The following is a 72,089-nucleotide window of genomic DNA, read 5'->3' as shown; positions in this document are numbered from 1 at the left end:
AATGGGAGCAGATATGGAAGCACCTTACACTCTCTGCTGCTTGGGCCCTCAATGGCCAATTGCCATGCCTCTCCGTGGGGTTCTGCTCCAATCTTCACTGCCAGGCGCTTCACTGGCCGCACCTCTCCCCTAGCCATTCTGCAAGCTGTGCCTCTCTGCCAGCCATCCAGCTGGCCATGCCTCTCCACTAGCCATTCTACTAGTCACACCTCTCCAATAGTCATTCACCAATATGTTTTCAGGCCCCACCTACTTAACACAGCTCTCAGTGATTTCAGCTGTTAGTAGGGGAGCTTCACTGCTAGTGCATCTGGATAGTCTTCTTGCATCAGAACCACTGACCCAAAGTAGATCTAATGCTTAGACCTAAGTATCAGTGATTTCAGCACTACAGCCATGGGCGGCAGGCTTGTATAATTTTTGGTGGTGCCCAAGTGGATCCGTCCCATCCATAGGATGCCTACTCCTACCTTATGCTTCAGGGGGACGTGGGTTCCAGGGTGGCCTGGGGGGTTAGCGGGGTGCCTGGTGCTGACAGCAGCAAGCAACCCTGCTCCTCCCAGCCTCTTCCCTCACCGCCCCCACTCCACCTCTTCCCCGAAGGCCCTGCCCCTGAGCAATGCCGGGAGCTGGCGAGGTTGAGCAGAGTGGGCTGGGGCCAGGTCACTCGCTGCTGCCAGTGCCAGGCCCCCCGCTAACGCCCCAGGCTGCCCTGGACCCCATCACCCCCTGAAGCACAAGGTAGGGGTAGGCACCACCATGTTGTGCAACAAACACTTGACAAAATTACTGGACTTAGTGATGGCCAGTGCCAGCAGGTGGGTATTATGTCATTCAATCATTCAACCCATAAAATTGCACACATTTTGCCACACTGAAAAAAACCCAAAAAACAGTAACCTAGCTAATAAATAAAATAATAATAATAAATTCAACTCATATAATTAATGAAAAATTTGTATATACTGTATATGAGATTATATGAGAAATGAAAATGAGCTTGTTTTGGGATTTTACAAGGCACTTATATCATTTAAACACATTTGGTACCTTGAATAATGATACCACTTCTTGCAAATCACATAAATAGGGAACCCATGGTCCCTTTCCCTCAACCCATTGCAAAAGCACAGGGGCTATTGCTGGCTGCCCTAGGGCTGCAGAAAACCCTATGGGCAAAACATATGGAAAGAAGAGGATCAATTTATACAGAGGGCTGAAGGAGACTCCCATAATGCATTAATTAACTCTTAATAAATACATCAAAATTAAATACATTACAGAGATAAGAACCTGTCATGACAGACTTTACTTCATGAGAAGCTCCAGAGAAAGAAGACCCAGAGGGAGTAACGGGAGGAGCAATCCTAGGGAGACCAAAGGGGCTGGTAGAGGGAGCAGACAGAGAACAAGGGTAGAGGCAGAGTCACTGCAGGGTTGATCCAGTCTTCTGCCTCTCCCCAGTGGGTGGAAACACCGATCACTATAGGAGGAAACAATAGAGTGGAATGCCCAGAAGAATGAACGACTTGAGGACAATTTCCAGAAGGGACCCTTACCCTTGCAGAGCTTTTCTGGCTCCAACACTTACATTTCTATACAGGGTGGTTTGGCCCACAGAAATAAAAATCTGCACAGCTTCCATGTGGTTTTGGACCAATGGAAAAAAACAGATACAAGTCATGTGACTTTTAAAATTGCCTATGAAACTGAGTTAAAATAAATGAGCTTATGAACAGTCAGAAATATACTGTACTTCTCAAGTGAAAAAAATATAAATGGACTTCCTGGTAAAGAAATTGTAAGTTTTTTCTTACCGGAAAAGTCACAAACTGTCTGGAAAGGAAGAGTAGATTGAATTACTCGCCTCAGTGAAATTAAATATCCAGAGAATGACTGGGCCTGTGATGATGACGACCAGGGCTTGCTCACCTGTGGCTCCCCCTCCCTGTGCTGTGGAGGCACAGCCAGGCAGGTCTGCATCTTCAAGCAGGCACCCTGCCTCATGTGCAGCTCCCGTGGGCCCTGCTAGCCAATAGACTGGGAGCCTCCCGGCCAATGGAATGGGCTGGGCTGGGGGGGCGGAAGGCAAAGGGGGAGATTGTAGGGATCTTTGGAGGAGGGGAGGCAGTGGGGGAGGGGAGTGGTCTGGCACAAAGGGGAGGGCTCTCTGGAGAGGAGTGACAGGGGCACAGGGGTCATTGGGAGTCTCTCGAGGGGGCAGAGGGTTGTGTGGGTCTCTGTGGGGCAGGGGGCTGTGATGGATGGAGCCAGCCGCAACCTGGGTCTGCTCTGCAGGGGGTGTTGCTATAGTCCCCTCAGGAAGGCCCCCCGTCCTGTGTATTTTATGCCAGCCCCGGGGTGCCCATTGCTGCTCCTTTCCCCCGCCCACGGCTCCATCTGTCTGTCCCCACAACCCCCCGGCTGTGTCCTTGTGTCTGTCTGTCCCCACCACCCCTGGCTGTGTCTGTCTGTCCCACAACCCCCCTGGCTGTGTCCATCTGTCTGTCTGTCCCCACAACCCCCCGGCTGTGTCCGTCTGTCTGTCTGTCCCCACCACCCCCGGCTGTGTGTGTCTGTTCCCCCAACCCCCCTGGCTGTGTCCGTCTGTCTGTCTGTCCCCACCAGCCCCGGCTGTGTCCGTGTGTCTGTCTGCTCCCACAGCCCGCCGGCTGTGTCCGTGTGTCTGTCTGTCCCCACAACCCCCAGGCTGTGGCCTTGTCTCTCTGTCCCCACCACCTCCAGCCGTGTCTGTCTGTCCCACAACCCCCTGCTGTGTCTCTATGTCTATCTGTCCCCACCACCCCCGGCTGTGTCAGTCCAACAGGCACAGACCCTGCTGCTCGCTCTGCCCAGGGCTGAGAGCCGCTGCCTGTGTCGCCCTCTCTCTCCCCCTCCCTGCTGTGGAGGCGTGGCCAGGCAGCTCTGGCACCGCCCCCTGCAGCTCCCATTGGCTGGGGTTCCCGGCCAATGGGCTGTGAGCCGAGTCAGCGCTGGGGCCTCTCCGGGGCTGGGGGGAGCTGCCCCTGAGGTGAGCGCGCCCACATTGCCGACCCCTGGCACGGGGACCCCCAAAGCACAGGGCCTTGGGCCCAAACATTGGTGGAGCTGGGCCCATCTTCGGGAATATTGCTGGAGCCTGGGCCCCACGGGCCTATATAACTCGCTGCCTATCACTACAGCTATAGCAAGACTTTTACTTGAGTCTAAATTAACTCTGTTTTTACACATTGGAGGGCTCAAAGTGGCATTTCAGAAAGGGCCCATACTGCCAGATGCAAATACCTACCCATACTTTCTCTCAATTCATGGGCTTTGGAACCATGTCCCTTGTCTAGTGAGCGCTGCTTAGTTGAGGGTGAATCCCTCTTAATGCCAAGCACAGTTCTACTGTCCTTGATTAACATAACCAGGATAACAACCCTTGTTATTGGGACAAGAGTAATAAAGGAGACTGGGAGTCCCACAGTAGCCAAAGTGACCATTTGGGCATACAGTCCCTCATGCTAGGCAGGGTGGGTGTGCCCATGCAAACAAGCTCAGCCCCTGAAGTCCTTTTCCATAGCTCACCACCAGCTGTCAGGGGAGAGCTCATTCACACTCTGCTTACACAAGTAAACCAGACATTTATTAGCATTTATATTTAAATGAAGGTTGTTCCAGTACATAAACAGTGAGGTCACATGTTAGATGGCAGGTACCTATCCGAGTGCTATAGTACAGATTGAACCTCTCTAGTCCGGCACTCTCTGGTCCGGCAACATCCGTGGTCTGGCATGATTTTAGTTAGCCAGATGTCTGCTTATCATGGGTGGGGCCAAGTTTCCTGCAATCCGGAAAGTTTGTTTACAGCTGCCAGTCCTGGCTCTTAGAGTTCTGTGCTGCTATTTAGCTCTAATTTACCCCTAAATATGCCCTCTAAGAGACCATCAAAAGGTGGAAGTGTTGGTAATGCTGCTAAGTGTAAGCATGTGTCAATATCAATTATATATGAAATATATCGTCATATATGATTATTAAGCAGCGTTGCAAGTGTTGCTCCATTTATTTGCCTTGGTGAAATAAAAATAAAAAGAGACCCACTCGCTACAATATTAACCTCCTGTGGTTCAGCAAATTCTCTGGTCTGGCAACGGTCAGATCCTGAAGGTGCTGGACTAGAGAGGTTCAACCTGTAGTGAAAGGAGCTTTGAGGCCAGCTGACTTGGCTGGGTTTCAGCCCCTCATGACGTGTCACCTTGGCCCAGGGGATTAACTTCACCAGCAGAGTTGAGCATGGGGAAGAGGGGGGGGGGAATGCAGTGAATGGCATTTCCTTGCAGACCATGTAAAACCATTGTGGGCAGGGAACAGGTTACATCCAGCTCCCCTGTAGCGCTCAATCCATCCTTCTGTGAGAGCCAACAGGGCATGTGCTTCAGGGGAGAAATGTCCTAGTCCAGTGGTTCTCAGCCAAGGGTACAAGTACCCCTGGGGGTACGCAGAGGTTTTCCAGGGTGCACATCAACTCACCTAGATATTTGCCTAGTTTTACTACAGGCTACATAAAAAGCACTAGCGAAGTCAGCACAAACTAAAATTTCATACAATGACTTGTTTATACTGCTCTATATTAATATACACTAGAGGTTCTCAAACTGTGGTCTGTGGACCACCAGTGGTCTGCGAGCTCCATTCAGGTGGTCCGTGGATAGTTCTCTCTCAGGTGCATGCCTGGGTGGCCACACACGAGAGAATGAAGGGCCACCCACCGAATTAGTGGAGCTGTGCAGGTGTGGCTCCACTAATTAGGTTCCTGGACCCTAGAGAAGATGCACATGTAAGGTGAGGTGGTGGCCTTGGGGAGAATAGTGGGTAGGTGGGAAGGGATTGTGGGGTGAGAAGAGGGGCTGGGGGGAATTTGGGACATGCAGGGCTGCAGTGACCAGAGAAAGAGGCGACTTTCCCCAGCTCCAGAGCTGCGGCTGCCACAGAGAGATGGCGCCTCCTTCCCAGCCTCAGCTCGGGCTGCCGTGGCAGGAGAGAGAGGGCACATCCATTGCATTAGAAAGGTCAGACAACTGATATTAAAATATGATCTGGGTGCTTTTATTTGTAGAACAAGAAAAGTTAATTATTATTAAGGTTTTTTTTATATAGCGCTTTTATTCAAAGCTAACGGTACAAACAACATTTGGAAAGATCATTAAGTGGTCCGCCGACACCCTCAGCAATTTTCAAGTGGTCTGCAAAAAAAAAAAAAAAAAAAAGAACCACTGCTATACACTGAAATGTTAGTGCAATATTTACATTTCCATTGATTTATTTTATAATTCTATGGTAAAAAGGAGAAAGGCAGTTTTCGAGTACTAGTGGCTGTGACACTTTTAAGAACATAAGAACATAAGAAGGGCCGTACCAGGTCAGACCAAAGGTCCATCTAGCCCAGTATCTGTCTACCGACAGTGGCCAATGCCAGGTGCCCCAGAGGGAGTGAATCTAACAGGCAATGGTCAAGTGATCTCTCTCCTGCCATCCATCTCCATCCTCTGACCAACAGAGGCTAGGGACACCATTCTTATCCATCCTGGCTAATAGCCATTTATGGACTTAGCCACCATGAATTTATCCAGTCCCCTTTTAAACATTGTTATAGTCCTAGCCTTCACAACCTCCTCAGGTAAGGAGTTCCACAAGTTGACTGTGCGCTGCGTGAAGAAGAACTTCCTTTTATTTGTTTTAAACCTGCTGCCTATTAATTTCATTTGGTGACCCCTAGTTCTTGTATTATGGGAATAAGTAAATAACTTTTCCTTATCCACTTTCTCAACATCACTCATGATTTTATATACCTCTATCATATCCCCCCTTAGTCTTCTCTTTTCCAAGCTGAAGAGTCCTAGCCTCTTTAATCTTTCCTCATATGGGACCCTCTCTAAACCCCTAATCATTTTAGTTGCCCTTTTCTGAACCTTTTCTAGTGCTAGAAAAGACAGTTACTCACCGTAGTAACTGTTGTTCTTCGAGATGTGTTGCTCCTATCCATTCCAGTCAGGTGTGCGCGCCACGCATCCACGGCTCTTCGGAACATTTTTACCCTAGCAACTCCGGCGGGCCGGCTGGCGCCCCCTGAAGTGGCGCCGCTATGGCGCCGGTTATATACCCCAGCCGGCCCGTCCGCTCCTCAGTTCCTTCTTGCCGGCTACTCCGACAGTGGGGAAGGAGGGCGGGTCTGGAATGGATAGGAGCAACACATCTCGAAGAACAACAGTTACTACGGTGAGTAACCGTCTTTTCTTCTTCGAGTGATTGCTCCTATGCATTCCAGTCAGGTGATTCCCAAGCCTTACCTAGGCGGTGGGGTCGGAGTGAGACGTGGCAGAGTGTAAGACTGCTGAGCCGAAGGCTGCATCGTCTCCGGATTGCTGCACCAACGCGTAGTGGGAAGCGAAGGTGTGGACAGAAGACCAGGTGGCCGCTCTACAGATGTCCTGGATAGGAATATGTGCCAGGAAAGCGGCCGACGAGGCTTGCGCTCTCGTGGAGTGGGCGGTGAGGCGGCATGCAGGCACGCGATCAAGCTCGTAGCATGTCCGGATACATGCCGTCACCCAGGAGGAAATCCGTTGGGAGGAGACCGGCTCGCCTTTCATGCGATCGGCAACCGCTACGAACAGCTGGGTTGAACGCCGGAAGGGCTTCGTCCTCTCAATATAAAAAGCGAGGGCCCTGCGGACGTCCAGGGTGTGAAGCTGTTGCTCCCGAGGTGAGGCATGCGGCTTCAGGAAGAAGACCAGGAGGAAGATCTCCTGATTGACATGGAAGGCCGAGACGACTTTCGGGAGGAAGGCCGGGTGTGGGCGAAGCTGCACCTTGTCTGCATGGAAGACGGTATAAGGTGGACCAACCGTTAGGGCACGAAGCTCGGACACTCATCTCACTGAAGTTATAGCGACGAGGAAGGCCGTCTTCCATGACAGGTAGAGGAGGGAGCATGTGGCCAAAGGCTCGAAGGGGGCTCCCATAAGCTTGGCCAGAACCAGGTTTAAATCCCAGGCCGGGGTAGGACGCCTTATGGGCGGGTACAACCGGTCCAGGCCCTTCAGGAAGCGGGAAACCATCTGGCTCGAGAAGATGGATCGGCCATCTATGGATGGGCGAAAGGCGGACACGGCTGCCAGGTGTACCTTCAAGGAGGAGATCGCGAGACCTTGCTCCTTAAGGTACCAGAGGTAGTCCAGGATTGTAGAGAGAGGGACTAGGAAGGGATTAAGGCCGCGCTGGTCACACCAGAGGGCAAAACGCTTCCATTTCGCGAGATAAGTTGAGCGGGTGGAAGGCTTTCTGCTTTCAAGCAGGACTCGCTGTACTGCCGCGGAACAGTCCCTCTCTGTGTGGGTCAGCCACGCAGGTACCAAGCTGTAAGGTGGAGGGACTGCAGGTCCGGGTGGCGGAGTCTGCCGAAGTCCTGCGTGATGAGGTCCGGCCATAATGGGAGGGGAATGGGCTCCCGAACGGAGAGCTCGAGCAGCAGGGTGTACCAATGCTGCCTCGGCCAGGCCGGAGCGACGAGTATTAGGCTGGCTCGGTCCCTCCGAAGTTTGAGCCGCACACGGTGGACGAGCGGGAACGGAGGGAAGGCGTAGTGGAGGTGATCCGTCCAGGAGTACAGGAACGCATCCGACAGGGAGCCCTGAGAGCGACCCTGGTAGGAACAGAACTGGTGGCACTTCCTGTTCTCCTTGGAGGCAAACAGGTCTACCTGGGGAAAGCCCCACCGTTGGAAAATCCTGTGTACCACATCTGGTCGAAGGGACCACTCGTGGGCGAGGAAAGACCTGCTGAGGTGGTCCGCCAGCGTGTTCTGCACTCCTGGAAGAAAGGACGCTTCTAGGTGAATTGAGTGGGTCACGCAGAAGTCCCACAGGAGCATCGCTTCCTTGCAGAGGAGGGAGGAGCGGGCTCCGCCCTGCTTGTTCACGTAGAACATCGCCGTCGTGTTGTCCGTGAACACTGCTATGCAGCGGCCTTGCAGGCGGGTGCGGAAGGTGTGACACGCCAAACGGATCGCTCGCAGCTCCCGGATGTTGATATGAAGAGCGAGCTCTTGGGGCGACCAAAGACCTTGGGTGTGAAGGTCGCCCAGGTGAGCCCCCCACCCCAACGCTGAGGCATCCGTGGTCAGAGTTACGGATGGGCGAGGAGGATGGAACGGGACTCCTGCACACACGACCTCTGGGTCCAGCCACCAGCTGAGCGACTCGAGGGTGGACTTCGTGACCGTGACCACCATGTCGATGGGGTCGCGATGTGGGCGGTACACCGATGCTAGCCAGGACTGGAACGGGCGAAGGTGGAGTCTCGCGTATGCGGTGACAAACGTACAGGACGCCATGTGGCCCAGGAGGCGGAGGCAGAACCGAACCGTTGTTGTGGGAAAGGTGAGAAGGTCTCGGATGATGGAGACCATTGTCTGGTGCCGAGATCGCGGGAGGCAGGCCCTGGCCAAACTGGAGTCGAGGACTGCTCCAATGAACTTCACCCGCTGCGACGGAGTTAAGGTGGACTTCTCGGCATTGATGAGAAGGCCGAGGTGTCGAAATAGAGACAGTATTTCTGTCATCTGGTCCATTACCAGCTGCCGGGACGTTCCGCGAACCAGCCAGTCGTCGAGATACGGGTAAACGTGTATATGATGACGGCGGAGGGCTGCGGCAACCACCGCCATGCACTTGGTAAAAACCCTCGGCGCGGTGGACAGGCTGAATGGTAGCACTGCAAACTGGTAGTGCGCGTTGTTGACTACGAACCACAGGTAGCGTCGATGGGGAGGGTAAATCGCGACATGGAAGTACGCATCCTTCATATCGAGGGCGGCAAACCAGTCTCCCGGATCCAGGGAGGGAATAATGGTCCCCAAGGTGACCATGCGAAACTTGAGCTTGAGCAGGTACCTGTTGAGCTCCCGGAGGTCCAGTATTGGACGTAGACCTCCTTTCGCCTTGGGGATGAGAAAGTATCGGGAATAGAATCCCCTGCCCCGCATGTCGTGAGGCACCTCCTCTATGGTATCCAAGCTCAACAGAGTCTCGACCTCTTGTAGGAGGAATTGCTCATGAGAGGGGTCCCTGAAGAGGGACGGGGAACGTGGATGGGAAGGAGGGGGCGAAAGAAATTGAAGCCGGTAACCAGACTGGATTGTTTGAAGCACCCAGTTGTCCGTTGTTATTTGGGACCACGCTGGAAAGAAGTGGGAAAGGCGGTTGCAAAATAAACGGGTAGGATCCGGTACAGAGTCTGATGGGCCGTCCTTGTGCGTCCCATCAAAACGCCTGTTTGGGGCCCTGAGGGGCCTTGGAAGGCGGATGGGTTTGATTGCGCCGGTTGCCTGATGGTCTACGGCGATTCAGGCCTGGTCGACGGCTGTTATAGTGACGCGACCTGGGCTGATTAAAAGGCCGGTAGGGTTGTTGCCTGAATGACCTTCGCTGGGTAGCCGGTGTGTGCATACCCAGCGTGCGAATGGCTATGCGACCGTCCTTGAGGGTCTGGATTCTGGAATCCGTCTTTTCAGAAAACAGACCCTGAGTGTCGAAGGGTAGGTCCTGCAGGGTGTACTGCACCTCGGGCGGCAATGTGGAGGACTGCAACCAGGAGATGCGCCTCATGGTCACTCCTGAGGCCAGGGTTCTTGCACCCGAGTTCGAAGAGTCGAGAGCGGCCTGGATGGAGGACCTTTAGCCCTCTTCCAGGAGTGCCGAGAACTCCTGGCGCGAGGCTGTTGGGATCAGCTCTGCGAATTTCGCCAGGGACACCATGATGTCAAAGGTGTACCTGGCGAGTAGGGCCATCTGGTTGGCAATCCGGAGCTGGAGACCCCCTGCTGAATAGACCTTTCGGCCTAACAGATCCATACGCCTCGCTTCCCTGGATTTTGGCGCTGGAGCGGGCTGGCCATGCCTCTGCCTGTCGTTGACCGACTGGACCACGAGCGAGTCTGGGGCAGGATGGGTGTATAAGTACTCGTACCCCGTGGGGGGGGGGAACGGAGTACTTCCTTTCGACACCGCGGGCTGTGGGAGGGATGGATGCCGGTGACTGCCAGATGGTAGTGTCGTTTTTCTGAATAGTGCGGATGAATGGCAAGGCCACCCGCACTGGAGCCTCCGCTCCAATCACATTTGTCACTGGGTCTTCGTCCTCCGTGACCTCCGCCACGGGGAGGTCGATAGCCTTCGCCACCCGGCGAAGAAGGTCCTGGTGGACCCGCAAGTCAATCGGTGGAGGGTCTACCGTAGAAGCCCCTGCCACCGCCTCGTCTGGTGAAGATGACGAGGACAGACCTTGGACCACGGCCTCCGCGGGTCGCCGGTGCCGCTTGCGGAGGTCGAGGAGCCTCAGTGCCGGAGTGGCTCGGGGCCGCCGGTGCGCTGTGCGCCGATGATGAATTCGGCGCGGGCGGGGTCGGTGCCGGGGGCTGGAGCATTGCCTCCATGAGGAGCTGTTTCAAGCGACTGTCCTGCTCCTTTCGTGTTCGAGGCTTAAAGGCCATGCAGATAGGGCACTTATCTGGATGGTGAGTCTCCCCGAGGCAGCGCAGGCAGGAGTCGTGCGGATCCCCGACCGGCATGTGCCGCTGGCAAGACACACAGGGCTTAAACCCCGGTGCCTTGGGCATGAGCCCGCACCGGTTGAGGAAAAAGAGGGGTAAACCCCCCTTATTCCCTTATCCTAGACTATAACTAACTAACTTATTCAACTAACTAACAACTAAGTACTTAAACAACTATATACATACAAAAATAGCGAAAGCTAGGGTTGTGGAGGACAGAGAGCACTCCACTGTTCCAACTGGCCGTCACGGGTGGTAAGAAGGAACTGAGGAGCGGACGGGCCGGCTAGGGTATATAACCGGCGCCATAGTGGCGCCACTCCAGGGGGCGCCAGCCGGCCCGCTGGAGTTGCTAGGGTAAAAATGTTCCGAAGAGCCGTGCACGCGCGGCGCGCACACCTGACTGGAATGCATAGGAGCAATCACTCGAAGAAGAATATCTTTTTTGAGGTGAGGAGACCACATCTGTACACAGTATTCGAGATGTGGGCGTACCATGGATTTATATAAGGGCAATAATATATTCTCAGTCTTATTTTCTATCCCCTTTTTAATGATTCCTAACATCCTGTTTGCTTTTTTGACCGCCTGTGCACACTGCGTGGACATTTTCAGAGAACTATCCACGATGACTCCAAGATCTTTTTCCTGACTTGTTGTAGCTAAATTAGCCCCCATCATGTTGTATGTATAGTTGGGGTTATTTTTTCCAATGTGCATTACTTTACATTTATCCACATTAAATTTCATTTGCCATTTTGTTGCCCAATCACTTAGTTTTGTGAGATCTTTTTGAAGTTCTTCACAATCTGCTTTGGTCTTAACTATCTTGAGCAGTTTAGTATCATCTGCAAACTTTGCCACCTCACTGTTTACCCCTTTCTCCAGATCATTTATGAATAAATTGAATAGGATTGGTCCGAGGACTGACCCTTGGGGAACACCACTAGTTACCCCTCTCCATTCTGAGAATTTACCATTAATTCCTACCCTTTGTTCCCTGTCCTTTAACCAGTTCTCAATCCATGAAAGGACCTTCCCTTTTATCCCATGACAGCTTAATTTACATAAGAGCCTTTGGTGAGGGACCTTGTAAAAGGCTTTCTGGAAATCTAAGTACACTATGTCCACCGGATCCCCCTTGTCCACATGTTTGTTGACCCCTTCAAAGAACTCTAATAGATTAGTAAGACACGATTTCCCTTTACAGAAACCATGTTGACTATTGCTCAACAGTTTATGTTTTTCTATGTGTCTGACAATTTTATTCTTTACTATTGTTTCAACTAATTTGCCCGGTACCGACGTTAGACTTACTGGTCTGTAATTGCCGGGATCACCCCTAGAGCCCTTTTAAAATATTGTATGTTTATGGCTGATTTTGTAAGTAAGTCGTTTTAAAGTGAGGTGAAACTTGGGGGAATGGAAAACAAATCAGACTCCTGAATGCGGTTCAGTAGCCTGGAAAGGTTGAGAGCCATTGCCCTGGGCCACTTAGCTGAGATCCTAGTCCCTAACCACCGCCATGGGGAAAGGGTCTGATAGAGCCCGGCCCACCCATAATCCTCAGCATCCAGCTGCTCCCAACTGCACTGAAATCTCACACCCACAGGACCCAACGCAGTGGGCACCGCACTGATACCCCCTCGCCCTCACACACAGTCACCTGGCATCGCAGGGGGATACCACACTGCCTTGTCCTCACCCTCACATAGGCAGGGTATCCACAGGGGGCACTGCATTCAATAGCACTTCCCCTCACACACACTGTTACAAAAGAGGTACTGTACTGAATCGCCTTTGCCCTCGTATGCAGGGCTTCGCAGAAGGGACTCTGCACTGAATGGCACTCACCCTCACACACGCAGCATATCATACAAGGGGCACCGCACTAAATTTCACTAACCCACACACGCAGTGTGTCATATGTGGGGCACCACACTGAATTACACTAATCCACTCACACCCAGCACATCATACAGAGGGCACTGCACTGAATTGCATTAACACACACACCCATGTGTCAAACATGGGGACCCGCAACCACTTCTACTAATCCATACACACACAGAGCACAACAGCGGGGCACCACACAGAACTGCACTAACACACACACAGAGTGAATCACACAGAGGGCAACACACTGAATTCAATTCACACACATGCAACACGTCACACAGGGGCTATTGCACCGAACTGCACTAGCACATGCAGTGCATCACACAGGGATCACCATACTCAATTGCACTTACGCACATGCCGTGTATCACACAGAGGCATAGCAATGAATTACACCAATCCACCCACACAGAGATTCACGTGAGGGGGCACCGCATTTAATTACACCTAATTAGGCCTGGTCTACACTAGGCGTTTAAACCGGTTTTAGGAGCTTAAAACCGATTTAACGCCACACCCGTCCACACTAGGAGGCACCTTATATCGATTTTAATGGCTCTTTAAATCGGTTTCTGTACTCCTCCCCGACGAGAGGAGTAGCGCTAATATTGGGATTAACATATCGGAATAGGGTTAGTGTGGCCGCAAATCGACGGTATTGGCCTCCGGGCGGTATCCCACAGTGCACCACTGTGACCGCTCTGGACAGCATTCTGAACTCTGATGCACTGGCCAGGTAGACAGGAAAAGCCCCGCGAACTTTTGAAATTCATTTCCTGCTTCCCCAGCGTGGAGAGCTCATCAGCACAGGTGACCACGCACAGCTCATCTGGACAGGTAACAATGCAGTCTCCTGAGAATCGAAAAAGAGCCCCAGCATGGACTGCATGGGAGGTACTGGATCTGATCACTATATGGGGAGAGGATTCAGTGCTAACAGAACTGTGTTCCAAAAGACGAAATGAAAAAGTATTTGAAAGAATTTCTAAGGCTATGATGGATAAAGGCCACAGCAGGGACTCAGTGCAGTGCAGAGTGAAAGTTAAGGAGCTCAGACAAGCCTACCAGAAAACCAAAGAAGCAAACGGAAGGTCCGGGGCAGGTCGAAAAACATGCCGCTTCTATGCTGAGCTGCATGCAATTTTAGGGGTCTGCGCCACAAGTACCCCACCCCTGACCGTGGATTCCGAGGTGGGGGTTGTAATCTCTGCCATGTCTGAGGATTATGCAGACAGGGAAGATGAAGATGAAGAAGAGGAGGACGACCTAGCAGAGAGCACACAGCACTCCGTGAGCCCCAGCAGCCAGGAGCTTTTTCTCACCCTGACGGAATTACCCTGCTCCCAGCCCTCACAAGCCACTATCCCAGACAATGACGCCATGGAAGGGACCTCTGGTGAGTGTACCTTTGCAAATAGCAAACATTGTTTTTTAAGCAAGCGTTTTTTAATGATTGATTTGCCCTGAGGACTTGGGATGCATTCGCAGACTGTATAGTTACTTTAGAAAAGTTTGTTAACATGTCTGGGGATTGAGAGGAAATCCTCCAGGGACATCTCGATGAAGCGCTCCTGTAGGTACTCCAGAAGCCTTTGCAGAAGGTTTCTGGGCAAGGCAGCCTTGTTCCGCCCACCATGGTAGGACACTTTACCACGCCATGCATGTAGCAAGTAATCAGATATCATTGCATGGCAAAGCATAGCAGCGTATGGTCCCGGTGATTGCTGGCATTCAAGAAGCATCCGTTCTTTATCTCGCTGTGTTATCCTCAACAAAGTGATATCGTTCAGTATAACCTGGTTAAAAATCAGGAATTTAAGTAAGGGGGGTGGCCATTTTCCTACTGGGTTCATGGACTGCAGCAGCTTAAAAAAAAATCCTTTCCTGCACGTAGCCAAGCGGGGGGAGGGGAGGAGTGAAATGCCGATGATCTTTTCTGTGTTTGGTCACCGGCGATCTTCCCCAAGCTACCAGACACGCAGTGGGTGGGGGGGTGGGAAGGGTGTTGATTAGCAGGGAGCTAGCGTGGTATTAGCCATGCATTGGGGGGAGGGGTAAATCACTACAGAAGCCGAAAGAGAGTGGCTTACTGTCAGGGACTCGAACCCCGACAGCGATGTTTGTTGTCTGACCGCAGAGAGACAGGCAACACCAGCAAGGTTCGATTAAAAGTTCTTTATTGACAAGTGCACGCATCAGTAAAGAACAGCCCGTATCCGAAAAGAACCAGCCCCCCTCTTACAACTAAGTATAGGTTATATAGACAGTTTCGTCGTGTCACAAATTATTCATTTCACACAACCCATATTCCACCCCCCTTTGGTTAGTAACAAACCCTAATAACAAAGCACATCTGTCTTTCTTTATAATGTAAGCAAGTTGTGATGCCCCAGCAACTTTTTTATCAGCATGGTTGCCAAGCACCAGAAACTGGAAGACAGGAGTTAATAATGAACCTAAGACAGAAACAGGGAGTGAATACAGGGAGGCTGGCTCCCTATCAATCCTTTAAACACTCCCCTCTCTTATCTCACTTTTCCCAGGGCTTTGTGAAACATGCTGCTTCTTAGTATTTTTCCACGCTGGGATTACCCAGAAACCTCTGTTAGCCTGACTTCAGTCAGGTTGGCATAACTGGTTTTCTGCTACATCTTTATTCAGGCCTAACAATCCCCCCTTTGTCCCTAGAGGACCATAATGGGACTCTTGGGACAACAAAGCACCGCTTGGCAGGGCACAACCGGGTTACGGTTTCTTTAGTTGCAGATGAAGCTTTAAATTGCCTTTAGGGGTAACAGTTTATTGGTCTGGGGCACTGACTATAAATTAGTTAGGTATACCAAGTGGTTTAATTTTCCAGATGTTTTAGTAAATAATGCAGTTCCACATGCCTTTTTTCCATGGACCCGGCAGGATTTGGTATGTGGGAGCCCACACCCACCCTAACCGGTTCAAATGCTTGGAAGGAGCACTATGAATATCCACACTTTCATTCAGAAAGTGTCCAAGTATGTCTTTATGACCACAGATCAGATGGTGCTCCTGATGCGTCTGTAAGGGCAGTGGGCCAAGTTCAGTGCTTAGGATTAATTTAAACATACTAGATCCCACTGCAATGCCTTTCCAGCCTTAGTGATATTTAATACCATCTCTGTCAGTAACTTTTGGGTCACAGAACTAAGGGCGGAAATGACATGTAACTTACCAACTTCAGCCTGTACTTGGGATAGCTGAGCTTTAAAAATAAGTTTAGTGGCCTTTTTTAGTTGGCCCAATTTTTCATCATGTTTTTGGCTTTTAGGTCCCTCTTTTTTTAGAGGAAATAGCCCAGGCTCTCTGTTATACTAATATAATGGCAGCCCCCTGTGAGCAATCTGGGTATGTAAAAGCAATTTGAAAACTGAATAAGGACAATGTTATTTAATGCTGCTTCTCAGTATTTTTCCACGCTGGGATTACCCAGAAACCTCTGTTAGCCTGACTTCAGTCAGGTTGGCATAACTGGTTTTGTGCTTTATTCAGGCCTAACATTACCATGGCCGCATGCAAGCTGAATTCTGATGCCCGGACCTGTGTTTGTGAGATCTGTAACTCCAGAGCTGCAGGCACTCAGTATTAAGATGAAAAATGTGACCTTGTAGGGAAATCACATGTGCTATGCAAGGTGAATAGTGCTGTTCACTGTGAAAGAGTATAACCATTGTTCTGTAAAATGTATCTTTTTAAATATTTCTCTCCCTTATGCAGCTGCAAATTTTTCAAGCGTCCCTCCTCCATCCCAAAGGCTAGCACAGATAAGGCGGAGGAAAAAGAAGACGCGAGATGAAATGTTCTCGGATATTATGGAAGTTACATGCAATGAAAGAGCTCATCTGAATGAGTGGAAGGACGTGGTATCAAATTACAGGAAAGATGCCAGTGAACGTGAGGACAGGAGGGACACCCGAGATGAGAGGTGGCGGCAGGAAGATCAGCGGTGGCGGGATGCAACTCTGGGGCTGCTGCGTGATCAAACTGACATGCTCCGGCGTCTGGTGGAGCTTCAGGAATGGCAGCAGGATCACAGAGTGCCGCTGCAGCCCCTGTATAACAACCCTCACCATGTTCCACATCCTCCTCACCCAGACGTGTAAGAACGCGTGGGGGGAGGCTCTGTGCACCCGCCCACTCCACCCCCGTGGACAGCCCAACCAGAAGGCTGTCGTTACTGTGAAATTTTTTTAATGGCCTTCTCCATCCCTCCTATCCTCCTCCCAAACCACACCCTTACTTCTCTCCCTTTTTTTATAATGAATTAATAAAGAATTCATGATTTTTAAACGAGAGTGACTTTATTTGCATAAGTAAGCTGTACTTGAAGGGGGAGGGTGAGTTGCTTACAGGGAATGAGTCAATCAAGGGGGTTGGGTGTTCATCAACAAACACAGCAGTCACACTGTACCCTGGCCATTGATGAAGCTCATTTTCAAAGCTTCTCTGATGCGCACCGCTTCCTGGTGTGCTCTTCTAATCTCCCTGGTGTCTGGCTGCGCGTAATCAGCAGCCAGGTGATTTGCCTCAGCCTCCCACCCCGCCATAAAGGTCTCCCCCTTACTCTCACAGAGATTGTGGAGAATACAGCAAGCAGCAATAACATAGGGGACATTGGTTTGGCTGAGGACTGAGCGAGTCAGTAATGTGCGCCAGCGCGCCTTTAAATGGCCAAATGCACATTCCACCACCATTCTGCACTTGCTCAGCCTGTAATTGAACAGATCCTGACCACTGTCCAGGCTGCCTGCGTATGGCTTCATGAGCCATGGCATCAAGGGGTAGGCTGGGTCCCCCAGGATAACGACAGGCATTTCAACATCCCCAACTGTTATTTTCTGCTCTGGGAAGTAATTCCCTTGCTGCAGCCGTTTAAACAGAGTAGTGCTTCTGAATACGCGAGCGTCATGAACCCTCCCTGGCCATCCCACGTGGATGTTTGTGAAACGTCCCTTGTGATCCACCAGTGCTTGCAGCACCATTGAAAAGTACCCCTTCCGGTTTACGTAGTGGGTGCCCTGGCGCTCCGGTGCCAAGATAGGGATATGGGTTCCATCTATCGCCCCCCCACAGTTAGGGAATCCCAGTGCAGCAAAGCCATCCACTATGGCCTGCACGTTTCCCAGAGTCACAACCTTTTGTAGCAGCAGCTTAGTGATTGCTTTGGCTACTTGCATCACAGCAGCCCCCACAGTAGATTTTCCAACTCCAAATTGATTCCCGACTGACCGGTAGCTGTCTGGCGTTGCAAGCTTCCACAGGGCTATCGCCACTCGCTTCTCTACTGTGAGGGCTGCTCTCATCTTGGTATTATGGCGTTTCAGGGCAGGGGCAAGCAAGTCACAAAGTTCCATGAAAGTGCCCTTACGCATGCAAAAGTTTCGCAGCCACTGGGAATCGTCCCACACCTGCAGCACAATGCGGTCCCACCAGTCAGTGCTTGTTTCCCGGGCCCAAAATCGGCGTTCAATGGATAGAATCTGCCCCATTACCATCAGGATCTCCAAAGCGCAGGGGCCCGCGGTTTGAGAGAATTCTGTGTCTATGTCCTCATCACTGTCATCGCCGCGCTGCCGTATCCGCCTCCTCCTCGCCTCGGTTTGAAGGTCCTGGTTCAGCATAGACTGCACGAGAGTGCGCGAGGTGTTTAAAACATCCACGATTGCGGTATTGAGCTGAGCAGGGTCCATGCTTGCTGTGTTATGGCGTCTGCACAGTTCACCAAGCAAAAAAGGAGCGAAACGGTTGTCTGCTGCTTTCAGGGAGGGAGGGGTGAGGCTGTACCCAGAACCACCCGCGACAATGATTTTTGCCCCATCAGGCACTGGGATCTCAACCCGGAAATTCCAACGGGCGGGGGAGGCTGCGGGAACTATGGGATAGCTACGGGATAGCTACCCACAGTGCAACGCTCCAGAAATCGACGCTAGCCTTGGACCGTGGACGCACACCACCGATTTAATGTGTTTAGTGTGGCCGCGCGCAATCGATTTTATACAATCTGTTTTGCAAAACCGGTTTATGTAAATTCGGAATAATCCCGTAGTGTAGACGTACCCTAACACACAAATGCAGTGTGTTACATAGGGGGCACCGCTCTGAATTACACTAACCCATGCACACAGTGTGTCACACGGGGGGCTCTGCAAACAACTGAACTTACATACGCATGCAGTGTGTCACACATGGGGCACCACACTCACTTGCACTAAATCACACCCGCAAAGCATCACGGAGGGGGCTTCACACTAAATTGCACTCACCCTAACATACGTAGGGTGTTACACAGGAGGAACTGCACTGAGTTGCCCTCACACTCACACACAGAATGCATTGCATGGGGTGTAATGCACTGCACCGATTTGCACTAACATGCACACACATAGGGGACACCACAATGAATTGCACTAACCCACATATATGCAGCACATCACACAGTGGGCTCCACAACTATTTGCACTAACTGCCACACATGCAGTGCATAACACAGGAGGCACAGCACTGAATTGCTCTAAGCCACACACTCGCAGTGTGTCATACAGGGGTCACTGTACTGAGTTGCATGAATGGTCACAAAACCACACCTATACATGTGCAGGGCTGGCCAGAGGGGTATCATATTCAGCTGCACAAACATGTACATGTGGCATCACAACAAAATGTACAGGCAAGCAGATGTTCAGTGCTAGTAAAAATGGTGATACAGTCACAGAAATAGAGGTATGATGAGTGGCCGTATCACTCTCAAGTGCACACACTTACACTGGGTAAAGAAGCACATTATGCCAAGACACATACAAATGCACAGGCAGGGATGGCCAAACACTGCACTACAATGGAATATGCATGGTCAAAAACATGGAGGCTCACCACACACACAAATGCATGCACATATGTGCTGGGCTGGCAAAAGGCGGCATCACACTCACACACAGAACTGCATTGGCATAAGATCTGGGCAGGCTAAACAAAGCGATACACTCCACTGCCTGCATGTGCAGGGGTGGCAAAGATGGCAACATGTTCAATCCTGTACACACAGGCAGGTCTGGCAACAGGCACAACTATGTACAAATAAGAACAGGTATGCTGGGCAGGCCACAGGTGTGTCCATGGTCATTGTCTGCAATATGGAATCATAGAAATGTAGGTTTGAGGGGACCTCGAGAAGTTGTCTAGTCCAGCCCACCTGTGCTGAGAACCATCCCTGAAATGTGGTTGTCTAAGAGTTCTGTGTGGGTAGAGTGCTACTGTGTGTGTTATTGGAGTGTTGGGGCAAGGCTCAAAAAGGACAGAATTAAGGCTGTATTGCAGAGATGGCATGTACCTAAACTTTGTATTTCCTAATTTTTGGAGGTTTACATCTGCATTACCTTAACTCTTCAGTTCTTAATTTTCAGAAGTTTAAGGTTAACCACTTCCCACATTCTGGATAGGCATGAGGGAGAGCTGGGCTATTCCAATTATGCATTATTGACGTTCTGGGGCAGTGTTTATCTAGTCTTTTTTATTTTTGTGGTATCCATTTCTGCATTCTAAGAAGATTAAATGAACCTAAGGCCTTGGCTACACTTGCGAGTTACAGTGCAATAAAGCTGCCCACAGTGCTGTACCTCACTCCCCGTCCACACTGGCAAGTCACGTACAGCGCTGTATCTCCGCAGATACAGCACTGCTGGTACTCTACCTCCCCGAGAGGAATAACATGTATTGCGCTGTCACTGTAGCGCTGCAGCGCCAGTGTGGCCGCCCAATGCGCTCTGACTGGCCTCCAGAAGTATTCAGCAGTATCCCACAATGCCTGTTCTAGCCACTCTGGTCATCAGTTCAAACTCTACTGCCCTGGCCTCAGGTAACTGACCATGTGACCCACCCTTTACATTCCCCAGAAATTTTCAAAATCCCCTTCTTGTTTGCTCAGCCAGCGGGGCTGGCTCTAGTTTTGCCGCCCCAAACAAAAAAAAAAATTTGGCTGCCCCCTACCCCTGGGCTCTCTCTTCCTCCACCTGCATCCACACCCCCTGCTGCCTCAGCCCTGGGCTCCCCCTGCCAAACATGACCTCCTCGTTCACCACAGCAATCAGGGCCGGCTTTAGGTTTTTGGCTGCCCCAAGCAAAAAAAAAATTTGGCTGCCCCCCACCACCCCAGCCCCGGGCTCCCCCTGGACACCAAATGAAACAGGAGGTGGGGGCAAGATGGAATTTCGTCTTCTACAGGCTGTACTGGCTTTCTACAACCTGATTTCAAATGTGAAGTGAGGGGCAGGACACAGAGAGTTTCATATCTGCAGGGCAAAGGCAGCAATTCAGAATGCTTTTCTGAGTTTCTATCTGCACATTCAAGCACTGGCTGGCTTCTTGAATTTCAGACTGCTCCTGTTTGCTAACCCATGTACATGCTCTGATTTAACCAAGAGCTGGTGTAAATGGCAGTGTGTTTTGGGCAAAGACAACAATGGCACACTTTTGTGGAGCAATGAGAAAATTAAGGCTGGAGACAAGTGCAAGGGGCTTGGCTAGATAGACAAGTGGTCAAACTATCAATTATATCTCTCTTTGAGCATGCGGTGTCAGCATTAATACACTCATGTAGCAGCATGACATTGCGAACCTGTGGCTTGGAAACGAAAAGCGTGCCCAAGAATATCTGTTATAGTGGTGCAGCAGCACCAGTAAAGCTAAGGGTGAGTAATGTTTTCTGTTTAAAAGTCAACCTTTCCAGGCTTTCTAAAAATCGACATGCTTAGTTAGATTTCTTTGATAGTTGTGCCTCAGGAGGGTGCAGGGTACAGATAGTGGCCCAAATTTAGGCATGTTTGAACTAGGGGTTACAGCAATCTAAGCAGCCCCAAATTGGCCATTTAAAAAAAAACTTTCTAGGTGGTGGTTAGTCCTGGGGCAGGGGGTGAATAGGGGGAGATGGAAGGAGGGGTTGCACAGAGCTAGAGATCAAACTGTTGGTGTGATACAGATCAAAATGGTCTCAACCTATTGAGTTTCAGCCAAGATAGTGTATGGCATACAATAAATCTTTGGGGAACCCTAACTGAGAATGGTATTTTAAAAATGTAGATTTTTTTACAATGTGAATGAGCCGATACTAGGGCTGCCAGGCATCTGGAATGCCTGGTTGGAAAGGGACCCTAGCAGCTCTGATCAGACCCAACCCCCTGCCCCAGTTCAGAACCCCCTCCCACACCTGAACTCCCTCCCAGAGCCTGCACCCCCCCCCATCAAATCCCTGTCGTACTCCTGAGCTGCTTCCTGCACCCCAAGCCCCTTATTCCTGGCCCCACCCCAGAGCCCACACCCCCTCCACGCTCCAACTCCCTGCCCCAGCCTGGTGAAAGTGAAGGTGGGGGAGAGCGAATGAAGGAGGGAGGGGGATGGAGTGAGTGGGAGGTGGGGTAGCATGCGAGAAAGCATGAAGGGGCTTGTCTAAAAATGTAACACGTGGGCGATGGAGACTGGGATCATGGGCTGAGCAGAGAGGGGAAACTGACTGAAGGACATTGAAAGTGAAGACAGACGACTCATTTCCAGCTCCTCTTGTCCTCCTTCTTTCCATCACCAACGAAGGGAATGTGGTGGTGGTACAGGGACTTTCTCTACACACGGTGGTGCTGGTTCCTTCCCCTGCTCTGTGGTTCAAGCTCAATGGTTCCCAGGTGCAGCACTCATTGTTCCACTCAGTGCTGAAGAGACCAAGAACTGGTAGGGACAATTCGTATACCTTGCACCTGGGAAGAAGATGGGGCTGGAGGCTGAGCCCTGAGGTGATGTATAGAGTCACTGCTTTCCCTCTCCAGGCACTGGGAACACCCTTCTCCACCTCTAGATGTCTGAGTAGGGGAGACTGGAGAACTAGTGTGGTGGAGTCATCCCTCACTGCACATCTCAGGGCCCTCTTCGCTGGCTTGCCTGCACTCACAGAGACGTAATCCCACACACGTGAGAGCAGGGATCTCTCTCCCTGACCACCCTGACTACTCGTCTGGGGTACTGCTGGATTGCAGCTATAATGCACTCTTCCTCCACAATTTTTACAGTGCCTGAGAAGAAAACAGCTCCACAAACACACTCCTGTCTCTTCTCTGATGCTCCCCCTCCCTATATCAAAATGGCCACACTTGAAATTCCTCTTCTAGAAAGAATTCAGTTAAAAAAATATTAAACAAAATCAATTTAAAAACTTTCAGAATGTTGTGAAATTCTTTCTTCAGTTTTACCATCAGCTTTATTTGTATCCACTTTGAACTGGGGGAGGTAGAGCTCAGTGGTTTGAGCACTGGCCTGCTAAACCCAGGGTTATAAGTTCAATCCTTGAGGGGGCCACTTAGGGATCTGGGGCAAAAATTGGTCCTGCTAGTGAAGGCAGGGGGCTGGACTCAAGGTCCCTTCCAGTTCTAGGAGATTGGTATTATTATTATTTTTTTTTAACTTCAATATTTAATAAGCTAATCTTGGTAAATGCTGAAGTCCAAAATTGGGCACAAAAAGAGATGGTCAGCTAAGCAACACAGACTGCTCAGCAGGGTAGAGCTTAACCATGTGACATTCCTTTTCTCTACTTTGACTTGTCATTAACATAGCTGGAAAAGATCAATTTCTCCCCAATGCTGGAAACCTTTTCAGACTTTCCACAATAACACCACCTTTCTCTTCTCTAAAAATAACCAGCTGCCACGTGCACTAGAAAATTTCCAAAGGGTTAAAAGCCTCCTTAGATTATACTCCTCTATTCCTACCCCCAAGATACCCAGTCACTGGGAACAGTTCAAGGCTGATGCACATTTGTACGAGGAGTTGAAATACAGATGCTGTCACAGTTCAGGGCAATTGCTCCTGTATTTCCCCTCTGTTGTCCAACAAGGACACCCACTGTAGGATCCCGGCTCCTCAGCAGACACCTCCCTTAGGCAGAGACCAGCGTCTCTGATGGGGGGGGGTTTCCAGGCTGTAAATCCCATTTCGCTCCTCGAGAGGTTATGTACAATCTTGGCCCATGACACAAATTCTTCATTTAATACAATGGACTCCAAAGATACTTAAACGTAATTCAGTAAGATTTTTTTCAAGGATGCTGCAGGAACTTCCCCGATGTGTCACGTATGCTAAAACTATTATCTCTATCTCAGGGACACAATCTGACCCATGCTTCTGCAGACCATAGCCAAAAGAAAGGGAAGATTTTCTCTGTGAAGGTGATACAATAAGTGAAGGGAGGAGCCATGTTATCAGATCTGTAAAATGTCACCAACCCCCTTTCATAATCCAGACAAACTCTGATCTTTATGCGTGTCTTGCTCCGGGATGTGGGGGCCAGTATCTCAGTTGGCATTACAGCGGGATCCCCCATTGTGGCTGGTATTGTGTCCTCTGGGGCTGGGTTTGCAGCCGCCAGGGTCCAATAGGATGGATGAGTCTTGTTCTCCTTCATCCACACACTCCAGATTTCATGGTGAGACTGAAAGGCCAATATCCCCTTCCTTTGCACAGACTCTGTGGCGATCCCCACAGCCCAGTCTTCCCCCAGCCCCACCTCTGTCTCCCAGCAATGCTGGCCTGAGTCGAATCCCTCCGAGCCCAGCACAGCTGAAAGAGTATCAAATCTCTTGGGACTATCGGGCACAGTCTGAATGGAGACTTTTCTTGCACTTCTCCCATCCTCAGATACCGCTATTGTAGGATGAGCTGTTCCTGGATCCAGAGTCACATCCGCTGGGAGGGGGAGGGGGGAGAGGGAGAGAGAGAGAGAGAGAGAGAGAGAGAGAGAGAGAGGTCAGTGCTCATTGCTGGGGGGGAGTCAGAACATCATAGCAAATGGAAAATCATATCTGTTAAGCCTATAAATCTCTAAAATCAGAAGACTTTGTGCAAGCACTGCAATAACTTAATCTGCATATTTGTATATGTATCACCTCCTTTAAATGAATGCTTTAGGCAAACCCATCAGTTTACCGCTTGGTCACCTCCAAATCCATCAATTCCCTACATTTCCTCCCTCTCAAATACATACATTCTGCCTTTCAAATCCATCGCTTCTCACCCCTAACTTTGGGCTTCCCCCCCTTATTCCCTTCACTTTCTGGCTTCCCCCTACCCAGAGATATCTTCCTCCCTCCACCCCTTAAAAGAGCATAGTCTCCAGATCATTTGGAGATATGGCTACAGCAATGCTCTACATAACCACGTTAGGACTGTGTGATAGAGCAACTCTATGTAGGATGTGTCTCTAGCCATATCTCCATACATATGGGCTAGTTGGGGATTATGCTCTAGGCTGGGGTCTCTATGGTTAGAATCCCAGAGGCTAGGAGCATCTCCCTCATCCCTTAATAGAGAGCTGGATGCAGGAGCTCAGGAACACACAAGAAGGAACCCAAAATCAAGAATCTCCCAGGATAATGCACCAGCTGGGAGGTTAACTATGGAGTTATTTTCTGTGCATAGTTAAAATTACAACGCTCACTTCAGCTTTGGATAGAAACAAATGATTAAAATATTTGATAATACTCAGGCTTTAGTAATTTCTTGTGGAAAGGCTGAAGCAAACTGATCAAAGTCTGGTTGCAGAACTATAAAGAATGATCAAAGTAACTTTGTTTTTTGGATCCCTGTAATTTAAAAGCAAATTAGTACATTAGACTTTCAGTACATGTACAATTCTATAAAACTCATGCATACTACTTTAAAAGCACATACAAACAAACACTGAAATCATCCTCATTACGCCTTTGTTCTCTATCACAAGTGCCAGTTTCTAAACAGGTTTTTAAATAAAGCCTTGTTGCTACTACACAGTTTTGTTGGCAAAAGCTGCCTTTTGCTGACAAAACAGGGGAGGTGTACACACTGCACAGCTACTTCTGGCAGCAAAACTCTCCTGTTTTGCTGACAAAATAAAACCACCTTGATGAGAGGTGCAGAGCTTTTTGCATCAAAGTTAAAGTGACAGAGTCAATGTAGATGCTCCTGTGTGTTGTGTCGACGTAACTGGCCTCCTACAGTATCCCACGTCTGCTAGGACTGCTCTGCTCACTGTTCTGAATGCAGCTGCACTGCAGGCATGCGCCCCTCCCATTTTAAAGCTCCGGAAAGTTCTGACAGCTGAGTGTGCCGCTCTGCTCGGACAGCAAAGAGCAAACACAACAACATCAGGCCAATTGCTGCTGGGGGGGTGGGGTGACTGCTGTGCTGCTTTGACATTCCTCAGCATGGAGAGCTCACAGAGCTTCTGAGGATGCCGCTCCTGGCAGCTGAGGTGGCTCTGGGAACACTTGGAAGAAATCACAGAACCACAGATAGGCAGAACAGGTGGCGGCTGCTGCTGCTGGGGGTGAAAGGGGAGGTAGGGAAAGACCACTATGTCGTGTGCAGAGCTGGGAGCTCAATGTGTGTGGGGGTGTCCCCCTCCCCCGCCTCAGGATAGGTTGATCAGGCTGCTGTCTGAATTTAAAGACATCATGCTGACACACTCACTTTCCCCGCAACACATACTGTGTTTGTGTCTCTCCTCCCCCCACACACTCCCTGTCACACACTTCCCCCCTCTGTCCCCACAAACATTTCAGTTGAAAAGCAGCTGACAATCTACTAGGATGCCCATGGAACAATGGGATTGAGAAACCTGCCCCTTGTGCTGCTGAACCTGCCCCACAAGGCATTGCAAACCCTTCCCAAAGCACGCTGCAGCCAGTGGGATAGCTAACCACAGTGCACTGCTCTCTGTATCGATGCAAGAGCTGCTAGTGTGGATGTGCTCCGCCAACACAAGGAGCAGAGTGTGGACATGGAACAGAGGTTTCATTAAGGTGCTTCAATTAAAGCACCATAACTTTTGTCGACAAAACTCTGTAGTGTAGACATAGCCTAAGTCTCATCAAACCAAAAAGAAAGAAAAACAAAAAAAGACCACCACATGCTAAAAAAGTTAAACTGTAAGCATTTTAGAGTGGGCACTTTGGCTTGTATTTTAAGTCACCAAGCAGTTTTGGACACTATAAATATAAAACAACAGGGTTCACATTGCCTTACAGCATCCCAATACATAAAATGCTTCAAAAATAGCCTAACACTAAGAGTACAAGGTAACCTAGAGCAGCTAGGAAGGTTTATGGACCTGGGACCTCAGACTTTGTTTAGGGCTATGGAAGCTGGGAGGGAGAGAAGACTGTACCCATAAAGTTTATGATACAGTAGTCATTAGACACAGAAGTCTTCTTCATACAATGTCAGGGACCTCAGAAGGTCATCTAGTCCAACCCTCTGCTCAAACCAGGACCAATCCCTAGATTTTTGCCCTAGATCCCTAAATGGCCCCCTGAAGGATTGAACTCACAACCCTGGGTTTAGCAGGCCAAAGCTCAAACCACTGAGCTATCCCTCCCTCCTTTTAGCTGAATAAATTATGCACTTACGTCTTTATGCACTAGATAACTCAGCACAGTTTCATGCACAAGACACTTCATGCAATGAAAAATTTTCAATGCATAAAGGTTTATTCACAGACTACTTTTATGCAAAAGATTTCATGAACTGAATGAAGACTAGTTCTCCCTTTCTACATCCCAGCTGACACTGAGACCCCAGCAAAATTCACATCTAGCATAATAATTCACACCTGCTCCCATAGACTGCAGCTAATTGTCCCTGATGATGTGCACATGGAGGGAACCATATGAACTGGATCCATTCATAGCGAGTCCAGACCAGAAATCTGGGATTTTTCATGTGGGTAGAAGAGTGGCAGGCTGGAGTGTGGGCAGTACAAAGATCATTCAGTGCATTTTTATGTGATGAATAGCAGGAGCATATTAAGTCGCTTCAGTGCACAAAGTCAACATACATTGAACTCCATATGAAGAATAATTTTCACCATAAACACCACTACAGACATTGTGCTGAAGTTTTTACATAACTGTTCACTATGGCCTTATCTTTACAAGGAACTTCACTGTTTTCTTACTGCATGTTAATTACCATAATAAAAAAGGGACATATATGTGATTATCACAACAAAATGACTGACAACTAGAAGGTATGAATCCACAACCACATCTTTACCTGTGATATTTCCTCTTCAGTTCATATAATGTAACTGAGAATAGAATGCAATAGTAACACCAATGTTTTGGGCTTACTTCTTTTGATGATTACTGCATCCTTCAGAACTTTGAATTTTTGATAGAAATTGCTGAATCTCTTTTCTAGTTCAGGAGAAACAGGCTTTGGGAACGGCAAATACGTCAAGCAACTGCAGGAAAAAACAATTCTTATTGTTATTCATTTGACTGTTCATTCCTATTCAGTACATATTTTATTTTATATAAGAATCCTTCCCTAGTGATCGATTATGCTAGTAAAAGCAGCATTGACCCCCAAGGTTTGTGACCTGTCCTTTAAATCGGCTTCGGTACCCAATGACTGGAAGTTAGCTAATGTAACGCCAATATTTAAAAAGGGCTCTAGAGGTGATCCCGGCAATTACAGACCGGTAAATCTAACGTCAGTATCGGGTAAATTAGTCGAAACAATAGTTAAGAATAAAATTGTCAGACACAGAAAAACAAACTGTTGAGCAATAGTCAACCTGGTTTCTGTAAAGGGAAATTGTGTCTTACTAATCTATTAGAGTTCTTTGAAGGGGTCAACAAACATGTAGACAAGGGGGATCCAGTGGACATAGTGTACTTAGATTTCCAGAAAGCCTTTGACAAGGTCCCTCACCAAAGGCTCTTAGGTAAATTAAGCTGTCATGGGATAAAAGGGAAGGTTCTTTCATGGATTGAGAACTGGTTAAAAGACAGGGAACAAAGGGTAGGAATTAATGGTAAATTCTCAGAATGGAGAGGGGTAATTAGTGGTGTTCCCCAAGTGTCAGTCCTAGGATCAATCCTATTCAATTTATTCATAAATGATCTGGAGAAAGGGGTAAACAGTGAGGTGGCAAAGTTTGCAGATGATACTAAACTACTCAAGATAGTTAAGACCAAAACAGAATGTGAAGAACTTCAAAAAGATCTCACAAAACTAAGTGATTGGGCAACAAAATGGCAAATGAAATGTAATGTGGATAAATGTAAAGTAATGCACATTGGAAAAAATAACCCCAACTATACATACAATATGATGGGGGCTAATTTAGCTACAACGAGTCAGGAAAAAGATCTTGGCGTCATCGTGGATAGTTCTCTGAAGATGTCCACGCAGTGTGCAGAGGCGGTCAAAAAAGCAAACAGGATGTTAGGAATCATTAAAAAGGGGATAGAGAATAAGACTGAGAATATATTATTGCCCTTCTATAATCCATGGTACGCCCACATCTCAAATACTGTGTACAGATGTGGTCTCCTCACCTCAAAAAAGATATTCTAGCACTAGAAAAGGTTCAGAAAAGGGCAACTAAAATGATTAGGGGTTTGGAGAGGGTCCCATATGAGGAAAGATGAAAGAGGCTAGGACTCTTCAGCTTGGGAAAGAGGAAACTAAGGGGGGATATGACAGAGGTATATAAAATCATGAGTGATGTTGAGAAAGTGGATAAGGAAAAGTTATTTACTTATTCCCATAATACAAGAACTAGGGGTCATCAAATGAAATTAATAGGCAGCAGGTTTAAAACAAATAAAAGGAAGTTCTTCTTCACGCAGCGCACAGTCAACTTGTGGAACTCCTTACCTGAGGAGGTTGTGAAGGCTAAGACTATAATAATGTTTAAAAGGGAACTGGATAAATTCATGTTGGCTAAGTCCATAGATGGCTATTAGCCAGGATTGGTAAGGAATGGTGTCCCTAGCCCCTGTTTGTCAGAGGATGGAGATGGATGGCAGGAGAGAGATCACTTGATCATTGCCTGTTAGGTTCACTCCCTCTGGGGCACCTGGCATTGACCACTGTCAGTAGACAGATACTGGGCTAGATGGACCTTTGGTCTGACCCGGTATGGCCATTCTTATGTTCTTAAGATTACATGGAATGAATGAAAAAAGACAGATACAAAATATGAGCAATTGCAATTAGATATCATTTCAAAAAGAAACGTGCCTAGGAGCTGCAGCCATTTAGGCATCATGTGTTCAGGGTGATAATCCCACTCTATATAGATGAAGGTCAAACCTCAGATCCTGTATACGACTGGAGCAAACAAGCTGTGAGTAGGGGAGTTTCACAAAGATCACAGAGACAAAATCCTCCCATACAAATTGCCCAGCAACTGCAAATTTGTAGATCCATGGGCCCTTCCACACCACCAAAAACCTCATCTCATGTTGGTAAGAAGCACCTCAGAGCACAGCTCTGCCTTTGCAAATTGTGGAACCACATCAGCTTCACTGCCTACTGGGTTTTAGCCATCTGCGTTAAGGGGACTAGATTTGCAGCTGTTGGGATACTGCACAGAGTTCCAGACACCTGAATATCAGAAATACGTCAAAGACTGGCAGAATTATGGAGAACAGCAACAAAAACAAAGTTGCTGGAGGCATTAATATTTATGAAACATTAAAACAAGATATTACTCCGAGTGAAGTGGGGGATGACAAAATGGCACAGAAGAATATGGAGAGAGAGAGAGATTGTTTAGGAGGTGTACTTAGGTAACAAAGGTGAAGTTCATTTGTGTGGGTGTTGAGTGATTTTCTACTAAAAAAAAAAGTTACTAACCTTGACATAATTGTTCTTTGAGATGTGTTGTACCTGTCCATTGCACTGTAGGTTTGTGTGTATCCGAGTACACAATAGTCAGAGAGTTTTTCCCTTAGTGGTACCTGTCAGAGCGGCACAAGCCCCCCCTTGTGCTTCATGCACCACGTGCAGACATAAAGGGCTGAGCCACCCTATACAGACTCCGATAGAGAGGCAACGCAGGGCAGGTTGTGGAATGGACACGTGGAACATATCTTAGAGAACAAGTTATGGACAGGTTAATACCCATTTATTTTTGAGTGATTGCATATGTCCTTTCCACTGTAGGTGACTCACCAGCAGCCCCAACTGGATGTGGGTTTGGAGTTTATTTGAACAGACACTGGAGGACCACTCGTCCAAATTTAGTGTCCTCTCTAGATTGTTGACAGATTGCTTCTCACTATGCTAACACATGACATGACAACCAGGTTGCCGCTTTGCAAAGTTCCAATATGGGCATGTTAGCTAGAAATGCTGCACAGGTCGCTTAAGACTTAGTCAAATGACTCAATACTCTATCTGACGGCTTCATGTTATCCATGATGAAATTCTGTCGCAAATGCAAGAATAATTCAGATGAAGATCTTAAAGGTTTAGTCTGACCCAGATAAAACACTCAAGCTCTCTGAATGTCCACAGTGTGTGGTGTTCTCCTCCCCCTTCTTACTGTGAGGCTTTGAGGTCAAGAAGAAAACTGCTTAGTTAACATGAAAAAGTGGAGAACACTTTCGAAAGAAAACTTGCATGAGGACAAAGGCAGGCTTTTTCTGTGTAAACCCCCCCCCCAAAAAACCCAAAAAAACAAAAAACCCCAAACCCACAATCATATGTAGAATTTGACACTGGTGCCCTCAACTCCCCCACTCTGCTGACAGATGTAATGGCTACTAAAAACACTACACCTTCGTCGAAAGAAGCAATAGAGAGCAGGCTGCTATAAGCTCAAAGGAGGGACCTGTCAACTCTGTTAAAACTAGATTCATGCTTCAGTGTGTAATAGGGATCTCTACCTGCGGAAACAGTCTGTCCACACCCTTGGAAAAAAGGGAGCAGTTATCAACAGGCAGATGAAATGTTGATATAGCCGCTATGTGTACTCTGATCAAGGTGATTGCCAATTCTTGATGTTTCAGATACAGATCATCCAGCACATACTGAATAGAAGGAAGAAGAGGGGAGACCTCTCTGAGACTTGATCAGATGGAAAGCCTCTTCCGTTTAGAAAGGTAAGTTGTCCTAGTTGAAGGCTTTTGACTTTTCAGCATTAACTCCTGCATCTCTCTAGAGCAAGACTCCTCCACCAATCTTAACCATGAAGCCTCCAGGCCATCATGTGAAGGACCTGAAGATTGGGGTGGAGGAAGCAGACACGATTCTGTCAAATCAAGTCTGTGTGAAGTGGGAGGGACAATGGGGAGACTGAGAGGTCCAAGAGCTGTAAAAAACAGTGCTGATGGACCATGCTAGGGTGATCAGCAGAAGACGGGCCTTCTCTTGCTCACAGGCACTGGCTTCTTCCTTGCCCCAGCAGTGCTCAACCCCCACTAAGACCCAGGCCCCACTCCCACTCCATCCCTTCCCTCAAGCCCCCACCCCTGCCCCGTCTCTTCCTGCCCCACCTTGCTTCTTCTCCACCTCTTCATACCCAGTTCCACCCCCTCCCCCAAGTGCGCCCCATCCCCATTCCTTCTCCCTCCCCCCTGCGCTGGGAAGGAAGGGGAGAAGTTGATCAGCAGGGAAACGCTGGGAGGAGAGGGGAGAAACTGGCTACTGGTAGATGCTAAGCACCTGTCATTTTTTCCCCCCATGAGTGCTCCAGCCCTGGAGCACCAACAGAGTCGGCGCCTATGCTCCTGCTTGACCATGCACAGAACTCTGGGCAGAAGAGGCATGGAAGGAAAAGCGTACAGTAGACCCACTGAGCACGGCAGTAGAAAAGCATCTGTCAATGAACCCAGGCTGTGTCCCGTTCTGCAGCAGAACTGGTGACACATTCTGTTGTCTTTTGTTGCAAACAGATTCCCCTGGGGAGCTCCCCAGAACTGGAAAATGGACCTTGCTATGTCTGGGTATAGGAACCGCTCATGATCGCTGATAACCTGCACAGGCAATCTGCCAGTGTATTTTGAGCCCCAGGGAGGTGGGCTGCCTTCAGAAACCTAGAGTTGCCGATGCAGAAGTCCCAGTGCAGGATTGTTTCTCAACAGAGCAGTGAGAAGCGGACTTCCCCTCCGTTGTTTGTTTATATAAAACATTGCCATCATACCGTTGGTCAGAACCAACACACCCCTTTCCCTTATACATGGAAGAAATACCATGCAAGCTAAGTAGATAGCCTGCAACTCCCTGATGTTTATGTGTAGACTTAAATCTTAGGGAGACCAGAGACCATGCATTTTCAGGGGTCCCACCTGAGCTCCCCAACCCAGATCCAAGGCATCTGTGACAAAGATAAGAGATTGTTGAGGTGGGACGAAAGGAACTCCCTTGCAGACACAGGCTGGATCCGTCCACCAATCTAGGGAGGGAAAAAATCCAATTTGGTACATGCATTAAGTATGTTTTATGCCTCCTTGATGAACACATGTTGGCCAACCAGCCTTGAAGGAGTCTGAAATGCAGTCTGGCATATTGGACTACATAAGTGCACCAAGCAGCTGATGGGTACCGCTAAGGGAAAAACTCTCCAACAACTGTGCACTGGAGTGCACCTACACTGACAGTGGAATGGACATGTGCAATCAAATGAAGAAGGAAGCTAGTTTTTAAAGAAATATGAATCATATAAAAGCCAAAAATTATACAGGATTGAATGAATTAAGCAATGGGACATACAGTATGTTTACAGACTACATTAGAAGAAAACAAATCATAATTAAATTATTAGCATAGGAATTCCTGGACCTAATCAGCCTACATTTCTGACTAGTCTCACATGAATGAGCCTTTAGTTAACAAGAAAACCGAGTTATGAGTCACCAAAATGTTTTTGACAAAATACCGAAACATTAAATTTTCATTGCTCTGAACTGAAAGAAAGCTGGGGAATTTTCTTTTAATTTGCCCAAAAAGTTCTTCCTCTAGTCTAACACTAAGCCTGAGAACTTTTCTGCCAAAATTAGAGAGCAGTTGGAAACAAGTCTTGCAATATTATCTTGTTTGTACCCTTAGCTATGGCCTTATTATTAAAGGCCTATCTCCTCCAATACCCCAGCTACTGTGAACTGGATAGTTCCAGCTATCACGGTTTCCAATAAGCCTTAGATATAATGAAGTGTGAAGGTAAAAAGGAATCACTTACTAGAGGTTGGATGTATCAGTCTAGAAGATGAAAAAGAATATAAATAAAAAAATAATTAATCCACACATCAAAAGCTGAAAACTCTTTCTTTCAAAGAGAGACACTTTGCATTCACAGTTTGAGTTTCATAAGCAGTTATTTGCTAACTTAAACAATTTTGGTAAAGGGAGGCAGTATACTGTTATGGTAAGGGCACAGCATGCTTGTACGCTTATTCAGATAGCCTTGCTATTCGTTATTCCTCAGGGGGTGTGGGATAGAGTTAGTGATCCAAATTTGGGGTGATTTGAGCAAGAAGGCCCCAGATACACCACCCTCCCCTTAAAGCCCAGCATTTTACAAAATCACTTGGTTCTTATAACTTTTTATACACACCTAGGGCTCAAACAATGCCTCTAATCATCACACAGCTGATCTCAGTCAATTCACATTTATCTCAGCTACGTAGACAAGTAGCTGTTCAGTCTAGAAATACTCTGGTCAAGAGGGACAGAGACTGTGTGTCTGCCCAAGAGAGGAAATAGTGGGGGAGCTGGATGCCTGAGAGTCAATGCATTTGCTAGATCATAGAGAGGGAATACAGGTGCAGCTGCCCCTTCCTGCACTGTGAATTCCCCAGCAAAGTCAGACTGCCTAAGCAGGCCAGTTTAACTTTTCTCCTCAGAGGCGGATAACAGGGTAATTGCCTATAGTTAACTAACCAGACAGATCTTGTTAAGCAAGCACATTTATTCATAAGGTGAATATATTACAGAGAAAACGTATTAAAAACAAGAACCTGCAGGCATGCTAATAATCTTACTGGAGATCACTCCCCAATTCCAACCTACTCAACTAACAGTTCATTCTTCAATAAGCCCATTATTTAAGAGAATCCTCTGAGGCTCATAACACTTCCCAAGGATTACATTAGTCATGTCTCCTAGACAATTTACATACAATCCCACAATAACACATAAAGATTTGAATTTTAATACAATTACTTCTTAAGATACTTTAAGTTAATTCAATATGGTTTATCCAAGATATTGCAGAAAATTCCCATATCTGTTACAATGACCACCAAGAATGCACTCTTAATGGACAGGTGTGCAAGGGAACACTTAGCTCAAAATGGGGCCTCAGAAGATAGGAAAGAATCAAGTTCATGTCCCACACAGGAGCAGATTCGCTGACATGCGGCAAAAAGTTAGCTAATCCCTTGATAAATCCGGAAGTGGCAGGGTGAGCAAACACTGAGAAGAGAAGGTTACTCATGTATAATAACTGACGTTCGAGATGTGTGTCCCTGTGGTTGCTCCACTTCAGGTGATGGTGGCCCCTGCACTTGTAATCAGAGATTTGTAGTAGCAGTGCCTGGCCGGGGTTCGCGTGCACAGTAGCTGTCTCATGGTGGTGCTGACGCCCCTTCTGGCATGCCTCTTCTGGCACACCCGAATCGCCTCACTTCCTTCTCTACTGTGTAGCAGTTGATTCTTACTCTGAAGTGGAGGGGAGGAGGGAGGGTAGCGGAGCACCCACAGGGACACATCTCGAAAAACCTCAGTTACTGCACAAGGTGAGTAACTTTCTCTTCATCATCAAGTGGTGTCCCTGTGGATGCTCCACTCCAAGTGAATGTAGAGCAGTGCCTTCATGTGGATGGAAGGGACTTCGGAGTTGATTGTATAGCTGCTGCTAGGACTGTGTGGCCTAATTTAGCATCTGTGCTCGAGCTAAGCGTGATTACATAATGATTGGTGAAAGTGTGTTTGGATGTTCGTGTAGCTGCTCTGCATATGTCAAGGATAGGTATGTTGTGCAGGAATGCTGTAGAAGTTGCTACAGTCCTTGTAGAGTGTGTTCTGATGCCCGTTGGGGCTTCAGTGGTGCGTAAGGAGTAGCACAAGTGGATGCAGTTTGATATATCAACACAAAGACTATCGAAGTGTATAGCTGTGCCTTTGGATCTTTCCATTGTTGATAAGAACAATTTGGGGGACTTACAAAAGGTCTTTGTCCTGTCTAGGTAAAAGGCCAGGGCGTGGCGGACAACTAATGTGTGTAATGCCACCTCTTGTGGGTTGTTGTGTGGTTTAGGGTGGAAAGTGGGTAGGAGAATTGGCTGGTTAAAGTGGAATGAGAACGATATTTTGGGCATGAATTTTGGGTGAGTCCTCAGAGTCACTTTGTCCTTGTGGAATATTGTGTATGGGGGATGAGCCATGGGCACCCCAATCTCACTCACTTCACTGCTAGGTCAAAGCAGGCACCGCTAGTCTTCTGTCTCAGGCCAAGGCAACTGGGAAGGAGCTGAGTGCGATTTTTCTGACACTCTTCTACATACCCTTGGTAGGAGGCACGAGGATAGCTAGGGTGCTTGTGAGACCCGAACAGGCATTGCTACTGTGGAAGTTGGAAAAAGAGTTTAGGGTGAGGTTATTGTTGTTATAAAGGTATTAATAATAGCACCTTCCATGTTCATACTAATCAGGCTTTGTTGTTGTATTCAATTAAACCCCAGAAGGTTGTACCATGTGAGCTAGAGTCAGAAATACAAGGTTTGATGAAAATGGAGGTTTAAAATTGATAGTTGTGCTAGAAGCACAAAAGGGGGCAGTGTGGAACTTGGGAAAAGAGCAGACATCTTAATCTTCCAGGAAGATCAAGAGTCAGGCTAACTCTAACAGCTAATAATGCGAGACTTCCAAGCAGGGCCGGGGCGAGTCGAAAAGAACTGTAAGAGATGCTGTTTTTCAACCTTATGTTAGATAAGAATAGATCACAGACTGTAGCAGAAAATTGTTGAGAAAAGTAAAATATCAGGAAGGAATATATATAAACAAAATGCAGTTGTTGATCATTACTGTATGTAACAAAAGGTATAAATGCTTGCTCTAATTGTTTATCTTTTGGGAGACCTGCCATTGTGCCATCTTCCCCTTGCAATATTGCTCGAGAATAAACTGCCTCTGACATGTTGCAGCCAACATGTCATTTTTTCTCCCACACTACCAAATGGGTCAAAGGCATGTGGGGCGGGGCACGTGCACACCTGAAGTGAAGCACCCATAGGGACATTACTCAAAGAAGAACAGCCCTATAAGAGGGGCCAAGTGACTTCTAATCTTGAAGTAGGGGAGAAAGAGACAGGATAAAAAAAATTACTGCTCACATGGCTCAGAGGAACTGTGGGAAGACACTGGACAACTAGCATCACTCGAGTAATCTACATCTCCATCCACACTGCAGTGTGGTCATGTTACCAGGTAGCCGGTTGGGTTCACTCAAACACTACCCTATACCTCTGGTTGAGCAAAGCTACTCGAGTAAAAAGCGCTTCCGTATTCCAGTGAGAGCTGATTTGTATGTGGACACGATTCAAGTTGGGGCAAATAATCAAGCACTTGCCCGAGTTAACTATGCAGTGTAGACAAGCCTGCAGAGCTTCTACCCTAAATCTGGGCCTAGGATGTATAGAGCCCTTCCCTGCATACATCAGCAGCACAGGAGGCTCAGAAATGGGAACACCATGCAGATGCAGATGAACACAGCCTGAAATGATATCTATGAGAGGTGTGACTGATCTATTCATCTCAGTGGGTGTTCTGTCCCACATTACTGCCAGTGCTTATAGGCCTGTGCCATGCACCAACGTGCCTGTTCTCACCTCCTCAACCAGGTGTTATAGCATAGCACAGAACTTGGTGCATACTCCAAGTTCTCTGCTCCCTATCCCATCTCAGCAGTGTGCCTGTGCTATGCACTGAACATGATTATTTCCAGTTCCCCATCACAGTCTCAGCACTGGGGGGCATGTTTTGAAGGAGGGACAGAAACGGGGGATGTATGGATGTTGGGAGGCAGAGCTGAAGCCCCTTACATCCCCCCACTGCAGAGGTTTGACCACTTCTTTGCCTCCTCCCACACTCTGCTCTGATCTCCCCATTCGCCAAGGAGCCGCGAATGGGGGAGAGGAGGGTGAACCTGGATCTCCTTCCCTGCTGATGGGGGGCAGCCCGGGGAGGAGGTTCTGGGTCCCTTCCCCTGACTGGAGAGCAGTGGAGGGAAGGGAAGCCCCTGAATCCCCTCCCTCAGCCCGGTAGACCACCCGGGGGAGGAACTGTTCAGGGATTCGTGTGTGTGTGTGGGATATTTGTAAGGAAATGGGGGAGGGCACAAATGGTTCCACTTTTCTTCCCTCACAGCATGTCACTGAAGGGGAACGTGCCCAGATTTCCTCCTGTCCACACTTCTGAGCTCCCAGAGAGCAATGAATCCATTAAGGATGATCCATTAGTCTTTGAGGGATTGTAGAAAAATGACTTTTAGAAATCCAGTTCTTTGTCAAAGCTCTAGTCATTGAACTGGATTTTCAAACACACTGCCTGGACAATTCATTACACAACAAGGATGTGGGCCCCTCAGTAACTGTGCCAGAGCACAGCCCTAATGGGCAAAGGTTGGCAAGGGAGCAAAGCCATTACCCTGCACCCTCCCAGCTCCCCAGCCCTCTGCGTTGTTCCAACAACTCCCTTGCCAAACACACACACACACACACACACACACACACACACACTCCCTAGTTCTGCACCGGAAGAGTTTTAAGAATCTGAAAATGTTATGAACAGCTCTTGAAAGGGGCTGTCTGTCCATCCCTTGACCAAATGACCCAGTAACTTGCTTTCCTCTGATCACACTCAGTTCATTGTTAAGTAAGGGATTGAGGAGCCCAATTACAGTATCCTAACTGCTTACTAGACACTTCTAATTTCCTTCACATTATTTCTAAAATAAAATCAGAATCTACACGGGGATTTTAAAGCACTTTGAAATACCACTCAAACCAGAAACTTTGGTTTCAGGGAAAAACTTCCAAAAATGGCCCCTGCAGAATGCAAGGAACAATGCACTTTCTCTGAAAGCTCCCAAAGGAAGGACTCAGACTCATCGTGTATGGGTGTTTTTCAGGTTCAGTGGCCATAGCATGTCACCTTGAGCCACCCATTTACTGTGACTACAGATTGCCTACAACCCTTCCAGTTTGCAGCAGACCTTCTCTTGCTGCACGTGCACACTTTACTGTCGTTAGCATGCCAGTTTAACTAGAACTGACCTCAAGTTCCAAACTTTACCCTGAGTAGCTTTGGAAATATTACTTCCCCAGAGGGATGATCTCAGTTTGGGGAGACTCAGAGAGTCCCATGTGTACAAAAAAACTGCAGACGAACTAGACGATTTTGTAATTACTATTGTTTTTTGGGGGGAGGAGGTTTGGGATGGGGAAGAGGGAGGGCTGTATGTTGTTGAAATGACCACAAATTTGGACCAAGTACTCTACCTTGCACTCCCATCAGGTACAGTAATTTTCAAGACAATCCAAGTTAGATGTAGATTCTAGAGCACTTGGATTTAAACAAAAAGCAATGCTAAACCTTGAGTGTAGTAGAGCTGGCACTCCAATAAAATACAAATAGATAATGAGTTCAGAACCCTGGAGTCCCATGCTAGGGCAAAGGAGCCTCCCTTTTTTCTATACTTAGAATGTAACTTCTCTGACCATGAGTATTTCCACTGGCGTCTTCTGGCACACCTCCTTCCTCTCAGCTATGCGTTCATCATAATATGATATTTCCTCGGCCAGTTTAGCGACAGATTCATCCTTTGCCTCCTGAATGACCTTTTCCATCTCATCCAGCTCAGCCAGAAGACGCTGCTCTTCCTCCTTCAGAATCTGATGTCGTCGTTCAAAATGAGAAACAATTTCCTGCCTCTCTGTTTCTGTCTTTGTCTGTAAATCAACATATGGCATATGAACAGGGATAGGAAGCGTCAGTAACATAAAGACACTCAGAAACATAACAGTATACTGTACTATGCATCACTACAAACTGAGGCCAGAACACTCAGTTCAAGATGCTACACCAGGGGTCAGCAACCTTTCAGAAGTGGGGTGCCGAGTCTTCATTCATTCACTCTAATTTAAGGTTTCACGTGCCAGTAATACATTTTAACGTTTTTAGAAGGTCTCTTTCTATAAGTCTATAATATATAACTAAACTATCGTTGTATGTAAAGTAAACAAGGTTTTTAAAATGTTTAAGAAGCTTCATTTAAAATTAAATTAAAATGCAGAGCCCCCCGGACTGTGGCCAGGACCTGGGCAGTGTGAGCGCCACTGAAAATCATCTCGTGTGCCGCCTTTGGCACGCATGCCACAGGTTGCCTACCCCTGTGATACACTGTATTTAAAGTTGTCCCCAAATTCAAAAGAAGTATCAGTCATAAAATCCATTTAAAAAACACAAAAAACCCCTGGAGAACTAGGATCGTCTCTTACCCCTCACACTGAGAGTAAAATGGACAGTAAATAATGGAATTTATAAAAATATATTTGCAGAAGGCTCAAGCAGGCCTTATAAAGCCCACTTCCAGCTTTGCTCTCCCCAGCTCTATCACCCCAACCTGCAATCCTACAACCTAAAAAGGTGACCTGCAGTGAGAAACAAAGTGTTCCTTTATGTATAATGAAGACCTGAAAGATTTTTGTTTTTCTTGCCCGCTGCTTTTCCTGAAAGACTGCAAAACTGGTATGCAGTTGATAGCTCTCTCTTAAGACAGTTTCAATTGATCAAAGGTCTTTTATAAGCATCCCGCAGTCCAGCGTATCCGCTGCTACTCTTAAGTGTCTTACAAATGGATACAGGAGCCAAATACTTCAGTTCAGGTAGAGAATCACAGAAATGTAAGGCTGGAAGGGACTTCAAAAGGTCATCTAGTCCATCCCCTGCACCGAGGCAGGGCCAAGTAAACCTAGATCATCCCTGACAGGTGTTTGTCCAACCTGTTCTTAAAGGCCTGCACTTATGGGGATACCTCAACCTTCCTAGGTAACCTGTCACACTGCTTAATTATCCTTTGAGTTAGAAATTTTTCCTAATATCCAATCTGAATTTCCCTTGCGGCAAACTAAGTCAATTACATCTTGCCCTGCCTTGGGTGAACACAAAGAAAAATTGATCATTGTCCTCTTTATGACAACCTTTTATGTATTTGAAAACTTACATCTCCTCTCAGCCTTCTCTTCTTCACACTAAACATTCCTACTTCTTTCAACATTTCCTCCAACATTATGTTTTCTAAACCTCTTCTCATTTTGGTTGCTCTCCACTGGATTCTCTCCAATTTGTCCATATCTTTCTTAAAATATAGAGCCCAAAACTGGATACAGAACTCCAGCTGTGGCCTCGCCAATGCTAAGTAGAGTGGAACAATTACCTCCCATGTCTCACATCCAACACCCATGTCTCTTGCATCCGACGAAGTGGGTATTCACCCACAAAAGCTCATGCTGCAAAATGTCTGTTAGTCTATAAGTGCCACAGGACTCTTTGCTGCTTTTATCAACACTCCTGTTAATGCATCCCAGAATGAGATTTGCCTTTTTTCACATTGTCGTTGTTGACTCATTTCGATTAGAGATCCATTATAATCTCCAGATCCTTTTCCGCGGTACTGCTGCCTAACCAGTTATTCCTCATTTTGTAGTTGTGCATTTGATTTTTCCTTCCTAAATGTAGTACTTTGCACTTGTCTTTACTGTATTTCATCTTGTTGATTTCAGACCAATTCTCCAATTTGTCAAGATAATTTTGAATTCTCATCTTGTCTTCCCAAGTGCTCATAACCCCTCCCAGCTACGTGTCATCTGCAAATTTTATAGGTGTACTCTCCCCTCAGTCCTCCAAGTAATTTATGAAAATATTGACTAGTACTGGACCAAGAACAGATCCCTGTCAGATCCCTCTTGATATTTCTTTCCAGTCTGACAATGAAACATTGATAACTCTTTGAGCCCTGTTTTTCAACCAGTCGAGACTGGAGTTTGTGCTTCTGCTTTAAAAACTAAACACAAGATTGTAAATACTACTCTGGACACTCTAATGTACATTCCAGAACACAAATGTTTTGGTTTATAGTCTGAGCAGTAAGGTAATCCACAAAAATTTTCATCCTAAAACAAATATTTGTGGAGCATCTACACTAGTACTTACAATCATGGCTGTAAACTTGAGTTAATTGGTGCATATTTTTTTTTGAGGAGATTACATGTTTGGTTGATAAAGGGAATAGTGTTGATGTAATACAATTAGACTTCTCTAAGGCATTCGACCTGGTACTACATGACATTTTGATTAAAAAAACTAGAATGGCATACAATTAATATGGCACACATTAAATGAATTAAAAACTGACTAATGGATAGGACTTAAAATGTAATTGTAAATGGGGAATCATTGTGGAACACGTGTGTTTCTACTGGGGTCCTGCAAGGACTGGCTCATGGACTTATGCTATTTAAAATTTTTATCAATGACCTGGAACAAAACATAAAATGACCATGGATAACAGTTTGCAGATGTCACAAAAATTCAGGAAATGGTAAATAATGGAATGGATAGGTCATTGATTCTGAGGGATCTAGATCACTTGATAAACTGGGCACCAACGAACAATACATATTTTAATACAGCTAATGTAAATGTATGCATCTGGGAACAAATAATGTAGGCCACACTTACAGGACGGGGGACTCTATCCTGGAAGAAGTGACTCTGAAAAAGATTTGGGGGTTGTGATGGATAATCAGCTGAACATGAGCTCCCAGTGTGATGATGTGGCCAAAAAAGCTAGTGTGATCCTGGGATGCATAAACACAGGAATCACGAGTAGAAGCAGAAAGGCTGTATTTGGCACTGGTGTGACCACTCCTGGAATACTACATCAGTTCTAGTGTCCACAATTCAAGAAGCATGTTGATAAATTGGAGAGCGTTCAGAGAAGAACCATGAGAATAATTCAAGGATTCCTTGTACTGATAGACTCAAAGAACACAATATGTTTTGCTTCACAAAGAGTAGGTTAAGGGGTTACAGATTGATCACAGTCTGTAAGTATCTATGAGGGGAACACATATGTCACAATGGGCTCTTCAATCTAGCGGAGAAATGTATAACATGATCCAGTGGCTAGAAATTGAAGCAAGACAAATTCAGATTAGAAATAACTTGTAAATATTTAAAGGTGAGAGTAATTAACCAGTGGAACAATTTACAAAGAGTAATGGTGAATTCTCTATAACTGACCATTTTGAAATGTAGATTGGATGTTTTTCTAAAAGATCTGCCCTAGGAATTATTTGGGGGAAGTTCTATGGCCTGTGTTCTATAGGAGGTCGGATTAGATGATCACACTGGTCCCTTCTGGCCTTGGAATCTACCAATAGGTAGTGAAATAATGATATTCCCATAAGCAAACTAGTGAAATGTGGTCAAGGTGAAACTACTATAAGGTGGGTGCACAATCAGTTGAAAGACTGTACTTGAGGAGTCTTTATCAATGGTTCGCTGTCAAACAGGGAGGATGCATCTAGTGGGATCAGACAAGAGTCTGTCGTGAGTGTGGTATTTTCATTAATGACTTGGATAATGGAATGGAGAGCATGCTTATAAAATTTGCAGATGACACCAAGCTGGGAAGGGATGGAAGCACTCTGGAGGGCAAGATTAGAATTCAAATTGACCTCAACAAATTAGAGAATTGGCCTGAAATCACTAAGATGAAATTCAATAAAGACAAGTGCAAAGTACTTCACAGAGGAAGGAAAAACTAAATGCACAGCTACAAAATAGGGAATAAGTGGCCAGGTGGTAGTACTGCTGACAAGGATCTGGGGATTATAGTGGATCACAAACTGAATATGAGTCAACAACATGATGACGTTGTGAACAAGGTTAATATCATTCTGGGGTGTATTAACAGGACTGTCGTATGTCAGACATGGGAGGTAATTATCCCCTCAACTCAGCGCTGATGGTGTTTCAGCTGGAGTCCAGTGTCCAGTTCTGGGCACCGCACATTATTAGGAAAAATGTAGACAAATTGGAGAGAGTCCAGAGGAGAGCAACAAATGATGAAAGATTTAGAAAACCTGAGCTATGAGGAAAGGTTAAAAAAACTGGGCATGTTTAATTTTGAGAAAAGAAGACTGGGGGGGGACCTGAAACAGTCTTCAAATATGAGTAGAGTTGTTATAAAGAAGACAGTGATCAATTGTTCTCCACAGAAAGTACAACCAGAAGTGATGGGCTTACTCTGCAGCAAAAGGGATTTACGTTAGATATTACGAAGTTTTTCCTAAGGCTACTTCTACTCTGCACAGCTTGCAGCAGCACAGCTGTATCGCTAAAACCTTGTCGCTGTAAGGCTCGCAGTGTAGCCGCTTTTTGTCAGCAGGAGAGCGTTTTTTGTCTCCCGACGACAAAGCGTTGTCCACATCGGCTTTGCGTTAAAACTTTTGTCGGTCAGAGAGGTGTTTTTTTCACACCCCGAACTGACAAAAGTTTTAATGTCAAAAGTGCAGTGTAGATATAGCCTATAACTCTGGACCAGATTTCCAAGGGAAACTGTGGAATCCCCAGCATTGTAGGTTTTTAAGAACTAGTTGGCCAATCACCTGTCAGGGATGGTCTAGAGCAGAGGTCCCCAATCTGTGGGGCATGCTCCTCTGGGGACATTCGGGGGGCGTGGCTGTGGCCTGGCTCAGCCCCCACGGGGGGGAAGGGTCACCTAGCTCTGCTCCTGGCCTCAGCTCCCGGGGCTCCACTCCTCACTCTAGCTCCCAGCCCCATGCCTAGGCCTCTGCTCCCAGGGTCCCATCTGTGGCCCTGCACCTGGGGCTCCGCTCCTGGCCCGGGGTCCCATCTACCAGCCCCGCATCCAGAACTCCAAGCCCATCCCCAGCTATGGCACCTGCCTCAGGCCCCCCTTACCCTAGTCTCCATCCCCCACTCCCCGTCCCGGAGCTGTGGCCCCACTCCCGGTCCCAGCTCATGGGGGGCGGGGCACACGAGGTAAAAAGGTTGGGGACCACTGGTCTAGAGTTACTTTGTCCTGCCTCAGCACAGGGGGCTGGACTTGATGACTTCTCTAGATCTCTTTCAGCCCTACACTTCTAGAACTTTTTCTCCCATTTTCGTGGAATCATAGCCTAAACATTGTCAGCTACTCTTAATGATGCAGATGGGCTTCTCACATCAGACAAAATTATATCCATGATGAAAAATAAAATTATCTGTCTCTGTCTTGAGACCTACAAACCCAGATCCCCATATGGTTATTTTCTGTGACTAAAATGGTGAAATAAAGGGTTCACAGTATTGCCAATTCCAAGCATTCAAGAATGGTGAATCAGGCCCCAAAAATGTACAAGAGTAAAATTTGGGAATTTTGTTTATTTGCCTTCTAGTTTTTAAGCCTTTAGGATTTAAGTTTTCAAGCTTTTGTCAATAACGATGAAGGCTAGAAACAGAAGCTGAGACCCTCATGTAACTGTATGATTCCAGGAGCAAGAGGTTTAAGAATACCAAATATTGAGAATCTTGCAATAATATGCAAAAGCTGGCAATGCTGTGTTCAAATATATTAACTGCAATTGGTTAGATTTGCAAAAAAAATCTTTTTGCTAATGCAGCTACTGTCTTTAGATGCCTAGTCACGGACCACAGAGGGTTAAATATTGCTTTATGGTTAGGCCACAGTATTTCTCTGTTAAGTGTCCCCTGTTGGAAGCTGTCTTCAGATTTTGAGCCACTTTGGGCACATTTTAACATGCCTTACTGTCATAAACCCATGAAAATTATGCAAACACATTCTGCAAAGTGTTTTGAACCTTCAGGATGGGAAATACTGGAGAAAGTTAAGTCATTAGTAAGGATAAGATTATGTCACACAGATCACAGAAGAAGAAGTTAGTCACCTTGTGCAGTAACAATGGTTCTTCGAGACGTGCATCCCGGTGCGTCCCTGTGCCTGAGATCAGAGATTTTTAGTACTAGTGCTCGGTCAGGGCATGCACAGGAGCCATCTCATGTTGCCGTTGGCGCCTCGTGTAGCACATGCACCACGCAACCCCTTTAGTTCCTTCTCTACTGCAGAGCTCGGCTGTGTGAACTCCGAGGGGGGGGGGGGGTTGTGGAGCACCCACAGGGACACACATCTTGAAGAACCATCCTTACTGCACAAGGTGAGTAACTTCTTCTTCTTCGAGTGGTGTCCCGGTGGGTGCTCCACTTTAGGTGTCTGTAGAGCAGTGCCCCCCAAGGGACGGTAGAGCTTCGGCGTTATATGTGAATAATGGATGAGAGCACGGTAAGGCCAACTGTAGTGTCTGAAATAGAGCCTTGGGTGATGGCATAGTGTTTTGAGAAAGCGTGCTCTGATGTCCAGGTTGCAGCTCTACATATAATCTATTAAAGGGACATGGTTTAGGAATGTTATCAATGTCGCCATGGCTCCAGTAGAATGGGATCTGATGCCCAAAGGAGGTTCTTTGTTGTGTAGTTGGTAGCAAATTTGGATACAGGTGGTGTGGCAAAGTACCTGCTTCTCCTCAGCAGGCTCAGTCCTTTTTAGCCTTGGAGACACTGGCTTGGGCAAAGCAAATCCTTCCAGGTAGCACAGGGTCTGGCTGATCCTTCCCATAGTCAGTCCCTTGTGCTGGTTTTCTCCCCTTCTGGGGACAGAGGGCAGCCTTCCTTGCTGGAAGGGTTCAGAGCCCTGCTCCACCTAACTTGCTGGCAGCTTCCCTTCTTCTCTCACTCTCCCCCCTGCTTCCACGCTAGGGAGGGTTTAAAAAGGTCTCCAGCAGTTGGAGCCAGCTGAACCTAATTAGTTCCCTGGTAACTCCTTTTCCAGCTGAACCTTATTTCCCCATGGCTCTTTCTTCTCAGTGGATAGGGAGAGGCCTTTTAACCACCTGGGACTAATTACTACCCCTCCCTTTGTAGCCATTTGTCCTGGGTTTGCCACATATCCCCCCTCAACACTATGGGGTTGGGCTACTTGGGTCAGAAAGCAGTGCACCCTCGACAGGCCATCCGCATTGCCATGTTGGGTTCCAGATCTATATCGTACTGTGAACTGGAAGGGTTGAAGCGACAGAAACCATCTTGTTACCCTCGCATTTTTGTCCTTGTTTTGGTGCATCCACTGCAAAGGGGCATGGTCCGTGACCAGGGTAAACCTCCGCCCAAGTAGATAGTAGCAGAGGCTTTCTATGGCCCATTTTACTGCCAGGCATTCCTTCTCCACTATGGCGTATTTCTGTTCCCTAGGTAGGAGCTTCCTACTGAGGAAGCGGATGGGGTGTTCGTCATCTCCGACCATTTGTGAAAGCACCGTGCCCAGCCCCACCTCAGAGGCGTCCATTTGTAGGAAAAACTCCTTCCCCCAGTCTGGGGCTACGAGTACAGGGTGTGTGCAGAGGGCCGTCCTCAGATCTGCAAAAGCGGCTTCGGCTGCAGCAGACCATTTTACTATGTCTGGGCCCCGAGCTTTGGTTAGGTCTGTTAATGGGCATGCCCTGGTGGCGAAGTGGGGAATGAACCGCCTATAGTACCCCACTAGTCCCAGGAATGCTCTGACCTGTTTTTTCCGGAGTGGTCGGGGCCACTTCTGTATAGCTTCTAACTTGTTGAGCTTGGGGCTTCACCATGCCCCTCCCCACTATATACCCAAGGTACTTGGCCTCAGCTAACCCGATTGAACATTTGGAGGGATTTGCAGTCAGTCCTACCTTCCTCAGGGTGTCCAGGACCACTTCTACCTTCTCCATGTGCGTCTCCCAGTCAGGGCTATATATGATGTTGTTGTCGAGATAGGCTGCTGTGTACTTTCCATGGGGTTGTAACAGTTTGTCCATTAGCCGTTGGAAAGTAGCAGGGGCCCCATGCAACCCAAAGGGGAGAACAGTGTACTGATATAGTCCTTTTGGAGTTGCAAAGGCCATCTTCTCCTTGTCAGCCTTGGCCAGGGGGATCTGCCAATAGCCCTTGGTAAGGTCAAGTGTAGACATAAACTGTGCCTTTCCCAATCTGTCAATCAGCTCATCTATCCTGGGTATAGGGTATGCATCAAATTGGGACACTTCATTCAGCTTGCGGAAGTCGTTGCAGAGCCTCATGCTGCCATCCGGCTTAGGCACTGAAACCATGGGACTGGACCATTAACTATGAGATTCTTCGATGATTCCTAAGGCCAGCATCTTCCTGACATCTTTCCTAATCTCTTCTCTCTTGGCCTCTGGGATCCGGTATGGCTTGACGTTCACCTTCACTCCAGGCTCTTTGAAGATGTGATGGTGAACCTCAGTCGTCCTGCCTGGCTTTTCTGAGAACACATCCTGGTTGCGTTTGATCAGGTTAATCACTTCTGATGGTTGTTCCTGAGTCAACAACAGGGATATTCCCACCAGGTCGGGATGGTTGCTTTTAGGGGATAGTGCCCCCAGAGCAACCACTGGAGCTTCTCTATCCTGCCAAGGTTTCAGCAGATTTATATGGTAGATCTGCTCCAGCTTCTGGCAACCCGGCTGTCGGACCTTATAGTCGACTTCTCCTATAGCTTCTATTACCTCATACGGCCCCGGCCACCTGGTCAGGAGCTTGCTCTCCGCCGTGGGTATGAGCACCATCACCGGGTCCCCAACCTTGAACTTCCAGGTCATTGCTTGACGATTGTAGTACGTCTGTTGAGCCCTTTGGGCCTTCACCATGTGTTTGCGCACAAGGGGGACAACTCGGGCTATTCTGTCTTTCATCTGCAGCACATGTTCAACGACGTTTCTCCCCGGGTTCAGCTGTTCTTCTCAGTCTTCTTTACCCAGGTCCAGTATGCCGTTGGGGTGGCGACCACATAACAGCTCGAAGGGGGAGAACCCAGTGGAAGCTGAGGAACCTCCCGTATGGTAAACAGCACATAAGGCAGCAGGGCATCCCAGTCTTTCCTGTAACGACTAATCAGTTTCCATAACATGTTTTTCAATGTCCTATTAAAACGTTCGACAAGGCCATCGGTCTGGGGATGATAGACCGATGTTCTAAGGGTCCGTATGTGGAGCATTGTACATAGGTCCTTCATCACCTTAGACACAAAGCGGGTCCATTGGTCTGTCAGGATCTCCTTAGGTATTCCTACTCTGGAAAAAATCTGGACTAATTCTTTGGCTATGGTCTTGGACATAGTATTCCGTAGGGGAAGGGCCTCGGGGTATCAGGTGGCATAATCTAGCACTACCAGAATGTACTGATGGCCCTGGGCTGACTTCTCCAATGGCCCTACTATATCCACAGCTATTTGCTCAAATGGGACCTCGATAATTGGCAGAGGTACCAGAGGGGCCCTAAAGTATGGTCGAGGCCCACGTATCTGGCATTCCAGACAGGAGGTACAGTATCGCCGGACTGCTGCATAAATGCCAGGCCAAAAAAACCTCTGGAGAATACGATCAAGGGTCTTCTTACCTACCCCTAGATGGGCCCCGAACAGATGACTGTGGGCCAGATCCATTACAGCCCTCTGATGCTTCCGGGGGACCAAGAGTTGTTCTATGACTTGCTCTTGGACGTGGACTACTCAGATCCTTAGAACATAAGAACGGCCGTACCGGATCAGACCAAAGGTCCATCTAGCCCAGTATCTGTCTACCAACAGTGGCCAATGCCAGGTGCCCCAGAGGGAGTGAACCTAACAGGCAATGATCAAGTGATCTCTCTCCTGCCATCCATCTCCATCCCGTGACGAACAGAAGCTAGGGACACCATTCTTACCCATCCTGGCTAATAGCCATTTATGGACTTAGCCACCATGAATTTATCCAGTTCCCTTTTAAACATTATTATAGTCCTAGCCTTCACCACCTCCTCAGGTAAGGAGTTCCACATGTTGACTGTGCGCTGTGTGAAGAAGAACTTCCTTTTATTTGTTTTAAACCTGCTGCCTATTAATTTCATTTGATGACCCCTAGTTCTTGTATTATGGGAATAAGTAAATAACTTTTCCTTATCCACTTTCTCCACACCACTCATGATTTTATATACCTCTATCATATTCCCCCTTAGTCTTCTCTTTTCCAAGCTGAAGAGTCCTAGCCTCTTTAATCTTTCTTCATATGGGACCCTCTCCAAACCCCTAATCATTTTAGTTGCCCTTTTCTGAACCTTTTCTAGTGCTAGAATATCTTTTTTGAGGTGAGGAGACCACATCTGTACACAGTATTTGAGATGTGGGCCTATCATGGATTTATAGAAGGGCAATAATATATTCTCTGTCTTATTCTCTATCCCCTTTTTAATGATTCCTAACATCCTGTTTGCTTTTTTGACCGCCTCTGCACATTGAGTGGACATCTTCAGAGAACTATCCACAATGACTCCAAGATCTTTTTCCTGACTCATTGTAGCTAAATTAGCCCCCATCATACTGTATGTATAGTTGGGGTTATTTTTTCCAATGTGCATTACTTTACATTTATCCACATTAAATTTCATTTGCCATTTTGTTGCCCAATCACTTAGTTTTGTGAGATCTTTTTGAAGTTCTTCACAATCTGCTTTGGTCTTAACTATCTTGAGCAGTTTAGTATCATCTGCAAACTTTGCCACCTCACTGATTACCCCTTTCTCCAGATCATTTATGAATAAATTGAATAGGATTGGTCCTAAGACTGACCCTTGGGGAACACCACTAGTTACCCCTCTCCATTCTGAGAATTTACCATTAATTCCTACCCTTTGTTCCCTGTCTTTTAACCAGTTCTCAATCCATGAAAGGACCTTCCCTTTTATCCCATGACAGCTTAATTTATGTAAGAGCCTTTGGTGAGGGACCTTCTTGTCAAAGGCTTTCTGGAAATCCATGTACACTATGTTCATCGGATCCCCCTTGTCCACATGTTTGTTGACCCCTTCAAAGAACTCTAATAGATTAGTAAGACATGATTTCCCTTTACAGAAACCAGGTTGACTACTGCTCAATAATTTATGTTTTTCTATGTGTCTGACAATTTTATTCTTAACTATTGTTTCAACTAATTTGCCCGGTACTGACGTTAGACTTACCGGTCTGTAATTGCCGGGATCACCTCTAGAGCCCTTTTTAAATATTGGTGTTACATTAGCTAACTTCCAATCATTGGGTACCGAAGCCGATTTAAAGGACAGGTTACAAACCTTAGTTAATAGTTCCGCAACTTCACATTTGAGTTCTTTCAGAACTCTTGGGTGAATGCCATCTGGTCCCGGTGACTTGTTAATGTTGAGTTTATCAATTAATTCCAAAACCTCCTCTAGTGACACTTCAATCTGTGACAGTTCCTCAGATTTGTCACCTACAAAAGCCAGCTCAGGTTTGGGAATCTCCCTAACATCCTCAGCCGTGAAGACCAAAGCAAAGAATCCATTTAGTTTCTCCGCAATGACTTTATCGTCTTTAAGCGCTCCTTTTGTATTTTGATCATCAAGGGGCCCCACTGGTTGTTTAGCAGGCTTCCTGCTTCTGATGTACTTAAAAAACATTTTGTTATTACCTTTGGAGTTTTTGGCTAGCCGTTCTTCAAACTCTTCTTTGGCTTTTCTTATTACACTCTTGCACTTAAGTTGGCAGTGTTTGTGCTCCTTCCTATTTGCCTCACTAGGATTTGACTTCCACTTTTTAAAGGAAGTCTTTTTATCTCTCACTGCTTCTTTTACATGGTTGTTAAGCCACGGTGGCTCTTTTTTAGTTCTTTTACTGTTTTTCTTAATTTGGGGTATACATTGAAGTTGGGCCTCTATTATGGTGTCTTTAAAAAGGGCCCACGCAACTTGCAGGGATTTCACTTTAGTCACTGTACCTTTTAACTTTTGTTTAACTAAACCCCTCATTTTTGTATAGTTTCCCCTTTTGAAATTAAATGCCACAGTGTTGGGCAGTTGAGGTGTTCTTCCCACCACAGGGATGTTGAATGCTATTGTATTATGGCACTATTTCCAAGCGGTTCTGCTATAGTTAGCTCTTGGACCAGCTCCTGCACTCCACTCAGGATTAAATCTAGAGTTGTCTCTCCCCTTGTGGGTTCCCGTACCAGCTGTTCCATGAAGCAGTCATTTAAAGTATCGAGAAATTGTATCTGTGCATTTCGTCCTGAAGTGAAATGTTCCCAGTCAACATGGGGATAATTGAAATCCCCCATTATTGGGTTCTTAATTTTGATAGCCTCTCTAATTTCCCTTAGCATTTCATCATCACTATTACTGTCCTGGTCAGGTGGTTGATAATAGATCCCTAATGTTATATTTTTATTAGAGCATGAAATTTCTATCCATAGAGATTCTATGGAACATGTGGATTCGCTTAAGATTTTTATTTCATTTGAATCTACATTTTCTTTCACATATAGTGCCACTCCTCCCCCTAGACGGTCTGTTCTGTCCTTCTGATATATTTTGTACCCTGGAATGATTGTGTCCCATTGATTGCTCTCAGTCCACCAGGTTTCTGTGATGCCTATTATATCAATATCCTCCTTTATCACAAGGCACTCTAGTTCACTCATCTTATTATTTAGACTTCTAGCATTTGTGTACAAGCACTTTAAAAACTTGCCCGTTTATTTGTCTGCCCTCTTCTGATGTGCCAGATTCTTTTTTATGTGACTGTTTATCATCTGACCAGGCCCTTACATTATACTCTTCCATCCTCTGCTCCTGACTATAACCTGGAGATTCTCTATCATCAGACTCTCCCCTAAGAGAAGTCTGTGTCTGCTCTACATGCTCCTCTGCAGCAGTCGGCTTTCCCCCCATCTCCTAGTTTAAAAACTGCTCTACAACCTTTTTAATGTTTAGTGCCAGCAGTCTGGTTTCACTTTGGTTTAGGTGGAGCCCATCCCTCCTGTATAGGCTCCTCCCATCCCAGAAGTTTCCCCAGTTCCTAATGAACGTGAACCCCTCCTCTCTACACCATCGTCCCATCCTTCTTAATCATATAATATGGCCCTGGGCCTTAACTCTCCCCTTCACGAGGACCCCATTTACCTCGACTACTTCTTTATGGCCTGATCCTGACCAAAATTCCTGAGTGCGGTCCCCATTTTTCCAAATTCAGGGGGGAAAGGGGTCTACCTCCGTCTCCCCATCAGGGAAAGCCCCTGGGAAACCACGTCCAATGATAGGGTTGTTGATGGCCGACCCAGTCCCGCTGTCAGTTGAGCCCCTTCTTTCCCCTGCCAGCATAGACTTCTGGTACTGGGTCAGGATCGCCATCCCCCACCTTTTATCCGCCCTCCGTTCCCTCCGAGTCTTCCAGGACTTCCCCGGTGGGGAGAACAAATTCTGGCTAAACTCATGGAAGGCTGGGGGAGGGTCACCTATCTAGGCCACACCCTGGGTCCCAGGGTCATTATTTTCTTCTACCTCGTCCCCAGGGAGTAGGCTATCAACCCCCAGGAAGTCTCGTCCGATAAGGACAGGGTAGAGGAGTTTCGGAACTACTCCCACCGTCAACTTAGTGGGGTTTCCGAGGACTTCTATTTTTACGGGGATGGTTGGATAATAGTTGACATCCCCATGCACACAGGATATTCCCGAGCGTTTGGCCCGGGATAATTGGTCCTGCCTGACCAGCTTCCCCAAGACTAACGTGATTGCACTTCCCCAGTCTACTACTGCTGTGGGCTCTATACCATTCATTTTAATGGGCCTAGTGTAGCTAAGAGGGACCATCACAACCCCGACTAGACTTATTAGATCACACAGTCCCCCTATATCTCCCAGTTCACATTGCATGGGCTCTCCTAGATTTGGGCATTGGGCAGCGATATGTCCCAATTCGCCACAGGCATAACATTGGTACCCCGCTCGGGGCAGCCCCCTATTTTTTGGGCTGTTGGGCTTCATCCCTCGAGTCTTTCTTCCCCAGTCCTCAAGTCTCTCCAGGACCGCCAGCTGCTCTTCCACCTCCTTCCTCCTCTCCACTGTCCGGCCTGGCACTAGGGAAAACCGGGGCCTCGGCACAGAGACTGGTCTCCAATTCTGGCGCCTTCCTTCCCCGGTGGTCCGAGAAAGTTCTTGGGCTGTTAAGTGTCTCTCTACGAGAGCAACTAGTTCATCATAAGAGGAGGGATCATTTTGGCAGACCCACCCTCGTATGTCCGGCGGCAACCCCCTCATTTACCTGTCCAATACCAGGATTTCCACTACCTTCTCCGGCCCTTGGGTCTCGGGGCAGAGCGACTTCCGGGCGAGGTGGATCAAGTCAAATAGCTGGGACCTCGGTGCTGTGTCATCCTGGTACTTCCACTCATGGAAGCGCTGGGCTCTTATGGCTGGCATCACACCAGGATTTCCACCTTTAGCTGGGGGTAATCCATAGCTGCTTCTGTGGTCATGTCGAAGTAGGCCTTCTGGGCCTCCCCACACAGGAATGGAGCCAGGAGGCCTGCCCACTGGTCGTGGGGCCAGGCCTTCCGCAGTGCCGTCCTCTCGAATGCAAGGAGATACGTCTCTATATCGCCATCTGTTGTCATCTTCTATAAATAGTTGCTCGCTTGTAGCGGCCGAGTCTCCTGGGCCCCGTGCGTCAGTGTGGTCAGGGCTTTCAACTGATTCACTACTTCATTCAGGGTGGCTCGATCTTGGGCCGCCTGGTTCATCAGCAACTGGTTGTCTCCTGTTGGACATGTACTGACTCTTGCTGGGCTGCCACCCGTACTCTTGGTAGCCTCTTGTTGAGCCACAATGGCCTGTATCAATGCCTTCACTACGTCCTCCATATTTTTTATTTATTTATTGTGATTTACCTTGCCCTGAGACAGCTTGCCACAGAGCCTCACTCACTATCACATCCCACCCCTGACACCACGTATGGGAAAGTACCTGCTTCTCCTCAGCAGGCTCAGTCCTTTTTAGCCTTGGAGACACCGGCTTGGGCAAAGCAAATCCTTCCAAGTAGCACAGGGTCTGGCCGATCCTTCCCTCAGTCAGTCCCTAGTGCTGGTTTTCTCCCCTTCTGGGGACAGAGTGCAGTCTTCCTTGCTGGAAGGGTTCAGAACCTGGCTGCACCTAACTTGCTGGCAGCTCCCCTGCTTCTCTCACTCTCCCCCCCTGCTTCCACGCCAGGGAGGGTTTAAAAAGGTGTCCAGCAGTTGGGGCCAGCTGAACCTAATTAGTTCCCTGATAACCCTTGTTCCAGCTGAGCCTTATTTCCCCCTGGCTCTCTCTTCTCAGTGGATAGGGAGAGGCCTTTTAACCCCCGGGACTAATTACTACCCCTCCCTTTGTAGCCATTTGTCCTGCGTTTGCCACAGTGGAGATCCATTTAGATAGTCTTTGGGTCAATATTGCGGAACCTTTGGAGTGCTCTGTTGTGGAGACGAATAGTCTTGGCAACTTGCAAAATGGTTTGGTTCTGGCCAAGTAGAACACTACAGCCCATCTGACATCTAGCATGTGTAAGGCGGCCTCTTGTGGATCCTTATGTGGTTTGGGATAGAACGCACGTAAATGTATAGTTTGGTTAATATGGAAGGGTTTAGCTACTTTAGGCAAGAATTTTGGGTGAGGTCACAGCATGATTTTGTCTTTAGTGAACACAGTATAAGGGGTTCAGCCATTAGTGTCCCTATTTCACTGACCTGTCTACCAGACATGATCACCACCAAGAATGCAATCTTCACTGACATATGTAAAAGAAAGCAAGTCGCTAGTGGTTCAAAGGGTGGTCTTGTGAGGCATTTGAGTACATGGTTCAAGTCCCACGGTGGTTTAGGTTGACGTACTTCCGGATACATGTTCTGTATTCCTGTTAGGAAGCAACATGTGATTGGGTGAGCAAAAACTGATGCTCCCTCTATTTGATTGTGAAGGGCCATAATGGTGGCCAGGTGTACTTTGATTGAACTTTATGGTTAGTCCCAATTCTTTAAGTTCTAATAGGTAGTCTGAGATGGTAGGTAGAGGTGCCGTGGTCTTGCCTAACTGTTTTTGTTGACACCATAGAGAGAATCTCCTCCACTTCTGCAGGCAAGTATTCCTAGTGGTGGATTGACTGCTATTTAGGAATACAGGTTTTACTTTCTCCGAACAGTTTAGTTCTCCGTGTTGGAACCACACAGGAGCCACACTTTGAGATGGTGTTTCTTTGGATTTGGGTGGAGTGTCCAGCCTTTGTTCTGAGACAGGAAATTCATCCGCAAGGGCAGCAGTTGTGGGGCACAGACTGCTCAGCGTGACAGGAATGGAAACCACGTCTATCTGGCCCATATAGGGGCAATGAGAATGATGTATGTGCTGTCAAGTCATATCTTGCGGATGATTCGTGGTATCAGTGGGAAGGCGTACATGAGTGGTGTGTTCCATGGGATGAGGAAGGCATCCTCTAATGATCCTGGTGTTAGGCCTGCCCTGGAGCAGACGAGTGGACACTTGTGGTTTGTCGCTGATGTAAATAGGTCGATTATTGGGTAGCCCCATTTGCGGAATATCACGCTGAAGACACTGTTGTGTATTTCCCACTCGTTTTCCTCTGAGAAGTGCCTGCAGAGCATGTCCGCTGTAGTGTTTTGGCATCCCGGTAGATAAGATGCTGTGATGTTTATATTGTTGTGGATGCACCAGTTCCATAAGTTCATGGCGTCTGTGCATAAGGAATGAGAACGAGCTTCCTCTTGGTGATTGATATAGAACATATGCGCCATGTTGTCGCATATGTTCTATGAGTGGGAGGAAGTGATGACATGCGTTGTGTACCGCTCGAAGTTCTAGGAGGTTGATGTGTAAGTGAGCTTCTGTCACGAACCACTTGTCCTGTATGGTGTGGTGACCCAAATGGGTGCCCCAGCCTATCAAGGAATCATCCATTGTGATAATGACTGATGGGGAGTCCTATTGAAAAGTGATCCCTGAGCAAACATCCTCCGGTTTTGTCCACTATTGTAGTGAGGTGATTACCTTTGGCGGTAGGGTCACTCTTTTACCTAGCCTGTGTTTGCTGAGTGTCTAAATTGTGCTCAACCAGCTCTGCAGATAGTGCATATGGAGTCTCACATACCTTATGATGAAAGTTGTAGCTGCCATGTGTCCCAGAATCTGAAGACAAGTCCTCACTGAAGTTAGCGGACTGATGGTGACCACAGAAATAAGAGTGGTCAGTGTGACAAACCTGTGGTTTGGTAGTATTGCCTTGGCTTGTATGGAGTCGAAGTGGGCTCCAATGAACTCTAGGTGTTGAGTTGGTTCTAGGGTGGATTTCTTTTTATTCATCTGTAGTCCTAACTGGTGGAACAGGTTGTGACGGAGTAGGGAATATTAACCTGGTAATGTTGCATGGGAGTTTTACTAGCTTACTGTCTGCATTAATACTGGATGGTGATGGGAAATAAGGGTGTGACTTCACTGAGGGATGATACCTGTCGGCCAGCATATAAAGGAAGGTGGTTGCTCTTTGTAACCTGATCCCATGAGAGGGTTGGGCCCAGGTGACACCTTCTGCCCAGGAAACTGGACAAAGGCTGGAGGAGGAGCCAGGGTGTGTGGCTGGGTGAGGTTGCTGGAAGGAGTTTCAGTTGGAGCTGGCTGGGAAGACGGGGGGAGCCCAGAACCTGGGTCTGGCCTCCTCACCTCGCAAGATGGACCTGACTGAGGGGTCCTGTTTTCTATACTTACAAGCTCTGTTTTAGACTCTGTTCCTGTCATTTAATAAACCTTCTGTTTTACTGGCTGGCTGAGAGTCACAGTGAATCGCACGAAGTTGTGGGTGCAGGGCCCTGACTGCCTCACACTCAGTGACACAGGTCTATGGTTGTTTGTACCATATTTGCCATTTCTTCTTGGTTGGTATCTATCAGTAGGCAATCGTCTAAGTAAGGGAAGATTACTCCTTTGCATCATAAGCATGCTGCTACTACCATACGTGTTTTTTGAGAAAACTCGGGAGGCAGTGGATAGACCAAAAGATAGAACTCTATACTGGTAATGGTTTGGTCCTACTGTGAACCTCAGGAATCGGCTGTGGGCTGGATGTATAGTAATATGAAAGTATGCATCTTGACGGTTGAGGGCTGAAAACCAGTCCCCCCTGGCTAGTACTGGGATAATTGTGGCCAAAGTGACCATCTTGAACCTGTGGTTGTGTACAAATTTGTTGAGTTTCCAAATATTTAAGATTGGTCTCCATCCACAGCTTTTCTTCTCCATAAGGAAATAGTTGGAATAAAATATTTTCCCTCGGTATTGATTTGGAAGTGGTTCTACGGCACCCTACAACAGGAAGTGGAGGAAGGTGCCCGTGAGAGGGGTCCCTGAAGAGGGTAGGGGAAAATGTGGGTGGGATGGACATGATAGGCCATGGCACTGCATAAGGTGGTGGTGGGTAGGGCCAGGGTTGTCCATACCAGGGCGGCATCTGGACAGAGTGATGAGACTTAGGTTTGGTAACCTTCCATGGAGGTCTCCTCTGTGTTGACAAGGAGTGCTGGGAAGAGAAGTGGCTGTCGTGCACGTCTCCTTCCTGGTCACTATGCTGGGACTGAGGGGCGAAAGAGGCTGCTCAGACCTGCCGCTCGGGGAATGTTCGATGCCGAGTAATGGTGATTGCGGTCCCGAGAAGACCTGCTATGTCGTGCTCATATAGGAATTGCACCAGCCCACATTAGAGTTGCGGTCAGTCTTTGTGGCGACAGTCAGTGTCATTTTCAGTCTGTCTGCTGGAGCCGATAAGTGAATCAGTGCCGATGGCATTGGTGGCAGTGCCGGTTTCTGCGTCAAGTTCTGCACCAGAGTCGTTGGTGCCGTGGATGAGACGTGATGTATCGACTCCAATTCAGTGTGTTGGGGCTTGGCAGAGGTCCGCGGGGGGTGGGGGTGGTGCCGGAGGTGCCCGGTGCCTCATAGGTACTCTCCCTGGATGAGGTCAGCACCTAGGTAAAGACCTCACTGGGGAAGCTCTCTTTTTGTAAGAGTCCCACTTTGGAGAGGTTATGGCTCGCTTCCTAGAAGTTTTGGAAGTTGAAGCCTTGGGAATGAATTAGGGTGAAAGAAATATACATATATATATATATTTTTTTTGTAAGAAAAGTCTTTAAGAAGAACAATTTCAACTATGGAAACTATTTAAAGACTAAAGTACTAAACTATTATCTAAATTTGTTTTCTTCAGAAATTGTCGAAGAGGCAGCACTGCCATGGAGCTCTGTCTGCAGCCGAGGACGGTTGAGAAGGAACTGAAGGGGTCGGGTTGTAGGTGCGCTATATGAGGCACCAACAGCACTGCGAAACAGCTACTGCATGCGCGCGTCCTGACTGAGCACTGCTACGAAAAATCTCCAACACAGGGACGCACCGACACCTAGAGTGGAGCACCCAAGGTGCACCCACAGGGATACCACTTGAAGTAGCAGTCATGGATTCCGTGACTTCCAGAGACCTCTGTGACATTTTCTACCTCAGTCCCAGTGGCCCCAGAGCTCTGCTGCAGGTGGCAGGGGGCCCCCTGTAGCTCCCAACTGCTCTGGGTGGTGGGAGAACCCCAAGCTCTGAGCCACTGCAGGGAGCAGGGGGACCCCGAGCTCTGAGCCTCCAGCCCTGGAACTCTGAGCTGCTGCAGGCAGCAGGGGGACCTGGACTCTGAGCCGCAGTGGGGGAACCTGGAGTTCCCAGCTACCGTCCCTGGAATTCTGATCCGCTGTGGGCAGTGGGAGACCCTGAGCTCCGAGCCTCTGTGGGCAGCAGGATCTGAATCCCCTCCGGTGGCGAGCTCTGACCCCCTCACTGGTGGCGGGTGCTGGACCACCCCCTGCCAGCAGGGCTCAGGCTCTCAGCCGCTCCACCACTGCCCAAGACTTCAGTCATCCCCCATCAGCTCCCCCACCCCCATTATTTTTAGTAAAAGTCTCCAACAGGTCATGGGCTCCCATGAATTTTTGTTTATGACCCATGACCTGTCCATGACTTTTACTAGATACAACTGTGACAAAATCTTAACCTTAGTCAGTAGTAAGAATTAAGACACCTACCAACAAAGTGGCAATTTTCTTTTCTTCATTTAATTTTAATGCCTCTGTAGCTTCTTTATAGTTTGTACAGTTTTGTATGTCGTCCTGAAAGTTGTCCTGCAAATAAGAATATTTAAAACATTAATTTTGGTTCTTGTGTTTTGTTTTTATACAAGCTAGAATAGTTTCAAATGTGTGTAACCCACATGATTTATAGCGAAGCATTTGACTTTCGTTCTTCAAGGCAGGGGAAGAGAAGCAGAGGGGAAAAGACTTGGATCTTAGTAGCACACTGCGTTTCTACAGGATGTGCAGGGAGCAGGGCCGTGCAACTCAGTTTGAAGAACCCAGAAACTCCACAGTATTTACTAGGGAAACCCTCTGTTAGGATAATGTTTGATCCACTGCGGTGCATTTTGTGGGCTTAGTGGGGGAGCTTGGGGGAAGCATTTGTTAACTGCGTGTAAGTTTCACAGGGGTATCAGCTAAGTGCTCTGAACTGGGATTCTGTGTGAGAGAGAGAAGGGGACAGCACTTGGTGAGGTGAGAGTTTGTGAATTCTTGCCCGACTTAGCTGGGTTTATGGGGAGACGATGGTGCCCTATAGAGTCAGAGCCTTACAGAGATCCAGGAAGTGGATATTTTAGATGCTGATCGCAATCCCTTTTCACTTTGGATACATGCTACATTATATATTGTATTTACATGTGTTGTGTACATTAAATGTTTGTTTTACTAAGAAAGTGTATGGTACTCTCTCTTCGAAAACTGACTGGGAATTAACAACATCCATTTATCAGGGTTTTACACACAACAGCCCTGAGGGTTAATTCTGTGTAATGCTTTCTGAAAAAGAGAACTCTGACCCGTGCTTCAGCCAGGAGGTGCAGGAAGAAGGGGAACATATACTTACAGGGGATATTACCTGAGCATTCCCTCCCCAGCCCCCACTGCATATGCATTTTTCCATACTGCTCCCTTTGTATGGAATATCCTGCCAAGTCATTTTCACCAAGTCAATCATGGTCTGGACACCACAACGGGAGAAAAGAAGGTTTAAACTTGCTCCCCACCCCCAGAAAATAAAAAAAAAAGTGATTGCATATTAAGTTATTCTAGTGTAAGAGTAAATTGAGTAAGATCTTTTATGAAAGCTTACAGGGGAATGAACTTCATCATCATTATGAGATATGTATACAGGTTATTGTTATGAAGATATGTTGCCAACACTTTGGAGGATAAAGCTAAAATTCAGAGGGATCTTGATAAATTGGAGAACTGGGCTATAGAGAAACAAAATGAAATTCAACAAAGACAAATGTAAGGTGCTACACTTAAGGAAGAAAAACCAAATGTACAAATACAAAATGGAGGATAACTGCTTGGTAGCAGCACAGCTGAGAAGGATTTGGGAGTCATGGTGGATCACAACCTCAACACAAGTCAGTAATGTGATGGTGTGCAAAAAAGGGAAATGCAGTGTTAGGTTGCATTAACAGAGGCATAGCATGCAAGTCACAGGAGGTGATAGTATAGCTCTACTCAGCACTGGTTAGGCCTCAGCTGGACTACTGTGTCCAGTTTTGGTCACCAATGTATAGAAAAGATGTTGAGAAACTGGAAAGGGTCCAGAGGCCAGCGACAAAGATGATCAAAGGGATCGAATGTAAGCAAAGGCTGAAGGAGCTGGGTATGTTTAGTTTGGAAAAGAGGAGATTAAAGCAGTCTTTAAATATTTAAAAGGTTGCTATAAAAAGATGGAGAAAAGTTGTTCTCTCTTTCCACAGAGGCAGGACAAGAGGCAATGGGTTCAAACTACAGAATAGCAGGTTTAGATTAAATCTCAGGAAAAACTTCTTAACTGGAAGAACAGCAGGACAATGGAACAGATGCCTCGAGAGGTTGTGGAAGCTCCTTCGCTAGAGGTTGTCAAAAGGAGGCTGGAGCCATCTGTCTTGGGTGGTTTAGACACAATAAATCCTGCATCTTGGCAGGGGATTGACTAGATGACCCTTGTGGTGCCTTCTAACCCTATGGTTCTAACTGCGGTGCAGCTTCAGCATAACCTCACAACAAGGTGGTAAAGTAGGTGAGCAGGGAGGGTCTATCTCCCCAACCAGATGAAACTGGCTTCAAGCACCTAGCCATTGTCCAGCCCAGGAAAACACAATTAGAAGCAATCAGAGCAAATGGGAACAGCTTGAAACAGAACAGAAAGCCCCTGACTTCAAAAACTAAGACAGGAGGGCGTTTTCCCCACTGTGAATAGCTATAGTGACTGAAGAAAAAACCCCTGCAAACTCTTCTAAAATGGAAGGGGTTTGAACTGAAAATCATCCTGAACTTGGGGAACAGCCTACAGACAGGAGGCTGTCCATGAATGCTGGACCCCTTCTATTGCTAGAGGGCATGCTGGGAAACTGATTTAAGACAACAGGTAATTACAATTAGAAAAAGGGATTTTATCAAATATGAAAGTATAAAAACTGAGGTTGTCTCTCTATTTCTGTGTAACTTGTCTGTTTGCTTTCCCTTACTATTTCATCTTTGAATTTGTGATTTTTTCAATTAAATAAACCTTTTGTTTATTTTTATCCCAAGCAGGTGTCTGGTGTGCAAACTGTGTGGGTGTGTATGCCAGAGTAAGTTGGCATCTGCGGAGCTGGTTTCACGCATTCGGGGATGACAAACCACATCAAAGGGAAAGTCTGAGGGTCTGGTAGCTAAGAACTCAGGGAGGACGGATTTGGGGAGACTCAGGACTGGAAGGGCTGTTGGGGTCACCTTGAAAGGAGTGACTAGGCTGGAGAAAGCCACAGTGAGTCCTTATGCTTGTGGGCAGGCTACTAGTATCAGGGCTCTGAACCATAGCCAGACACCACCAAGCACCCAAAGTTACCAGGCAAGTGGTGACAGAACCCCTTCCTGGTCTGGGTGGGTCCCAAAACAACATCACAACTATCTTCTCCATCAAATCCCTCCTAAAAAGAAAAAAACATTTGCCATATCATGAGAAATAAGGTCAGGTTGTTTTACTTTTAAATTAACAAAATAATCAAATTAACAAAAAAATCAATTTCTTGGCTGTCTTCTTGTTCTCTGCCCATGAACTCTAGTCTCAAATGCCTCCCTAAGGGATTCCCTTTATTCATTCTTTGTACACGCCCATACCATCTCAGTGTCCTCTCCTGCAGCTTCTCTGATACCACAGACCTTGGTCTCACTCCTGATATTACCATTCTGCATGTTGCCCAGCAATGCTATCCCTCTCACATCCCTCAAACATCTCATTCAAATGGCTTCAATCTTCTCAAGTGCCTCTCTTTGGTCATCTGTCTCTGCTCCATACAGAAGAACTGGTCTTACTATAGTTTCATATAGTTGTCCCTTAAGTAATCTGGGCATCCATTTATCATAAATCACTCCAGTTATATTGTGCCAGACTTCCCTTGCACTAGGCAGCCTTGCTTGCAGTTCTTTGTTCGTTTCTCCATTTGCCACTAACCAGTAGGGTGGCCAACTTTATAATTTATCAAAACTAGAGACTGAGTGCCAGAACCTCCTCCGCCCCCTGCTCCGCCTCTTCCCCTGAGGCCCTGCCCCTTGCTTCACCTCTTTCCCTTAAGGCCCCACCCCTCTTCTCCTCCCCCCTCCAGGTTGCTCGCTCTCTCCACCACCCTTTCTCTGCCAGCTGAGCAGGGCTTTAGGGGTGGAGGGGTGACTGGGACAGGATCCTGGAGACAGAGCCAGGCTCCGGGGTGTGAGAGACTGGGGCAGGGAAAGCCACGCTCCAGGGTCGGGGTGGGGTGACTGGGGCAGGGCGGGAAAGGGGGTAGGAGCTGAGTGGGGCAGGATGGGGGAGGAACAGGACAGCTGCACTCCAGGACTGGAGGGGTGACTGGGTCAGGGCGGGAAAGGGAGAGTCACACTCTGGGGGTAGGTGGTGAGTGTGGCAGGGTGGGGGATGGAGAGCTGTGCTCCGGGAGGGGTAAGTGGGGCAGGAACGGGACAGCAGCGCTCCAGGAGCAGAGGGGTGACGGGGCAGGGTGGGAAAGGGAGAGTCACGCTCTAGGGGTAGGGGGTGAGTAGAGCAGGGGCAGGAAGGCAGAGCCGCGTTCTGGGAGTGGGGAGTGACTGGGGCAGAGAAGGGAGAGCTGCGCTCTGTGGGAAGGAAGTGGATAACTGGGGCAGGGAGAGCTGGGCTCCTGGGATGAGGTGAGTGGGGCAGGATGGGGGAGGAACAGCTGCACTTCAGGAGTGGAGTGACTGGGGCAGGGCGGGAAAGGGAGAGTCACACTCTTGAAGTAGGGAGTGAGTGGGGCAGGGAGGGTCGTGCTCCAGGGGTGGGGTGAGTGGGGCAGGGAGAGCTGCACTCAGAGAGGATGGGGGAGCCACCAGTACCTCTCTTTCCAGTCAAAACCCGGACACCTGGCATCCGTACTAACCAGCCCCCAAGGTACTTAAACACCGAAACCTGATTTAGAGTCTGGCCCTCGATGCTCATGTTCATCTGTTTTGGTTCCACATGACTTCAGTCTTTTCTTGACTCATTTTGAGGCCACCGTTTGTTAGTTCCCTGTTCTAGGCATCAGTTGCCTGGATTAAATCTCTCACTGTTGGCCATTAGCACAATATTGTTGTTGTGTATTTGGTTGTCATGGCAATAGAACCTTGTGTAGCTATGGCAACTGAGTTAGACTATTAAGGGATAACCCAGCCAGCTTTGGCTGGCTGTTAGTTAGTTCTGAGTGTGGAAATAAATGGCTGCTACAAGGTTTACAGCTCTCTGTCTCCAGTGATTGCTTCCTAAAACTGTTGCCCCCAAGGATATAACAAATGTCCGCAAAGATCAACTTTGTATCACCTTCCATTTGCATTTGCTTACTTATGAAGTCCATCACAATTATGAATAGTAATCGACTAAGTGCTGATCCCTGGTGGCGCTCAATCACCACCACAAAGCCCTACATTACACCATGACACTTTTGTCATGGAACCACCATACAAACCCATCACCATCCGGAAGATCCTCCAATACCCCCACAGAATTGTAGCAAAGGCACCCGCAATTGCCTAGTACCCCTAGGTACTTTGTTGAATGCTTTCTCCAAAAGCAGGAAAGCCCAACTGTGCCCTACAGCAACTGTCTAGCAACCAAGTACCATCTGTCATCCCTTTTCCATTTTTAAAACTAAACTGCTCCTTTCCTAAAATGGGCTCCACTATTCAGTGAATGTGATTATCTAAGTTTCATGTAATGGAACAGCAGCTTAATTCCTTGGCACTTTGAATAATCATGTGTGTCACCTTTGTGTGTGTATATCAGTACCAGTATGGACTTCCTCCATTCTCTTGCAATTGTCTTCTCTTTGACTTACACAAGTTCTGCACACAGTTTGGAGAGTGTACAAACTTCGCCCAAGGCTTTGACCATTTCTGCCATGACTTTGTCTGGATCTGCCACTTCTCCATGTGCCACCTTCAGCAGTGCAGTCTTAATGTCTGCCTCTGATAGGTCATCAGCATCTATAATTATTGGTCCACATAATGGTAGTGTAGCATATAAAGTGTTCTTATTAAGTAGATCTCATAGTATTCTTGCCATCAGTTAGGTCTCCTGTCACAAGCAGTCTGCTTCATGCATGAGATCGTGTGTATATATTTTGGCAAATTGAGGGCTGTTGCTCAACTTCAGTATATAACTCATCTAAAGCTAGATTTAGAGCCTTTCCGACTGCTTGCTCTGCTGCTCGCTTGGAAGCTCTATAGGTGGCAACTGCTTCTTCTGAAGGGTTATTTTCCATCATCTTCCTGGCTTCTCTCTTATTTCTTACTGCTTTCTGCACCTGCTTGTTCCATCACCATTCTTCACAAGATCATGGTCTATCCAGTTTAGCGCATCCACGTAGCATTTCAGCTTCTTGGACCAATACATTCTTGAAGATACACAAATTGGAAAAGCAGAAGAGGAACTTTTGGCTCAAACTTGCGACTGTCTCTGTAAATTTGTCTGCCTTTGCCCCACATCCTGATGTGTGTTTTATTGGAGCAAAGCTTATGCCATACAAAAAACAAAACAAAACGCACGAGCAAACACTTAACTACATTTGCAATGATCTGATTCCCATGTGCAATTGCAGTTGTTTCATTGCTGTTTGTTGCAAAGCTGTGCAGAGGCAAACATTTTATAAATATACGGCAGTCACTGCTCTGAAGGGCTTACACTCTAAACCCTAAGGCCTGGACACACAAGAGGAGTTAGGCAGGCACCTGAGTCCCTGTGACAGGCTCCACTGTGATGCACAAAATTCTACTGAACCCTTTACATTCCTAAATTCACTCTGTACCTAAGTTTTTGCAGTAATGTTCCCTAGGGGCCTATGTCTCTGCCTCTGCACATGTGCAATGCAGCCCCATGCTGGACATTGGATGCCTATCTCCTAGAGCAATCCACAGGAGAAGATAGGCATTTGGCTGCCTAAGTCATGTGTAAGGTCCAATCCGGTAGGCATGCTCAGAGGCTGCCTATCAGATCGGGTCCCTCAGGCAAGTTTACATACAACGGTGGGCAGGCAGGCAAGAAGGGCTTCCCTCATAACTTTCTGCCAAGAAGCCAGAGCACTCACCTGGGATGTGGGACACCCCTGGTTCAAGTCTCCCCTCTGCCTCAGGGAAAGATGAACAGGACTCTACCATCTCTCAGGTGAGTGCTCAAACCACCGACCTGTGGGGCTCCCTCAATCTCTCCTATTGAACTGTTCCACTGTGGATAACTTTTGTGACCCAAATGACTCAGGGAGCAAAACCCCTGCTACATCTCCGTTTTCATCCTTGAACCTCCTAAAGCACATGGTCTAGCTACTCCTGCAGCCTTGACTTCCTCGCTTTCTCCTTAACTCTTTATAATCTGGATTTTATCCTCCACTCCATTGAGGCTGCTCTCACCCATAATCTGGTCCTGGCCAAGTACAAGGGTCTCGCCTCTTTCCTTCTTTCTCCAGTTTTCTCCTGCATTAATTACTATTGATCACTTCATATATATATACATACACATCTCTCTCTCTCTCTCTCTCTCCCTCCCTCTGCTACTGCTTCTGCTTTCCTTGACAGCCTCCATCTCCTCCACCTTCTTATTCCGTGGGGTTTCCACAAGGCTTCATCCTGGGATCCTCCTCTTTTCCCTCTGCACTTGTCCCTGAGTGAGCTCAACCACTATCATGGCTTCAGTTACCATTATTACACTGAAGATCCTTAGATCTACCTCTCCCCACCTGACCTCAACTCCTCAGTTCAGACTCGCATCAGCCACTGTCTCTGAAATTTCCTCCTAGGTCTCCCTTCGTGAACTCAAACTGCACATTGAACACAATGGGAACAACCCTCCCCTCACTCCAAAAAAGATATCGTCTCCTCCATCAGTTGACAATTCCATGACTCTTATCGTTCCCTGGCGTTTGAAAGATCAATGATGTCCTTGACTCCTCTCTACGCTTTACCCATTGCTCAGGCTACTGCTACATCCTGTTACTTCTTCCAAACTCCCTCCCTTCATTCCATCCCTCCTATCCAAGTTTGTGTCCCCTCCTTGATATCCCACTTGGACAGCTTCAGCATCCTCCCTCCTGTCTCCCTGACACCCACCACGCTCCCCTACGATTTCACTAAAATGCTGCAACAAACTCCTCTTCCTCTCACACTGTCTGACCACATCACTTCCATTTACAAGTCACTCCATTGACACTGCATCCCTTTCAACATTATTTCCTCACTCCCTGTCCTCTCTTTCAAGATCCTGCACAGCTCTTGCCCTGCTACATCTCATCTCTGGTCACCCACTCTATACTCCACTAATTACGCCTCCCTCCATGTGCCTCTCTCTCACTAATGCCTATGCACCTTCTTCTAGTCTGCCCCCTATACCTGGAATCTCCTCTCTGATCCTGTAGACAATGCATCTTCCTTCTATTCCTCTTTCGTATCCCTCCTCAAAACCCAATTTCCCCCACAAACTCACACAATGACCTTGTGGCCTATAAACGATTAAAAAAAAATATCAATCATGTTAAAAAAAATAATCAAGCACTCCCAATAACTCATTCTGTGCAATCCTGATTGTTCCACCTCTATTCCCTTGCTTACTATTATCTTCCTTCCTCTGTTCTTTTGCCTGCATTATCCATTTGGCGTCCAGTCTTGTACCAATGAAGTCAGTGGGTATTTAGCCATTGCTTTTAAAGGCAGGATGATAATATGTAAGCTCTCTGTGGCAGGGAATTGTCTTATATTATGTCTGGATGCTTTAAGGGATGAGATTTTCAAAGGCACAAATGGGAATTCTGTACTTAATTATCATTTGTGCCTTTGAAAATCTGCCTCAACAATTAATAGTCTAGCACTGGCCTCCTCTCTGCCCTCTTCCTACAATCTCACCACAGTCCCAGGAAGTTTTCTCCCAGGATGCATTGTCAATGAAATTGATGTAAGTTAATATCTTAGTTACTTTTTAAAAAGTAGGTGTTTTGGTTACAGTAACTATTTAGGCCAAGATTTTCCAAAAACAGGAGCCTAAAGTTAGGCTTTTAAACCCATGTTTAGGCTCCTGTCTACTTTTCAGAAGTACCCAACAAATCCCATTGACCTATGTCTGTTCTATGTTACTGCTGGTTTGTCTTTTGTCAGACAGTTGCTACATTTTAACGCTGGGCGGCATAGTATATAAAAGAGGCACTGTCTGTGCTTTATAAAGAAATAAAGGCTTTTCAAAGGAGCCTAACTGAATTAGGTGCCTAAACCCTATTGAATTTCACTGGGATTTGGGAACTTAATTCCCTTACGCTCCTTTGAAAATTCCAGCCTGTATTTTTGTTTTAATTCCCATTTTAGGGATATTATGTATAAAGTTATAGGTTCATTAATCCAACTCTGTAATGATAGAAATGATACAAAGTCCAACAGTGCGGAGGCCTATTGGATATCTGGTATAATCCTCTAAAGGGATTGGCAGCAGCCTTACTAATTGAAACACTTCAAGTTAAGATGAGACAAAGAAGGGGGCAGGAGTGTGAAGACAAGATGCAATCTAATAGGGTTTTATCACTGCCATTTCACTTAATCTAACACAAATGACTCAGATTTCCCACCTTCAATGGCTTGACCTCATCCTCTACGGGAAGCACGTCATGGTAGTGGTGCTCAAAGGATAGATCACAGTCCTCACAAATGACTTTGCTATGATGCTCACAGTACAGCTTTAAGGGTTTCTTGTGTTCCTCACACAGTTTCTCTCCCTCTGACCCTTTCACAGTGGGAGCGCTGACTTGCTTGGCTATTTCTTCCAGCTGGGGGTTAGGCCTCACTTGCTTGGCTATTTCTTCCAGCTGGGGATTAGGCCGGATATTTCCCTTCCGAAATCTTTTCCTGCACTGAGGGCAGGGGAAGTCTCTCTTCAATCCCTCCCAGCGCTGGGCGATGCAGGAGCGGCAGAAATTGTGCCCACAGTCCAGGGTTACCGGATCTTTAAAAATATCCTGGCAGACTGAGCAATTCACTATGTCCCGGAGGCTTTTTAGAAGGTTGCTGGTGGCAGCAGCCGAGGCCATGGCTCCTAGCAGAGAGGAAAGAGGAGTATAGTAAGTTTCACTTTCACAGAAATCAGTTTGTTACTGAATGAAAAGGGCACTGCTCTTCCCAGCACAGGACACACCCTCAAGGCTCCTGTGTGCAGTTTGTTACCTCCTGACCTGTTTAACTGTAGCTTGGAAAGGAGAGAATTGCCTGGAGTTTTTTTATGATGGGGCATGTAAAACAACAAATAGTGAGGAGGAAACTGAGCTCTTTGAGGCAGGGAGTGTCTCTTTGTTCTGAAATTCCCCCACCTATCTTGTCCTGTGGAGTCTGATCTGGTAGCCATGTTCAGAGCACACCTATCCCACGACTACCAGATCAGGTGCTGCATAAAGTATGGCTGCAGAAGGAGGCAGTGTCCTCTAACTTTTAACCTAGAGGTCAGCGCACTTATCCAGGATGTGGGAGTCTCAGGTTCAATTTCCCCCTCTGTCTAAGGCAGACCAAGGATTTACACCTGCATCTCCCACCTATCAGGAGATCGCCCTCAACACTGAGCAATGGCATATTCTAGGGGTTAGTGTCTCTCAGTCTCTCCTCTTGAAGCTGCTCCACTTGTATGACATATTTAAATAGTCACTGGGCCAAAAAGAGAGACTGATTCTACAGCCCAGAGGTAGGAGACCCAAGATTCAGGCCCTGCTTATGTGACTATTTAAGTATTTATACCCTGTGGGGCATCTTCAACAGTAGAGATTGAGAAAGCCTGCACATCAAAATACCTCATAGCTCTGTGGTTAGGGTAGTCACCTACACGGTGTTCAAATCCCTGCTCTACCTCAGGCGGAGCAGGGATTGAACCTGGGTCTCCCACATCCTAGGTGAGTGCTCTAGCTGCTGGACCCTTTGGCATAAGGGAGGTTTCTGTCAGGTGTTTTCCAAGAAATGGCTCAGATGCCTAATGTCAGGAGAGGGCTTATGGCTGTGAATCCTAAGTGGGCAGAGGCACATCTCTCCAGCCCTGACTTGGGCCCCGTGAGAGTGGCAGGGCTTAAGACACGCCCCTCTCTTTGGCATTTCCCACTAGCTATTTTAGGCATTTCCCTGCTCAGCATGCTGTTTTTGTAAATCCCATTCCTAGGTGCCTAATTCCCCATGCATTGTATAGGGAGCCTGGGTGCCTAACTTGGGGTTGTGAATTCCACTGGGTGGCAAGGCACCAGAAGTTAGGTGTTACAAAACCAAAGTTCCTTTGTGAATGTAGTCCCACATGCATAAAGTTAACCACAGGAGCATCGGTGAGGAGGGGATCTGGACACATGGGCTTTGGGGTTGCAGCTCAGCACCACTTTCCCTAAGACACCTGCTGAGTAGGTGGATAAGTCACTCACTGAGGTCTTTCCTGTGGAGCCTGAGATGAGCCAGAGCACAGTTTCCCTGCTCTCAGCACCATGTTCCTGTGGCATACCCAGGGCATGTCCATTCTAGCTTCCCAGCCCAGTTTCAGCACTGTGTGCCGGATTGCACTGCACTTTAAAACTTAAAAGCAGGTTATTTTGGGGTGGACTGTATGTTAGAACCCCCCAGACCAAATAACCCTAGATTTGCATAATTAGCTCTACTGTAGACCCAATGCAAAGCAACTTCCAGGCCATTTGGGCTCTACCTGCTCATTTTAGAGCACTTTGTTAATTTAAAGTCATGGTGGTGATTTCATCTCAGGAAATATTTCACCAAATTATCAGCAAATAGTCTACCCAAGAGCTATTTTCAAGGCAGTCTAGCCACACGTGGATTTTGGAGAAGTTTCAAAACAAACATTTTGGGTAGACTATATCTCAAGAGCCCCCTAAAGAAATTACGCCAAATTTACCCCATAAACCAGGTGTAATCAATTATTTTTTGTCAAAGTTCAAATTTCTTGGTTAAAGTATAATCCAGGAACAGACTCCAGAGACAATAATATAATAACAACACTAATAAAAATAAATAAAAAGATTTCACAGTCCATTCAAAAAGCAGCTGGTGGTCCAGATTTGGTCTGCCTATTGACTACCCATGCCATAAACTGTACCCCAGACCCTCAATTTACATACCCACTTTTAAGCCAATCCAAATGTGCCTATGAATTTTAGAGCACTTTAAAACGTGGGCTTGAAGCTGGTATGTTCTGTTTCTGTCCTGCTTGTGTACATACCAACTTTCTAGTTCACCTCAGCCCTGTGCACCAGTTGATATAGCTAGAATAAAGTCTAACAACATTAAGCATCTTTGAGAGTTCTTGGTAGGATTCATAAGTGATCAGAGGAAGCCCATTTATGTCAGTTTCATGCCTATGTTTGTGCCCTAATTGTAGCCGCAAATTTTCTAAGAATGAACAAATTGTAATATGCTGTCAATGGAGGGGGCTGCATCTTAAGAACCCCTTGGTTAAATGACCCCAAATTTACACCAGCTCTACCATAGGCCCTCAGCTGGCATAGCAATTTTCAGGCCAATCCAAGCATGCATTTGAATTTTAAAGTATTTTGAAAAACTGATTCTTATAAAGCATGCTGTGTCCTTTCCCCATACAACGCGCAATTAGACTGTGGAACACTCTGCCTCAGGAAGTCACTGCAGCAAAGAATTTAGCAAGACTCAAAGATGAATTGGACATTTATGTGGACAAAAAAAATATCTAAAGTTATCACACTTAAAGCTAACTCGTTTTAGAAGGCATATTAAATTTTAATCATCAGGGCTAAAGCCAATCTCACTAGGGATTAGGGCAGGGGTTGGCAACCTACGGCACGCGTGCCAAAGACAGCACGCGAGCCGATTTTTAATGGCACACTGTGGCCTGCTGGGACTCCAGTGTGCCATTAAAAATCCTGCCAGCGCGGCAAGCTGCAGGGTCCGCGCTCCCAGGCCGGAGCATCCGGCCGAGCACAGCAAGCCACTGCCCTTCCCCCGCCTTCCCCCCTTTCCCCTAGAGCCCTGCTGCGGTGTGCACAGCGCTCTGGGGGTCGGGGCTGCGCATTCCCGTGGGGTGGTGTTTGGCTCCACGGGGAGGGAAAAAAGCTCCCCACTCATCTGGAGCTCTGCCGCCGCATGCACAGCATGCTGAGGGGCAGGGCTGCGTGCTTCCACGGGGCGTCTCTGGCTCTGCTTGGAGCCTCATGGTAAGG

The 72,089-nt window shown here is 47.2% G+C and overlaps 1 protein-coding gene across 1 annotated transcript; it reads right to left on the bottom strand.

Moving 5' to 3' along the window:
- Positions 1 to 23,624: 23,624 nt before the first annotated feature.
- Positions 23,625 to 68,954, bottom strand: LOC123345853 (E3 ubiquitin-protein ligase TRIM39-like). Its single transcript, XM_044982913.1, has 6 exons — positions 68,496 to 68,954; positions 59,377 to 59,472; positions 39,049 to 39,279; positions 33,510 to 33,529; positions 27,664 to 27,776; positions 23,625 to 24,241 (listed from the first exon to the last, which is right to left on the bottom strand). Exons 1-6 carry the CDS (start codon positions 68,952 to 68,954, stop codon positions 23,655 to 23,657), a joined length of 1,506 nt encoding a protein of 501 aa, XP_044838848.1. The 3' UTR covers positions 23,625 to 23,654.
- Positions 68,955 to 72,089: the final 3,135 nt, after the last annotated feature.

This window comes from Mauremys mutica, chromosome 12 (genome assembly GCF_020497125.1).
Source record: "Mauremys mutica isolate MM-2020 ecotype Southern chromosome 12, ASM2049712v1, whole genome shotgun sequence".
Classification (NCBI taxonomy): Eukaryota; Metazoa; Chordata; order Testudines; family Geoemydidae; genus Mauremys; species Mauremys mutica.
Note: the sequence above shows the minus strand (reverse complement) of the source record. Positions and strands in the feature narration are given on the sequence as shown.

Coding starts and splice junctions, on each gene's coding strand:
- LOC123345853 (XM_044982913.1), bottom strand. CDS start 68,954: ATGGCCTCGGCTGCTGCCACCAGCAACCTTCTAAAAAGCCTCCGGGAC. Junction 59,473..68,495: donor ATGAGGTCAAGCCATTGAAG/GTGGGAAATCTG, acceptor TCTTATTTGCAG/GACAACTTTCAGGACGACAT. Junction 39,280..59,376: donor AGAAAATTGCCACTTTGTTG/GTAGGTGTCTTA, acceptor GTTGATTTACAG/ACAAAGACAGAAACAGAGAG.